The sequence below is a fragment of the Cryptomeria japonica genome, chromosome 7, assembly GCF_030272615.1.
Source record: "Cryptomeria japonica chromosome 7, Sugi_1.0, whole genome shotgun sequence".
NCBI classification, from domain to species: domain Eukaryota; kingdom Viridiplantae; phylum Streptophyta; class Pinopsida; order Cupressales; family Cupressaceae; genus Cryptomeria; species Cryptomeria japonica.
The window spans coordinates 293,598,144-293,670,232 of record NC_081411.1 but is presented as its reverse complement, the minus strand read 5'-3'; the positions used below and the strand labels follow the sequence as shown (position 1 = coordinate 293,670,232).

Below are 72,089 nucleotides of genomic sequence, written 5' to 3'. Positions count from 1 at the left end.
GTTGTCTCATGTTTTTGAGACATGGATGTTGTTGAAAATTTATGAATGGCTATAATTGGAAAATAGGAAAAATGAGTATATCATCTATATAATGATCTTTTAGTAGTTTCTAACATATAATATTTAGATACATATGTACAAAACTTTGTAAACATGCCTGTATATTTCACTGATGTGGATCTTCTCTAGGATTCCATGCATGAACAATTGAATGAAAAAAGGGTTCAACACTTTTTCATTCCTCTTCATTTGACATGTTGATGTTGTCCATATTGGGCGCTCCATTTATCCATATGAATTCGTGCACATGTGGGGACCCCTGTTTTGCCACTCATATCTAGACCAATAGTCTTTGGCATTTAGTCCTTTTTCTAAAATCTCTTTTTTGAATATAGAATGCCTTAAATGCATGTAATGTGCCACTATATGAGGGTAGTTAATAACATTTTATTTTCACCAATTCTGTGCTTCTCATGAAGTAGTTGGCATCGCTCCCAACATCAATGCATGCAAATTAGGCCAAAACATATATGCTACACTCAATGTGAAAAATATTATAGGAGAACCAATCTGATGAAGCATATCTGCCAATTTTGCATGATATTTAGCTCAATAGGACCTTGTACCCCTTAATGATGTTCCAAACTGCATTAATTTATCAGCTAGATTTGAGCAAGGCATGTTTTCCGTATGTTGATGCAACTTGTTGATCATTATTGGCATGTCTTTGAAGCTTCCCTTTACAAATACTGAAGATGAATGTTGTGCATGGTGTCTCATTATCATTTTCATCATATATCTGAATCTTGGATGCTGACCAAAATGATGATCTCTATAGTGTAACAAATGCTTCACAAACTCATGGAGGTGGACATGCCTTATTCTTGGTTCTAACCAATCACGTCGGCTATCTAAAGACAATGAGGGAAACACCATATCAAGTAATCCTGATGTGACTTATTCATTTATTGGAGATGCACCAATACTCGGCCAATAAATTAGTGCATTATTTTGATAGTTGTACATAATAGTCATCTAAATGATTTTTCAAAATTTTGAAAAAAATTATAATTATAAACCAAAATTAAATAATTTTAGGAGTGCATAAAATGTTCAACTTCGTCTTGTTTAAGTTTTCTACAAAAATAGAGTATTCTATACAAAATTTAATTTGGTATTTCTTGCTATCCTCTACCATATATTATATCTGTATTCCTTCCCCAAAATTTTCTTCTCACTCTATTTTAGTTTGGTTAATTCTTGTTCCTTTCTAATGCAAAATTATAATCTCAGGTCGCATACATGATACATCTCTTTTTCATTTAGTTACAGTTCATGGTGATAATACCATAATTTTTGCTAGATGTTGATCCTAAATTCATTATAGCTAACCTTGAAGGAAAGCTAAATATAGGATTTTCAGAACAAATTATTTGAATCTTTCTCGAAAATCTCTCAAGTGTACCATTGCTAAAACTTAATAGGGTAAAGGTTCTAACAGGCCTTAAAGAAAATCCCTTAACTGGGTGGCACCTAATAGTGTCTTTGTAATCTCCTAACATGGATGTCTCCTCACAGGGCGTACTCCAGAAGAGTGCAGATTTTGTGAGTTTCTACTCACATCATGGATTTCTCCCATTTGGGTTTCCACATAATAAATCTTGGTAGTCATGTGTGTTTGATTTTATGTCTGCATGTTTCTTATTAATATTTCTTACACTAATAAGTGTTAAGTTTGAATACAAGTTTTGATTAAGATTAAATCTGGAACAAACCGATATAGTTTTGATTCATCCCTCCCCTCTCAGCATTGGTTGGGACTAACAATTGGTATCAGAGCCTTGGTCTTTAGATTTAGAAGAGATTAATATCTTAATGAAATATCCAAGATGATACGAAAGGAAGGCCCCAAGTTCTCTAAGGAGAACTACACATTATGGTGTAGTAGAATGAAGCTCTACCTAAGAACCCTAGGAGATCAATACTGGAATCATGTAAGCATAGAGTACAATAAACCTATAGGGGTTCTCACTGCACATCAGATCAAAGAGAAACAAGATAACATCACAACTATGGAGGTGATTGCTAGTACTCTATCTGATAATGAGTATGTTGAGATTCAAGATCTGAAAAACAACCTATGAGATGTGGAATAAGCTAAAGACTATTTATGGAGGAGATCCTCATGTACAAAGGGATAAGGTGGATAGTTTAAGAGGCAAATTTGATGAGATGAGGATGCAAGAAGGAGAAAATATAGAATAGTACAACAAAAGAATAAAGCATGTGGTAAATTCCATCAGAAGTGCTGGAGGAAAACCTGAAGAAGATGATATGGTCATCAAAATCTTGAGAACCTTGCTACCACAATATGCCATAAGGGTTTCTGCAATTTAGGAACTTGGATCTTTGGGAATAGTTAATGTTACACTTGACTCCCTGATTGGTAACTTCACTACCTTTGAACTAAGCAACTATGATAATAGTATGCCAAGATTGATGTTGCCTTCAAATATTCCATAACACTTGCACCAACAATGAGAAGAAAGGAAACCGTAAGTAGTTATATTACAAGAATTGGTCATTCTCATGAACACGATAACTTGTTATCTAAAGGATAGGAACAAGATGATCTTGAAGCTGTAATAGCAAGAAGACTGCCAAGAGCAAAAGGGAAGTACAAAGATAAACTATCCCTGAAGTGTTTCTCATGCAATAAAATAGGTTATACTGCATCCAGATGTCTTGACAATGATAGGAAGGATAACTTTAGAAGATCCAAAGAGAAGAGAAAGAAGGAGTGCTATCATGCAGGAGAAGGACTTATTGATGAAGAATAAGAAGGATCTGATGGAGAAGAGATTGCATTTGTAGTGGTAAAGGAATATAGCACAGAGGAAAGTGATATGGCACTGATTTCCAGTTCAAACCTATGTGGAGATTGGTTAATTGAAAGTGGTTACACTCACCACATGACTGGTGACAGGAACAAATTCCTCAGCATGGAGGACAGTGATGGAGGACTGGTGAGATTCAACAATGATGCTTCCTGTGCGGTAAAAGGTAAGAGATCTATTTCCCTAAATGATAAAACCAATTGTGAAGATGTTTACTGGGTAGAAGGCCTAAAGTATAGTCTGTTAAGTGTTGCACAACTTAACAATAAGGATTACCAGTTGGAGTTTATTGAAGGAATATGCAAAATAAGTAATAAATTAGGAGGTCTAATTGCTACCAGTAAACAAACTAAAGGTAATTTATTCTACCTAGACACCACTGTACGAAGTTGCCTAATGGCAAAGGTAGAAGACAGTTGGTTGAGGAACAAAAGATTATGTCATGTTAATTTTGATAGCATAGAAAATGTTAGTAAAATGAAGTCTGTCAGAGGTATGCCTAACATTATGAAACCTGAGAATGTTATGTGTAAATATTGTTAGCTAGGAAACTTGACCAGATCTAGTTTCAGCAGCAAATCTTATTCATTTGGGAATATGTCGGACTTAGTGGATATAGATTTGTGTGGTCCTATGATGACTAAGAGTTTCTATGGGTACCGATACATCATGCTGTTTGTAGATAATTTCTCAAGAATGATGTGGGTTGTATTCTTGAAAGAAAAATCTAAAGCCTTTCACATGTTTAAGGTCTTCAAGGCTCAAGTGGAGAGAGGAACTAGTAAGAGTCTGAAATGTTTGAGATAGGATAGCGGAGGAGAGTTCACCTCTCAAGAGTTCATAAATTATTGTGAAGAACAGGGGATTATGAGGCAGACATCTGCACCCATAACACCTTAGTAGAATGGAGTTGCTAAAAGAAGAACCAAAACTCTAATTGATTGTACAAGGACTCGGATGACACATAAAGATATTCCACATGTCTTCTAGAGAGAAGTAGTGAGTATTGTTGTGTATACCTTGAACTGGATATAGGTGAAGAAGGGGACAAATAAGACTCCCTGTGAATTATGGTGTGGATACTCACCCAATGTGAGTTACTTCAAGGTATATGGAAGCAGGTGCTATATCAAGAGGGATGAGTACTCTAGAAAGATTGATCCTAAGAGTGATGAAGGAACCTTCTTAGGTTACTCCACGAAGAGTAAAGCATACTGGTGTTTGAACAAAAGGACTGGTAAGATTGTGGAGAGTGCAAATGTCAGAGTAGATGAGTTATTTGAGAAAAATGAAGAGGATAGCAAGAGTGAACTAGAGGACTATATAGGATTCAATTACACTATATCAGTCGAACCTACTATAGAGAATCCTAATGTACCTACAAATGAGGAAACATGTGAAGTAGAACCCACACAACGAGTAGAAGAAGCTCCAAGAAATGAAATGGTACAACCAAGGTATGTCAGAAACAATCATCCCGCTGACAATATTGCTGGTGACAAAAATTCAGGAGTATTGTCTAGAAGAAAAGCAAGGGAGAGTACCTATCTTCTCTCTAAAATTGAGCCCAAAACAACAAAGGAGGCTCTAAAATATGAAGACTGGATCAAAGCTATGGAGGAAGAACTAGAGCAGATTGAGAAAAATGAAACTTGGACCCTTGTGTCCAAACCAGAGAACAAAAATGTAATAGGCATCAAGTGCGTGTTCAGAAACAAAATGGATAAAACTAGTCAAGTAGTAAGAAACAAATAAAGGTTATTCTACAAAGGGTATGCACATGAAGAAGGTTTGGATTACAAAGAGACCTTTGCACCGGGTGGCCAGACTAGAAGGGGTCAGAATCTTGATTTCTTATGCTGCTTCCAAGAAGTTTATGGTCTACCAAATCGATGTCAAATTGACATTCTTGAATGGTGTTCTAGATGAAGAAGTTTACATTGAGCAACTAGAAGGGTTTGCTTCAAAAGCTGGAAGGGATATGGTATGTAAGCTGAAAAAGGCTTTGTATGGGCTAAAACAAGCACCAAGAGCTTGGTATGAGAGTTTGCACTCATACTCGATAAGTATAGGGTTCATGAGAACCAGTGACAATAGTAACCTGCATTTGAAGAATGGAAAAGAAGGAAAACATCTAATTGCAGAGATTTTTGTAGATGACATCATCTTTGGAGGAGATGATGAAATGAGCAAAGGTTTTGCAGAAGAAATGAAGAAAGAATTTGAAATGTCCATGATAGGTGAAATAAAATTCTTCATTGTTCTACAAGTTTCTCAGCTAAAGAATGGTATATTCATTAGCCAGACCAAATATATAAGGGAAATATTGAAGACGTTTAGAATGGAATATTCTAAACCTGTTGGAACTCCGATGGTTATAGGTTGCAATATTTCAAAAGATGATGAGGCTAATGAAGTGAATGAGACACTATACCGATCCATGATCGATAAGTTGTAGTATGCAGTGCACTGTAGACTGGATATAGCACAAATAGTTGGCTTGGTTGCTAGATTTGCTGCAAATCCAAAAGAGACTCATATGGTGGCCATTAAGAGGATATTCAGATACCTTAAGGGGAATGATGAGTATGGTATCTGGTATCCACATAAGGGAAATTTCAACTTAAGTGTCTTCACCGATGAAGATTGGGCAGGTAACATTGATGACAGAAAGAGCACTAGTGGAGGTGCATTCTTTCTTGGAGATAGGATTGTGTCATGGAAAAGCAAGAAACAAAATTGTATCTCTCAATCCACAGCTGAGGTGGAGTATGTGGCTGCTACAATCAACTATACATAGGTAGTATGGATTAAGCAGATCTCGGAAGGTATCTAAGAAAAGGCGACTGAACCAGTGGTGATACACTGTGACAATACAAGTGCCATCAACATATCAAAAAACTGAGTAATGCACTCTAAAACCATGCATATTGCAATAAAATAACACTATCTTAGGGAACATGTACATGACAAAGAAGTTAGACTGGAATATGTGCCAACCAAGGAACAGGTTGCAGACATATTCACCAAGCCACTACCTAAGGATACTTTTGAGTATCTCAGAGGTAAGCTAGGGGTAATTCTCCTACATGCTCTAAGGTGAGTGAAGACTGGAACAACATCAATACGATATGATTTTCCTAAATATTTTATGTATTTGGATTGATGATTATGGACTACTCCTGCTAGGGGGAGCAATCATTGCAGTATGTGAAATAGGATGTCTAGACTACACCTTTGGCATTGCTATAAAAGGGGGAGTGAAGTCAGATGGAACATGAAGGGATATGTAGTCAAATGTGACATGAATGGAAGCTAGTGAGAGGGGGACAATCAAATGGAGCAGCCAATCAGGACATCAGAAGCAGAAGTGGCCAGTTTGTAAAAGGGAAGTTTGAAGTTGTGCCATCAATGCCAAAGGGGGAGATTGTTAGCCTAACTAATGGTGTTGGCACAACTGGTTCATCAGTTAGTATTGTCATTGATGACTAACACTTATCGGTGAATAAGACCAAGCTCATAGGCAAGGAGGTGTGGTAAACCCTAATGGTTTACTCATGGCTACAAACAGTATGAAGGATTCAATGCTTCACAAATATGCATTATTGAAACACTTAAGAAGTATGTTGGTAAGAAGACTAATTAGTTGAAGGATAAACAGAGTAGTTGAGCGGTCAATCAAGTACCGGATAGGTGTTGAGATCAGTTTATTAAAACTAGCAGATGAAATGATGATGCGGTCACAAGAGGTCACTTAGATTGCAGTTTAGTAGTCATATGCATGATCAGAACACTCTAGACAGACAGGTGATCAATTTGATTGATGATCTATGACCGATGGAAAAAGATAGAGTTACACCAGTGAACCAGTGATATAGGTTGAAGAATTATATCCACCGAGAATATCATAGAAGTGATGGGTAATATGGATGCGATGACCAAAGTGTTAGACAGTTCAAATGATCGGAAGACAATTAAGAGGGGGGGTGAATCAGTTGTCACAGATTACCAGAACCCTTAGCAATTAAAACTTTAATACCAGAATCTGAAACATTAATTCCAGTATATCAGTTAAACCAATTAAGCATAAACAATAATCATAGAATAAATACCATCGATATGAAACCAAGATTTATACGTGGAAACTCGGTAAAGGGAAAAACCACAGTGGGAAGCCTACCAACAGTCAAAAAATACTTCTGCAGTAAGTATGTGAAATACAATTAAGGGGCCTACACTTGTAGGAAGGCCAATAGTCTAGAGCACACTGCTCATCACAAAAGGAGTCTCACTAACCACATAGAAATCGAGACTACAATCCAAAGAAGTGTTGAACTACAAAAGATAGCATTTCCTATGCCAGAGTACAATTCTGGTTAAGCTCAATACTGGAGGACTACATCCTCTTACATAAACCCAATTCAATCTCCAATGATCGACTAAATCCACTGCCTGAGTGATATTACATTATTCGCACATTACATCCCATTTCCTATAACCATGATGATCTACAATGAGATCTTACATCTATATATACAAACCTTGACCATAAACAATTAGGTTAGCCACGAGACAATAAACCAATTACATAATTACAAACTATATCAACAAGTGCAGGCCCCAGCAGAGTGCAGAGCAAGTGTAACCGGTGGTCAAACAGAAGAGCTTCATTTGGATCTGATTAAGCTAAGAGTAGCTATTACAGCAGATCATTCTCTTTGTTGTTTTCTAATAAGTACAATAGTAAAATCACTTAACCAGGTGGACATTAACAGGTCCCTTTGTAAAATCTCTTAACCGAGTTACATCTTAAATGATGATCCTAAGTCCTTTAACAAGGCTACCTAACAATGTCTTTGTAATCTCCCTTAACCGGGTGGCACCTAACAATGTCTTTGTAATCTCCTAATAGGGATGGCTCCTCACCGGGCATACTCCAGAAGAGTGCAGATTTTGTGAGTTTTTACTCACACCGTGGTTTTCTCCCATTTGGGTTTCCGCGTGAAAAAATCTTGGTAGTCATGTGTGTTTGATTTTATGTGTGCATGTTTCTTATTGATGTTGCTTATATTGATAAGTGTTAAGTTTGAATAGAAGTTTTGATTAAGATTAAATCTAGAACAAATCGGTATAGTGCTAGTTCACCTCTCCCCTCTTAGCACCGGTTGGGACTAACATATGACTTATCGGTTCAAACAATAGCTTTTACTTCAATAAGTTACCTTTTTTTTAAGTGGGACCTAATTATTGGTCAAGTTTTTAGATAGCAATAGTAAATACAAAGATATTATATGTATCTTAGAAATGGTCCCCCTTTTTCATCCAACTATGATTTCATTTGGATTTAAAATTTGCACTAAACCAAATACATATTATAGCAGTTCATGAAAATAGGAAAAAAAGATGTTGATTGAGTTATTGACAGTTGTTGACAAATCAAACATTATTGTATTGAGTGTTATTTTTGTGTTGTATATATTTTAACTCCAATGGCTGATCCTAATTATTTATTAACCTTTTCAATCACCGAAAATCATTTACTAAAATATTGTGAATGTTTTTACAGAAAATCATAGGGGATATCGGCAATGAAAACAAAATGAAGTTTCAATGATTGTATCTGCAATGAAGAACCAATCCAGGTAGCATTCCAAAAGTTGAAGATTAATATGCTGATGATTCTGCAATTATTCTGCAATTGAATAGACTCATTATTTCATATTCAACAAACATTTAAATAGACTCATTAAATCATATTAAAAAAACATACAATTGATCCCTTCTCTATCTGCAATTTTTAATTATCGAATGGAGTGAAACCGTCTTGTAACCATTTTGAAAACCAAATCTATTAATCAATTATTTTACATTCTATATTAATTATTATTTTAAGCCTTATATAATTGAAAACCCAACCAAATGATCATCAAACTAATTGAAAACCCCCAAATGTTGACACATAAATTTGTTGTGATTGTAAAAGCCTCTTAGTGTGTAAAATATGATACCGCGTAGCTTTCTAGGACAAAATTGACAACTGAGAGTGTGACATTATCAATATGGGACATTTGATCCTTTGACAGCACCTATAAAACTCAAAATAAATATACAGTAAAGAGAGTTAGTATATCTTATAAATATTTTTTTTGGAATTCAAGGTACTATTCTATTTTAACATGTTACAAAATTTATACCTCAGGCGTTGAAGCTGCAACTACAACAAGTGTGGGAGGAATATCAGATGGTGTATTAACACTCGCAGCTGCATCCTGAAATGCATATTGTTTGTATCAATTTAAATCAATATATAAATAAAAATTAATTTAACTTTACAAGTTTTAAGAGATTGATAAATAAAATGTTATCAATTCAAATCAACACACCTGTGTCTACGTGTGACCATCATACACCATATCCATCAAATCATCAATCAACGCCACATCCTTTGTAGTTATAGTTTAACATCTACTCCCGCAAATTATACATAGATGGGACGTGGAACCATCTACATTGGCCTCGACATCCATCCTAGAGAATATACCTAAACAATTGGGACACACATGTTGAATGGGCTCACCAAGGCTAGATGGCTCAACTACTGGATCATCATCTGGGCCAACAGGGTGTGATAACTGTGTGCCATTCTAAATGATCACATCGGTCAATGCAGTGGCCGCTTGAAGAGTCTATAGCTCCATCAACTCTTTTAGGGCTACTGGGATCGTGACATGGACCATAGGTTTTGGTGCCAGGGGGATGCGACTTTGGGGGTTTAGTACCCTCCAAGCCCTAGGTCTATCTTGGGTAGAGCCTCCACCTCTACCCTAGAAAACTCTCATATCAAAATAGTTCGGTCACTTAGTGAGGATAAACTCAAAATATAGTTTCCTCAAAAAATATAATGGAACCTCAAAGTTATTACAAGCTGGTTGGTCAAAGACCATCCACAACTATCCCAATAAGCATTTATTTGCAAATGGCTACACCAGTGTACATGAAACTTCTTTGAATTAAGAGGTAAGGTCTAACCCATTTTGGGATCAATAAAAAGAGCACATATTTGTGCTTTGCTTATGTTTTTTTTTTACTTCATTATATGACAACCCACTAGCATAAAAAGCACGACATCAATCCCTATAGCTTCCCCATTTTGTAATTTGATTGGAAACTTCCTTGGCACTACTAGCCAATGATTCTCGGGTTGTGGCAAGGGATGTGTGATGCTGATGTTTGGATGTCTATCAGTCAATGTCGTACCAAAATATATATCTATCAGTGTTGGAAATTTGGTCTTGAAATATACCGAAATGGAGATTTGATTGGAGATATATTGAGAGTTGATCCTTTCTTTTAAGTAAGAAAATTATAATTAACATGTTGGTATAGGTCACACAAAGATTTGGAAGTTCAAAGTTGAAATGTTGATTAATTTGCGTACAAAATGGAATTTTAAGAATATAATTAAGATGATATGTTTTAATTTATGAAGCAACGTTATATAAATATTGATGTAAATATATATTCCAATTACAATGATAAAATTATTAAGGAGGATATTTGAACATTAAGATGTGTAATATTTTCCATGAAGGTAAAAGTTAAAAGTTTAATGATGGATTAAAATATTGAATATATATACACCTATATAAGGAGAGTTAGGAAATGAGGTGAATATATTTCTACTAATTCATTATTAATAGCCTCTAAGTAAAGGTGATCTACTTTCAAGCTAGAGTTTATTGTTTTAGTTGAGATTGTATAATTACATATGACAATTTTGATTTGAGAATTATCCTTATCACTGTGGTGACTCTTAGTGTATTTATGAGATCTAACAAATGAAAAGGTCTTAATTTCTTCTTAGTTTCTTTAATTATTTAATAATCTCATTATACTAAAAAGTGTGGTCAAATAGGATTAGAGTAAAAAGCATAGTAAACCCTAGATTTTTTTGAATGTACAATGGATATATCAAGGGGTTGAGGCAATTTGTAGAAGTGACAAAAATGACCTAAATCATTTCTAAGAAGGAAGGTGTGATCTAAATGGATTTGAAAAAATATATGCAAATAAACTTTTGAATAGAAGTTTGAATTTAAATGTAGGGATAAGTGTTGGATAATGTTGTAGAGCTAGAAAACATAGCAAATTCAATGCATTTGTGTAAGCATCTTATATTTTACCACATTTAATACATATACCAAAACATAGAATTCAAACTAAGTATGCATCTATATAGCTTTTGGTGATGATAAAATTCCTTCTTGCACTTGGGAAAACTATATTATCATTGGAAGAAACTATGATTAGCCATGTAGGTATTTATTCATGAGATTGGTCACTTGTAATCCTCTCTTTCTAAGTTAATAAAGGAAGGTAGTAAGGCTAATTATTTCTATTACATGAATATATTTTCTTCCACACCAAGGTAATTTATGATAGATATCAATGTGCTATGATTTTATTTTACTTTTTTTGGGGGGGTCGATAATAATTCCTTCTCTAAAGTGGATAAAACTTTCAATAGCAAAGTAAAGATAAAAAACATTTTAATTGTGGTTTCTTTTTAAATTATAGAATAAAAGTTTATAGATCACTTTTGCATACTAGTCATTGTTGTAGAGGTTAGAAAAATTGGAATTCATAAAAAAATGAAGGGAAACATGCAAGGCATGTATTTGACATCATTATAGTATTGTGTACTGCTTATCTCAAAAAAATAAGTGCTAACACAAAAATTATAAGATAGATGAAAAAAATTATAATCTAGTCCAACCAAACACTAGTGATATCTTATGGCAAACAAAAAAGACAATATAATTGAACATGCTCAATTTTGTGCTAACTGCTTAATTTATATCAATAAAATCTACTTATAATATATAGACACCAAAGTTGAACTTGACATTGATATAGAAAACTTATTATTAAAATCATAAATTACAAAAGATAATAATTTAATACATATAAAATTATAGATAAGTTCTTAACCACAAATCTATCAAAATGAAAATAAATAGCTCTTCACCTATACAATTTTTGAGTTTGCATTTCATTTCCACTGGAATATTTTTTATTATCTTGTTTGTCCATAAAAGAAACCATCAAACAAAATGACCACATTTTTTCATTCTCTAATAGAGTTCAACGCGCTCTAAATAATTAATAGAACTTCTAATAGAAACTCTAATTATGTGAGACATTAGAGTGCTTTTGAATAAGATCCAATTCCTTATAATCTCTATAATTTCCTTGGCAAACAAAAGTAAATGAAAGAGACTAACAACTTATAATTTTTATGGAAAACAAAAGTAAATGAAGGAGACCAACAATGTCTATATAGGGATATGAATGTAGTATTGATTTTCATTGATTGAGTATAAAAAACACTTGTATTTTGATTTCAAATTAGAAAATAAATAAGATCAAAAGTACATTCTGATGCAAGAAAGAAACATGTCGATTGTGTGCATTTTATGTTCATTTTTTTCTTCATGGTTACAAAAATTTAAGCTCATTGTAGATTGAGTTTGTACGTTTGAAATGATTTCAGTCAATTTGTATAGCACATTGGATATTGTTTTTTTCCAGGAATACAACATAAAGGGAGCATGCTTTACCGTTTACATGATCATCAGACATATATCTATGAATTAATCCAAGAATATCTCAAGCAATATATGTTTGAAGCATTTCTTGATTTATCTGAAAGAAATAATGAGCAATCTAGAATTTGATCCTAAGAAATGGCCATATTTTACTCTACTCTAACTCCTCAGAATAGAAAATAAAGACAAAAATGTCATTTTATAAATCAATTAATGTAATTACATCACCTTTTTGATGTAATTGAAGGCCTCCATATAGAGTGTGTACTAGAGTGCACATTTAGTATTTATGCATGTAGTATTTTCAGTACAGTTGAGTGCATCTAGAGCTTGCATATGGGCCTCTGAAGGCTCTCCGGGACATTAAAACTTCATATAACCACTTTTTTATGTTTTATTGATGTTCCTTCCATTTTTGTATTCTCTAAATGATTTGATATATAAATTTTCCATGTCAATTAGAAACTTTACAGTGTGCAACTTTTGGTGCACATTTCGGCTCATGCTGGCACTATACCTCTCATTCATAGGGGGTTTTCTATGTTGCTAACTACACCTATAGGTTGCTTATTGGTCTCTCAAGATTATGCAAAACAATAACTCTTTAGTTGTTGACTTCAAAATGCTTGTTTTGAAGAGCACTCAGTTATACTGAGAGGGGCTGAATCAACATAACATCAAATTTTTACTTTTCAAACACTTAATTAATCATAATAATAATATTTTAAAATTTAATCAATCATAAAAGTAACACATATGTAATATTTAAAAATTAGGAACATAAGATGAATACATGATTTACATGGAAACTCTTACAGGAGAAAACCAATACAAATTATTGCTTGTATTAGAAACTTCTTACAATCTTCGTAGGCACCAACCCACAAAAAATGCCAATCCCCTTTTAGGTGATTCGTAGACATTAGCTCACCGAAGATACCAATCCTCACACCTAAGTACTAACTCAGCAAGAGACTAATCTTTTTGAATACAAAGCACCAACCTCCAAAAGAGTAATGTAATGACTATTTGATCTCTTCTTGAATCAAATCTAATTCTCCTTTACAAATCGACTAAATACTTCACCAAAAGTTGTCTTAACATATGTTTGGTATACCTCATAAATTTACTCAAAAAGTGTTCACAAAACCTACATATAATTTTCAATATTTTCCGCTCATAAATCTACAATAATATTTCTCAATATTATGCAATAATGTCTTCAATAAATCTCCAACAATTTCTTTCCCCAATCTGCTACACAAAGACTTTTATATCTGATCTTCCATATAAAAGATATTTATGAATGGTTGCCTTTCAAATATTTTGGAGCTACACTTTATATCTTCACCAAATGGTACAACTTCGGCAAACATCTTGTTTTAGAATAGATGTAACTTTTCTTTTTACAAGCACCTCTTCACCTAACCCTTGGTGGCCCCTATTTATAAGATATTCAATGAATGTCTTAAAACATTTTGGAACTAACTTTATATCTTCACCAAATAGTGCAACTTCAGCAAACATCTTGTTTGAGAAGGGATGTAACTTTTGTACTCAACCCTTGGTCGCTCCAATAGGGGACGGCCCCTATAAATTATATTTAATTTACAAATTAAAATTTTCAATCTAAATATGCATCTATATAGCTTTTGGTGATGATAAAATTCCTCTTTTCACTTGGGAAAACTCTATTATCATTGGAAGAAATTATAAATAGCCATGTAGGCAATTATTCGTGAGATTGTCCACTTGGAATCCTCTCTTTCTAGGTTAATAAAGGAAGGTAGTAAGACTAATTATTTCTATTACAAGAATACATTTTCTTTCACACCAAGGTATTTTACAATAGATATCAATGTGCTATGATTTTTTTTTTTTTTTTGGGCGGGGCATAATAATTCCTTTTCTAAAGTGGATAAAACTTTCATTAACAAAGTAAATATTAAAAAACATGTTAATTGTGGTTTCTTTTTAAATCATAGAATAAAAGTTTATAGAATCACTTTTGCATACTAATCATTTTTGTAGAGGTTAGATAAATTGGAGTTCAAAAAAATGAAGGGAAACATGTAGGGCATGTATTTGACATCATTATAGTATTGCTACTACTTATCTCAAAACAATAAGTGCTAACACAAAATTTATAAGATATATGACAAAAAGTACAATCTAGTCCAACCAAACAATAGTGATATCTTGTGGCAAACACAAAATACAATATATTTGAACGTGCTCAATTATGCACTTACTACTTAATTTATATCGATAAGATTTACTTAGAATATATAAACACCAAAGTTGAATTTGACATAAGTCAAATATAGCAAACTTATCATTAAAATAATAAATTACAAAAGAAAACAATTTAATACATATAAAATTACTGATGATAAGTTCTTTACCATAAATCTATCAAAATGAAAATAAATAGCTCTTTCACCTATACAATTTTGATTTTGCTTTTCATTTCCACTCTAATATTTTTATTATCTTGTTTGTACATAAAAGAAACCATCATACAAAATGGCTCCATTTTTTCATTTTCTAACAAAGTTCGACGTGCTCTAAATAAATAATAGAATTTCTAATAGAAGCTCTAATTGTGTGAGACATTAGAGTGCATTTGAATAAGATTCAATTCCTTATAATCTCTATAATTTCCTTGGTAAACAAAAGTAAATGAAGGAGACCAGCAACTTATAATTTCCTTGGTGAACAAAAGTAAATGAAGGAGACCAGCAATGTTTGTTTAGGGATCTAAATGTACCATTGATTGTAATTTTTAATTGAATGTACACTTGTATTCTGATTTCAAATTAGAAAATAAATAAGATCAAAAGTACATTCTGATCCAAGGAAAAAACATGTTGATTTTGTGTGTTTGATGTTCATTATTTCTTTGTGGTTACAAAAAATTAAGCTCATTGTAGATTGGGTTTCTACGTTTGAAATGATTTCAGTCGATTTGAATAGCACATTGAGCATTTTTTTTCAAGAATATAGCATCAAGGTTGCATGCTTTACCATTTAAGAATACCTCAAGCAATAGATGGCCTTTCAAGCATTTCTTGATTTATCTAAAAGAAATAAGTAGCAATATAGAATTTGATCCTAAGAAATGGCCATATTTTACTTTAGCTCTGACTCCTCAAAATAGAAAATAAAGACAAAGATGTCATTGTATAAACCAATCAATGTATTGACATGAGCTTTTTAATGTAATTGAATTCCTCCATACAAAGTGCTTAAATGCCTCAAGCAATAGATGGCCTTTCAAGCATTTCTTGATTTATCTAAAAGAAATAAGTAGCAATATAGAATTTGATCCTAAGAAATGGCCATATTTTACTTTAGCTCTGACTCCTCAAAATAGAAAATAAAGACAAAGATGTCATTGTATAAACCAATCAATTTATTGACATGAGCTTTTTAATGTAATTGAATTCCTCCATACAAAGTGTGCACTCTAGTGCACACTTTATACTCATGATGGCATGCTAGTATTTATGCATGTAGCATTTGCAATACAGTTGACTACATCTAGAGCTTGCTTATGGGCCTCTGAAGGCTCTCCAGGACATTAAAAATTCATATAACCACTTTGTTATGTTTGTTTAATTTTCCTTCCATTTCTATTCGCTAAATGATTTGTGATGTATAAATCTGCAATGTCAATTAGAAACTTTGCAGTGTGCAACTTCTGTGACTCATTTTCGCTCATGTTGGCACTATACCTCTCATTCGTAGGGAGTTTGTTATGTTGCTAATTGCACCTACAAGTTGCTTATTGGTCTCTCAAGATTATGCAAAACAATAATGCTTGAGTTGATGACTTCAAAATACTTGAGGGGGTGAATCAGCATAGTAGCAAATTTCTACTTTTCAAACACTTAATTAATCATAATAATAATATTTTAAAATTTAATTAATCATAAAATAACATTTATGTAAGATTTAACAATTAGCAACACAAGATAAATACATGATTTATGTGAAAATCCTTGCAGGAGAAAACCACGACAAATTATTGATTGTATTAGAAACTTCTTACAATCTTTGTAGGCACCAACCCACAGAAAACACAAATCCCCTTTAGGTGATTCATAGGCACCAACTCACTAAAACACAATAGAATTAAGACTAAATATGCTAGAAACTAACAAAAAAATACCAAGAACCTACAAAATGGCACTAAACCAAATAATTATAGAAAAAATAGAAAAATATTCAAAAACACTAGATGTGATATAAATTAACATGTATGCATTGAAACCTTGTAAAAACGCGTTAAGAACTTGCAAAAATGCATTAGAAAATTGAAGACTAACAAAAGAAAATATGCAACAAAAACTGTCGTATATGTAGAATCGCCTGAAAATCATCGCAAATTGTGAACTTAAAAATTTGAAAACACTGAAACAACAATAAAATGTTATAAAATAGGGACTAGGGTCCCACCAACTGTGTCAAAATTTTTATGCTGGATTTGAATATCAAAATTATTGTAAGACCTAAATGAAACAACAACTAATACCTTTGTCCTATAATAGCATCCAACATAAAACCGATAAAGAACCTAAGATCATGCAAACACATTAAATAAAGGAATATTATACCATTAGCATGCTCCAAGGGCTTGTCTTCAGTGTCCTTCTATCTCCATTGATCTTGCTTGATATTGTTGTTTTCAAATTTTATGTATGCACAAGAGCTCAATGCTAAATGGATGTGGTTAAGTATGCAATTCGACAGACTATAGGTACTTGCACTTGATTGATTGAATGATTGAAAGAAAGGGAAAGCGACCTCTTTTCTAGAGAGTACCTTAGAAATGGAGGGATAGCATTAAGAGGTGGAGGGATAAATGGTCATCTCAGATTAAAGGGTAGGTATAGGAAATAGGAAAATATTAAAGAGGTGGTTAAAGGTAAGTTAAGAGATAAATGGAAAGTGTCATCGAAGGAAAAATCTAATGAATTAATTAAATAAATAAATATTTATTTAATTAATAGAAGAGATGGGGCCAATTAAATAAATAAAATATTTATTTTATTTAGGGAAAGGATAATTAAAATAAATAAAGATATTTATTTAAATGGAAAAAGGCTAGAAGATAATAATCAATATGTCTCCAAATGACCTAAAAACTATATTTATAACCATCCAATATCAAAATTCCATTGGGATGCATGACTATTGAGTTGTCTGAAATCCCTAAAATTCTCTTATTTTTGGACATTTGTTTACATGACTCCAAAGGGCACAAATTCCAATACCTGTATTTAGCCTCGTAAATATTAAATTTAAGACTTGATTACCCACTTGACATTGATAATAATTGGAAAAATATAAATATTAAATCAATTATTCTTCTTATGCTTTCTTGATTAACCCATGGTAGAATTAAATGGGTTATAATTTGCTAAAATCTGATTTTAAACAAAAGGAGACATGGCAATGGTTGGGTGTTTAGGTGGAGTGTGTAGATTTAAAAAGTCACCTTGCTAATATTAAAATATATAGAGAACTAATAATTTTATAAGTTAATTTAAGTGGCTCACTAGTGATGATGTAGATTTCCTTTGACTAATGGAAAGGAAATAATTAACCATCCTTGTAAAACTTTTAAGAGATGTGTGAGCCCTAGATTAAATTCTAACTAAACTAATAGCATAATCTCATGAAAAGCTAAATGTGATCCATAATTGAATCACTATCTCACATATGTGTATATTTCACATTAGCCTCTAAAGAGTTCATAGACCTAGAACCTTCCCTTTATGATTTATCTACTTGCACTGATCTTAATTCCTCTAGCAAGTAAATCTTATGTTTTTCTACTCATCTTAATTGTAGTCTCTCATATTGTGCATGAAGAGTTTTACTCATCTTAGTTATAGCCCTCCATGTTGCATGGGAGGAGTTTCTACACTCAATATGTGATTATTGAAGGATGATTTTTTTATGCTTTAGACCATGTTAAATCAAAGTAATCACATCTAATGCACTGGTGATGACAAAAGATATTGTTCCAAGATTTTTGTCTATCATGTCAATAAGTATTTGACATTTAAAAAAAAAAATATATTTCTTAACTCAATCATTTCACACTCTATTACTCTAAATTATCTAATAATTACCTATTAGATGAGTTGAATGAGTATGTTTTGATGAATTCTTTGTTATTGGAATCCATGATGCTAACTTTTTTTGGTCTTATAATGAATTATAAAAGAAAATTGTTGTTAGATCAATAGATGATATCTCAATTTTATAGTAAAATGAGAGATGGTACGTTGTAAAAAAATGAGTTTATTTTCAATTTACTTAGATGTGGTGTCAACATAATCACTCAATCTATGGTTTCCATTTATTATGGTTGGGAGATGGAGTTGAATATTCCCACTAGCATACCAACACGATAAAAAAAAAATATACCAATATGATAAAAACAAAGTGTTGAGTTTTGAGATTAAAATTAGAAATATTGTAAGAGATATAAGATCTCTTTGATCCACTTGTTTACCATTTACTCTAGCTCTATAACTAGGCCATGTGATCCAAGTTAATGCATGAATTTAGTATTAGGAATGTAAGGGATCAAACACTCTAAAGAAATTGTTATAGTAAACTCTTTTATTAAACTATTTTTGTTGAATTTATTACAATTAAATCAATTGTGGCCATTATGGTTTTCTACCATATTAAAATCTTGTCCAAAACTTTAATTTGTGTTATGAAATATTTCTGACATTAAAGTTTAAATTACAACCCATTCTTTGACATATGAGAAATATATGTGAAGCAAAATCCACTAATATGTCTATTAGAGAATGTTAGAACCCAAACATAACTATGTGAATGGCCCTTACTTTTGTCGTTAACATGTTTTGGAAATCCTTGACGACATCCCTATTAAAACTACTCAACTTCCATCAAGATGAAAAGTATAAAAAATAAAATAAAATCCACCAATATATCTATTGGAAAATATAAGAAGTCTATTAGAAAATATAAGAAGCAAAGCATAATTATGTGAAAGACCCTTACTTTTTTTAGTAACTTGTTTGAAAATCCACAATGACGTCCTATTAAAACTACAAACAAAATATCTTTCCATATATTTTGAAGAGTACCATCAGGCAAACCAAAAAATGATAACAAATTTCCAATTATTAATGGCATGTTCGATTCTATACTTAAACAAAAATAGAAATCCATGCAAGATAGTTCATGATGAAGATGAAAGAATAGCCTCGTCATTTGAAGACACCCCAAAAAAATTGGAAAGCAATACAGTTTAATCATGGTTGTTTTGATCACTAACAATTCTAAAAGAGAACTGGTTCTTTAATATAGGCAAAGTCGTTTAGATAAGACAATAAAAGGAAGATAGGGATGGACGAGAGCTCCCAGAATAAGGAAGATTTGATTCCCTCCTCATCTGTATATACTATTAATAATTGGAAACCTGATATCATTTATTTTCAGCAAGTTAAATCAAGTTCTATTCATCTTGACGTTGGACGACCAGTTATTGTGGGGTTGCGAATTCCATTAAATACAAAGGTGTAACACAAGATAAAATCTCGTAGCCAGATAAGGTGACATTGCAATACATGGAATAAATGTCAAAGATCCACCATTGATGAAAAGTCATTAAGATGCCGTCTGGTATCACCTATTCAATATTGTTTTCCAATCAATTTCGTGACATTAGAAATGGCCCCTACATCCTTTTCAAAACTTATTTTGAAAATTTTCATTTGCAGTCTCTTTCTTAATGATGAAATTGAGTGGCATTCTGTCTGTTCAAAAGGACATTTATATTTGAGTCGATAGGCTCTTTCTATTTAAATGAAGTGATTAACATGTTTACTCAGGTCACCTCGCATAAATTATTCATGTTTTGAATAGGATGGCATTGACTTCGCAAGTTGCATTATAATATCTATTTTTTTGTTCTTCTCTATAGTGGAGGCTCAAAAAATAATAGATGCCTTCTAGTTGATAGATTCACTTTTCTCATCCCTCCTTTTTAAACTCATTTTTTCAAACCTTTTTATATTTTGATCTTTTTTATCTGTTTGATTAATTTAATAGCGGTTCATATTTAGATTAAACAATCATCTAAACCTTTTGAATTTTTTTTAGGACTTAATTTGTTTATTAACTCAAATAACTATTCAAACCTAACATTCAACAAAAATATTGTTGTTTGTGTTGACGATATTTATCTTTATGAATAACTAACTTTAATACGAGGAAAAAACTAAACGATGTATTAATTGCCTAAAAAGATTAATCAATCACCGTAGATCCTTTTATTGAAATGGTATTTCATGAGCCATTAAATTATCTTGCATGCCAACACCTAATAATATAGATACTAAGGATACTTCTATTTTTATTTTTTTTAAATGGACCATATTGCTACCTACGTAATTTGCAAAACATCTATAAATGAAATTATTTGACCCTAAATAACATAGATATAAATAGAAAAGTTTAACCAATGAGAACTCATTTCCAATATTACATCCTGTCTCTTTGAGACATTCTTTATCACAAAGGGTGGCCATAAGATAAATATGAAAGACAAAAATGTCGTCATTTAAAGCTCTATTTTGGTACATGTGAAAGGTAGAATTTCCACATGATCTAAGTGACAATGTGACATGTACCATGCCACGAAATTACCTGGAAAATGCAATTTGAATAATTGATTGATACGTGCAATACCAGAGTAGCGCCGCCTATTCCTGTGGTCCTCCGTTTATCCCCTATAAAATCACCTTGCTCTCTTGTGTCCACGGCAAGACCAACGTTTTCCTCAACAGAAGCTTCCTGTGGCCTGAAACAAGAAGCTTTTTCCTTTAAATTACAAATTTTGTTTCACTCGATCAACGTGAACTTGGCTTTGCATACATTATATGGCTATGGGTGTCTCTGTGTGTATGGCACTTAGAGGATCGCTCCTTCGTCTCATATGTGTTACATATCTGCTGTTGGCAATGGGCGTTTTGACTCGGCAGCAGAATGGTCCTTGTGCAGATACTGGAAATGGGTTTGGGTTATGTGGGCTGAATGGAATCTGCCTAGTCTCTGGCACTTCCTTTAATTGCAGTTGTCCTCCTGGATTCGATTTTGTGGAGAAAGTTAATCCAACAAATGGATGCCTTCAGATCACATCCCATCAAGAGATCTGCAGTACAAATGGTGCAAAAATGGAGACAATTGAGAAGGTAGATTGGCCTCAAAACGATTATTGGCACATGGAATTCGTGAATCAAACTGCCTGCCAGCAGGCATGTATTGATGACTGCTACTGCACAGTTACCATCTATGCCAATGTTACAAGCTGATGTAGCCAGTTAAAACATAACCAATATACCAAGGAATAAATAGAAATAACACAAATCTAGATCAAATTATCTTCGTCATTCTTATGCAACTTCAACCATTCTGCCATTACAATGAAAAATCCCTATTTTAAACAATCACCAAAAATTTCTTTTTTGGGCAGATTTTTACAAAATCCGAAAATTGCCATTTAAGGAAATTTTCAAATCTATCCCAAAAATCATGAAATCTTCTAGAGATCTAAAAAAAAATCCTACGACACAAAAAAACAACTTTCTAATCTCAAAATTAACTAAAAAGCCAACTTTCTAAAAAATTGAAAAAAAAGAGTAAAAGCCAATTTTGAGGCCTTAGATGAAGGAATCCGGCCCTGAAAAATTGAAGTTTTGGGGGCCATACCAAACTTGGTTCGGTTGGCAATCCAATCAACTCCTCAAGATATATGTCCATGTAAAATTTCAGCCCAATCTGACAACTGAGTCAAAAGTTATGACCCTGCGAAATCCCTGCATCATTCTCCTCTGGTTGAAAAGAACGCAGCTCTTGCAAGTGAGTGTCCTCAAATTGCTGCCACTGACCTTGATCCAACTGCTTCAATTCCCACTATGTAATCCATGTGCTCTCTGCTGATGCTAATCCATCCCACTATACCAAGTATCTATGGTAGTCTCCTTGCCGAGTGCGAACAGTCTTCTTGTCGAGAATTTGTGCAATCTTCTCTCGTTTCTTACTAGGGAGTGTCTGCTGCCAATCTACCTCCTTCTCACCGCCATCATCATGAATGTCACCATGAAATGTGTATAGATCAGAAATATTAAATACAGGAGAGATATCAAGATTAGGTGGTAAATCGACTCGATAAGCATTGTCATTGATCTTCTTGAGAACCCTGCAAGGACCAACTTTCTTATATTTTAACTTGTGGTATGTACCTGTAAGAAATCTCTCTTTCTGCAGATAAACTATCACTAAATCACCTTCCTTAAATACTTGATGTTGTTGACCAACATCGACTATAGATTTGTACTTCGCATTACTTTCCTGCAACTTCTATCTCACCTCTTCCTGCAATTGGTGAAGGTGTTCTGCAAATGCTACTGCATCATTACTAATTCTTTCACCAAGGGGCAACTGCACCAAATGTAGGACACCCTTAGGATTCCTACCATAAACAATTTGAAATGGGGATTTACCTATAGATCTGTTCACTGAGCTATTGTAAGAAAACTTTGCCTGGGGCAATGCCAAATCCCACTGCTTGGGCTTCTCTCCAACAATGCACCTTAACAGGTTTCCCAAACTGCGATTGACTACCTCTATTTGCCCATCGGTTTGAGGGTGATAGGCACTACTAAACTATAGCTTAGTCCCCATCTTCTTCCATAAAGTTCGCCAAAAATGACTTAAGAACTTTGTATCTCTATCAGAGACAATGGTTTTTGGCACACCATGCAACCTAACAACTTTTGAAAAAAATAATTCGGTCACTCGTGTTGCATCACTAGTTTTCTTACAAGCAATAAAATGAACCATTTTACTGAATTTGTCAACAACCACAAAAATAGAATTATTACCTCGTTGTGTATTGGCAATCCCAAAACAAAGTCCATGCTCAAATCTGCCCATGGTTCTAGAAGGACGGGAAGTGGCATGTACAACCCTGTATTTTGTGAATGCCCTTTAGCAACCTGACAGATCCTACACCTTGCCACATATTTGGTTACATCTCATTTCATCTTTGGCCAGTACTATTTATCTTCGATTAAGGCTATTGTCCTATCCTTGCCAAGATGTCCAGCCAAACCACTGCTATGAAATTCCCTGATGATATTCTCCCTCATGGAACCAACTAGAATGCATAACTGTTTCTCTTTGAAGAGATAGCCATCTTGCATAAAGTATTCACCTTGAATATCAGACATATGCCCAACTATTGGGTTCTTCAGCTGTTCCACAATCTCCCAGAAGTCATTGTCAGACTCATACAAATCTTTGATTGCATCAAAACCAACTACCTCATTCTCCATTGTTGTTAGAAGTACAACACATCTGCTCAATGCATCTGCAACTTGGTCTTGCTTTCCTGATTTGTGCTTCAAAACAAATGTATAGCCTTGTAAGAATGAAACCCATTTCGCATGTCTACTACTCAACTTCTTTTGTGTGTTTAGATATTTTAATGCAATGTGATCTGTGAACAAGACAAACTCCTTTGGCACTAAATAATGTCTCCAATGTCACAAGGCTTGGACAAGTGCATAAAACTCTAGATCATATGTAGAATAGTTCTTCCTTGCCTCATTCAACTTTTCACTAAAAAAGGCGATTGGTTTACCTGCTTGGCTAAGAACAGCTCCAATACCTACATGTGAGACATCACAATCAACTTCAAACACTTTTTCAAAGTTTGGTAATGCTAATATGGGAGCTTCAGTTACCTCCTTCTTCAAAAACTTGAAACTTTCTTCAGCCTCATTGGTCCACATGAATTCCTTTCCTTTGGTACAATTTGTTATGGGTGCAACAATACTGCTAAAATTCTGAACAAACTTTCGATAAAATGTGGCCAGACCATGAAAACTTCTTACCTCTATTATACTCCTAGGACTAGGCCATTCTAGAATTGCTCTAACCTTCTCTAATCCATCTTGATACCTTGTGCAAAAACAATAAATCCCAGAAATACCAGACTCTCTTGCATAAAACTACACTTTTTCAGGTTTGCATAAAGTTTCTCTTTCCTCAACACATCCAATATGATCCCCAAATGTTGCAAGTGCTCCTCTTTGCTCTTACTAAAAATTAAAATGTCATCAAAATAAACTACAACCAACTTACCAATGTAAGGTCGAAGCACTGTATTCATCAGTCACATGCAGGTACTAGGTGCATTAGACAATCCAAATGGCATCACCATCCACTCATATAGTCCATCTCTAGTCTTGAAAGTAGTCTTCCATTCATCCCCTAAGGGGATCCGAATTTGGTGATACCCACTTCTCAAATCAATTTTACTGAAATATTGGGCCCTGCAAGAACATCCATCATGTCATCCAAGCGAGGTATAGGGAACTGGTATTTGATTTGTGATTCTATTGATTGCACGGCTATCTGTGCACATTCTCCATGTACCATCTTTCTTTGGTGTTAATAATGCTGGTCCGTCCAAGGTAATAAAGGAGGAGAAAGGAAAGGGGCTTGCACTTCTTGGAATAAGCATTATGGGTTGCTCCTTGGTCGTTGCAGTAATTTTGCTAGTGCTATGGTTGCTTACATGCCGATCCAAGTTGAAAGTCTTCCACGAGCAACATAAGTTTAATCCGATCGGGCTCAAGCCATTTAGTTATCATGAGCTTGACGCTGCAACTGAAGGTTTCAAGGTAGAAATAGGAAGGGGCGCCTTTGGGACGGTATACAAGGGCACCTTAGCTGACAGAAGAGCAATTGCTGTGAAGAAGCTTCACGATCTGTTCAAGAAACAAAACCCTGAAGAGGGGGAAAAGGAGTTCAGAACAGAGATGCGTATCATCGCAGCAAACCATCACAAAAATCTTGTTCAGCTCTATGGTTTCTGTGACGAGGGCTCCCACAAGATTCTGGTGTACGAGTACATGTCCAACGGGTCTCTGGACGACAGCCTGTTTAAAGGTACAAAGGGTCTTGCTTGGGAGCTGCGTGTTCAGATCCTTTTAGGGACTGCAAGAGGGCTCCTCTACTTACATGAAGTGTGCAGAACCCATATAATCCATTGTGACATAAAGCCTCAGAATGTTTTGCTGGATGAAAAATACTGTGCTAAGATATCTGACTTTGGGATATCCAAATTGCTTGGTGTACAACAAACGAGGACGTTTACTTTGGCCCGTGGCACCCTGGGTTACATGGCACCTGAGTGGCAAAAGACTATGGCAGTTTCTGTCATGGTAGACGTGTATAGCTTCGGAGTGCTACTCTTGGAAGTCATCTGCTCCAGGAAAATGTTGCAATTGGATGTTCCAGAGAATGAAATAATGTTGTCTGACTGGGTGTACGACTGCTTCAAACATGGGAGACTTGCAAAGTTAGTTGAGCAACAAGAGTGCAGAGGTATGGAGGTAAGACAGTTGGAAAGAATGGTATTGGTGGGGTTTTGGTGCATTCAGGAAGATCCTTTTCTCAGGCCGTCAATTAAGAAGGTGCTTCAGATGCTGGAAGGAACAGTGGAAATTACAGTGCCCCCTAATCCAGGATCATCTTCTTTACACAGTGGAAGCAATTCAGTCTAATATTTTGTTTGTAGTGTCTTAGAATCCTATGTGTCTAGACATACTTGTTTTACATTAGTACTTTGCACTGTTGTAAGTAAAGCATAGCTGGCATGGCAGGCTAGTTCTCAACGAGTTCGACCAAATGATACCTTAAGGAATAGCTAGCTCACATAGAGTTCAGTTGTTTTTAAAATCGTACCATTGTTAATCTTTGTATTTCAAGGAGTTGTGATGACAGTGTTAATACTAAATTACATTGTGTATACCTGTTTCAGCCTTGTTAAAGGATAGTTCTATGGGTTTTTTTTGTTGTTTACCTATGACAGTCGTCCTCTGTGTATTCTAGATTTTGTATTATTTTAATAATAAAAATTGTTCATATAGTTTTTGTATTATTTTAATAAGAAAATTTAAAGAATATAAATTGAGGAAAGTAAGAAATATTAGTTTATTTATCAATTTTATTTGTAGGTGTATTAGAATTACAAAATTAATTTTATACATTTAGTATGAATGGTTTTCATGGTTTTTAATTGAATGATAATATACAAGTGAGTTGAATTTCGAATGAGAAAAGAAGTCAAATATAATTAAAAAGAAGGCAAAAGATTTGTATTCCTATTTTCATAGTGCTATTAGAATGAGAAGAATCAAAATCATTTCATTATAAATATACCCATTGAATAACAAGTGTTGTGAAAACTTCTCCTAATTTTGTTTTATAGATTTTTTTCATAAAATAAAATTTCAAATTAATTCATATCAATGCTTACAAAAAGACAATTTCTATTAAATAAACAAAAGATGCATTGCGTCAAATTCTTGTTGATAGTGTGATGATACAACAAAATTATACAAATATTTTTTTTTAAAAAAGAGTACAAATATAGCCAAAACAATTTTAATATTAATAGAATTAATGCAAAAAATCATAGGTAGATGGTGGATGAAATGAAATCAACAAAATTGTTGCAAATTGTCAAATTGTAGGTAGAAATAACTTTCAAATTAAAATATTTGGCCACCATGTCATATCTTTATTGCTATTCATTGTCATTCAAAAAATAATAGGGTTGACAATTTAGGCATAATATTTAATGCATTACAACATTTTTATAAAAATTGAATTAATTTTGTAATTTACCATTTCTAAAATAGACTAATAAAAAATATACAATAATGTCAAGATATGGCATATGCAATAGTGATAAGTCATTCAAACCATTCATGCCATTGACATTGGATTGAATGAATTAAATGTTGTAAGACACCATTTTTAAAAAGGAGAAATTTTTTATTTTGTGCTAATGTTTCCAATATAAATTAATAGAAAAACAAATAAATGACATGTTTACAACCATTTAAAATAGAGAATTAAATATAATTATATGAATTGTGTTCAAATTTTTTAATTTTATGCAATGATTGGTTAAATTATTGAAAGAAATTTAATGCAATGAATACTTAAGTATTTCTACCTTGATAGGAACTAATAAAGAATAATAAGTTGTTATAAATTACATGAAAAAAAAAAGGAAAATAAACAAGAAAAACCCTTAAAAAGTAATTTGATAAATTAAGCTAAATTGAGATATTATGTAAAACTTGTATATGAATAAGAATCTTATTCCTGTAGACATGAGATATGATGTTAAACCTCATATCTAAATAAAAAAATTATTAATATTAAATAATCATATTCCTAACAAGGGAAAGATAATATTTTATTACTTCCTCAAGAGTACTTATGTAGGAGGATGTTTCTATTAGTGTAAAATTAGAATCATTTCACATACAAGCATATTATATTACCTCAAAATTTGATGCTCATATATTGGATCTTAAAAAAACTCATCACACAACTAGCTCTTATCATATTTGTATCAATTAAATTAAGAATTAGATTTTTTCCTCCATAGGTTTTCCAATAAATTGTAAGCCTCAATTTTTATGGGGGAGTGAGAAAATTATGAAAATATAAATCCAAAATATTGTATGTGTTTGTTGTTTTTGAATTAGATAAGAAGATTATTTTTTTATGTTTCTAGTCTCCAATCTAACTGACTAAGAAACATGGAAAACATAACTTCTTCTATGCAATTAATCTAGTGGGGAGTCTCTCTATCTTTTACTAAAAATTTGCTAGTTAGGGAGTGCAACTATCACAACTAATAGAATGTCTTTTTCTAAGAAATAATACTTTGAGATTATATAAACATCTACGAAGGACTTTGTTAGTAGTAATCTATGCATGCTTTCAATTGTAATATATTCTTAACATCTTTCTTTCATTTCAATAATTGATCATTTATCTTTTAAATATCTATAAACTAATCATTCTTTCAAATTATTATTGGAAGAATTTTTATCTGAGCACTTTTTTAAAAAATTTGTAGAGAAGGATTGAAATCGATAGGTACCTTTATAGGTGATAGAATTTCTTTTCTCACCTCTCCTCTTTGAATCACTTATGTTTTTCCTCTATATATTTATCTTTTGTTAAATTTCCCTAGTTAATTTAAGAGTAGTTTAAATTTAGATCTGTGGTACCCCTCCTCGATTAGCCTCTTTTGTATATTTTGATTTACTTATGTGATTGTTCAGTGGAACATTATTGTATATTGATTCAGATTTTATGCGATGTTATTTCATTCTTTATTTGGATTTATGGTGAACGATTTTATGCAGTATCTCAATTTTTATGATTAAGGTTATTTTATGGATCATTATCATGGACTGACACTTTTACCTTACATTGCGATGCGTTATTTATATGTTGCATGTTTGCAAGTGTATTGGGATGCGAGGGGATGATTTTCCTTCACTCACTCTAGTGAGACAGGGAATGCCACAATTCTCCTTCATCGGAGTACATGTTGTCTCTGTATATATATATATATATTGGTCTATGTGCACATGTGGTTCTTTGGTGTAGGACATTGCAGGTACTAGTACCAGGTAGGTACGGGGTATAAACTCCACTTGGTTTCATAGGTCTGAGCATGCCTTATATATCTAATGGGAGAGGAGGAGATAGTTGTTGTACCCTAGTTTGACCCACAGTTACACTCATGTGAGTGTTGTCAGTCAGTTGTCTTTCCCGTCTAGCTGTTATGTGAGTCATGGTGCCTTGGTTTGGTCATTTGAGAGTCATCGTTTGATCATTCTTGGTTTTGCGTGTTTCTGTTTATTTAAATTGTTATTTAATTTAAATGGATGATGCTATCTTATGTTGGTGTAATTAGTTAATTATTATGCTATATGATTATTGATTTAATTAATTAATGAATTGCTAGATTAAATGGTTAAATGGCTTATTTATTGTGTATAGTGCATTGCTATATTCTATGGAAATAAAATTGCCTAGCCATTTAAATGTTAAATGCCTATGTTGAAAGAAAGTATTTTTGAAAATATAAATTAAATAAAACCTATTTTTTTACTTTTCCATTTGACCTTTTCATTTTAGTTGCTGGAAAATAATTATTTTTGGAAAAGAAGTAAATCTGATTACCTTTTTTAATTTTAAAATATTTAAATATGATTGGATGGAATAACTTTTAACCTAGAAAGTTTAGGTTAAAAATTATTTTCCTTATATTCTTGGAAATTCATGGGAAGAGGAGGCAGAATTTTGGAGAGAAAATTGGTAAATCATTCTAGAAGGAGGAGCTGGAATTCGAATTGGTTTACAGGGATTGGGATTCTTCCTTCATTTTGGTTGCTAGTTTGCTTCAAGGTTGGATAATCTCTTCTTGTTTTCAATTTAAATTTGAAATTTTTAGTTTGCTTCATGTGTGTTGAAATTTTGTAAATCTTCCTATAGATGGTTGTGGAATGATTGGAATGGAAGAAAGAGTGTTTATTATTGTTGGTTTTGTGAAATTTATATCATATGGTTTCTTTTAGGAAAGTAATGGTTCATTTCTCTATTTGCTATATGTTGTGTTCTTGAAAATCAATTTCTTGTTTTACCTCTTCTACTTGGAAAGAATGAACTAGATTTAGCTTGCTGTGTCCTTTCTAGTATCTTGCTACCCAAGATTTGGGGTTTCCATGGGATTTTATTTCACCATTTGCCTTATTGGCAAATATCCGTTTGAAAATTGGATTTGGCACTATGTATATGTATGCCCATGAAATGATCCAGAAATGAATCATTTTCACATTTAAATGATTTGGTGGAGTGTTGATTGTAATGCCTTGGAAGCATATTTTTATTTGTTTTCGTTGACCTTACCTCACCCCGTGGCAGGCTAGTCCCACCACGCGGGTTGGTAGTTTCTGCTGCCCGCAGGTAGCAGTACTATCGATTGGTAGTACTGCTACGTACTACCAATCGGTAGTACTGCTACATGGTAGCAGTACTATCGGTCAATTGGTAGCAGCTCTACCGGTTAGTAGGATTGCTATCGGTGTGTAGCAGTGCTACAGGATGGTAGCACCTACTATCGGTCGGTAGCAGCGCTACCGGTTGATAGTCTTGCTACCAATCGACAGCAATACTACTGACAGGTAGTGCCTGTGGCCTCGGCAACGACACTGCTACGGGCATAACCATGTACCCTTACCGGTACAAACCAGTTAGTGCAATGAAGTTAAATTTTTATAAAATGAAATATATTTTAAAGTGGATTTAGTGTTGAATGAAAATAGTGATTTTTCATGTGATTTTTATTATGTAGTTTAATAATTTTATCTATGGAAATCAAGGCATGAATTAGGAATTCAAATTGGTTATTTGTATATATTCTGGAAATGAATTAAATGCCTGTTCAGAATTCATGTTATAACTGGTTGAGTGTTTAATCTAGATTTCATTCCTGATGGAATATTGATTTGGAAATTGATTAGGTGTGACTATTATAAAGAGTGTTTTATTTAATTTTCAGTCAATGATGTTGCAAGTGCTTATGATGCTGATATTCTCAAAGATTGTCTGAGTGTGAACTTAGTGAATTAGTTGTCCTTGCAAGTGTATATTGTGCTATTTTTTGTCTATGGTTCAGTCATCCTATGGTGACGTATTTGGTACCTTTGACCAAGAGATATATGCTGGCTTGATGTCTTAACCATGTAGTATCTTTGCCTTATGGATAACCAAGAGTCAGTATGTCCTATTTGACCACTTGTTTTCTGATAGTGGTGGTTATGGCTATCAGCTTCACCATAGGATCCTTGAGGAGTGACCATGTTTGGTTAGTGTCCTTTGAGAGAGTGGCTTTCACTTGGGGGTTGTGCCCAAAGTGGTAGGCATTACAACCCAGTGAAAGTCAGATGATAACTGGTAATCTAATGAATTGATTAAGTGGGTAGTTTGATAACATTAATAAAGATATTTGTACCTCACGCCTAGGTGAGTGCTTGTACTAAGGCTCATCATATTGTGAGAAGGCCTGGAATGGAAAACCAACCACCTTGTCATCAAGAAAGGCTAGTAGGGTCTGCATGATACTTAGTTGAAATCAGAGGTTCAGGAGAGGTTACCAGGATGGTGAGCCGGGACCTATGGAGGTTGTACCATGGTATCCATCTTAAGCTATGCGATGATACTATCTCATTAGGTTCACTAGTATGTTTGTGATGTTGAGTCACCTGGATTTTGTGGAGTCATATTGTGCTGTCATGGAGTCATATTATTTTGTTGACCATGTCATGCTTATGCTTGTTTGAGGTTCCTTAGCTATCTCCTAGCATAGTGTGGTGATTCCATTTTGGGAATTACATGGTCGAGTGGTACTGCCACTTCCCATTGGATGTTCGGATTTGTACCTTCATGTTACAATTGGCTTCGCAGGTGTTCCTGTGGTTCGTGGCTCATGCTTCATCTCATGTTTGGAGATTATTGTTATTTGGAGACCTATGTTGTCATTGTATCATTGAACTTTTTTAACCTTGTATTTAGTTAAGATGTAACTTTATATGTATATTGAGAAGCCATGTATTGGAAGAGCAATGTAATCCTATGTTTGGGATGTTTTTGTCAGTTTCTTTAATGATATGTGTAAATGCTTATTGAAGTGGAATTATATTGTATCCTTTCAATCTTTCAATGATGTATTTGTATTTACGTATGGCTTCATGTGATCATTGAGTTAATGACGAGGTATTGGATTTACCTTAATTGTGGAATTTATCCTATGGTTTTAGTTCTTCATTGGTAAGCCTTAAGAAATTTGGGTGTAAGTCTTCTGCTTGTGTTATCGTGCATGTTGTGTGTTATGGACTTATTATGTTTATACTTAAAAAAAACAATTTTGTTTCATCCTTGTTGTGGGTTTTCCTTCGGGGTTCCTGGTGGGGCATTACAAGATCAATCAATGATATAAGTTTATTAATAATTGTTGTGCAAGAATCAATTTGGATCTCAACATAAACAACTATTTAAACTAAACTTTTAACATAAAAGTTTCTTATTTCAAGGATTTTTCATCTTTATATTTGACTAGCTTTTTTAATGAGGGAAAAGTGACTAAGGTTGTTGAATAAGCTAGAAACATTAATCAATCATCTATGCCGCTTATTTGAAACAACATTTCATCATCCACTAGGTTATGCATGCCAACACCTAGTGTTAAAGATCTTGGGAAAAATTTTATCTTCTTTTTAGAGAGGTGGAGTTTGTTTCTTTTTCAAATTGAGTTGGTCCATGTCAAAATACTCATTAACAAAAAAACTTGAACCCAAAGATCATATTAAGTAACAATCTAGATACTTTCCAATGTCTTATTCAACACTTCTCACATAATCTACAACATCTACAATAATGTCTCTTATATCTCTCTTTAACTATCGATACATAATACCAACATATTTGTACCAACATGTTTGTTCCTACTTGAATCTCTAAGAATCTCTCAATATATCAAAAATTGGCTAGTGGGGACCTATTTTAAATATTTGTCACTTTTATTCATAAGATTGATTTAAATAAAATTTAATCAGTTATAACTTCTTTTCTTGCGAAATATTTTATACTTCTTATTACATAATTTGATAATGATAACCTTCACTTTAAAAAAACTGCCCATGTTTTTATAATGATACATAATTTGATAATGATAACCTTAACTTTAAAAAAAATGCCCATGTTTTTATAATGATTCATAGTAATCTACAATGAATACTTTCAATTTATTTATCTCTTAGTGATGTCTTTCTTTCATAATACTCATTGACTATTTAAGCTACATGATACAGTAGTTATTAATTATTTTACAATGTTTTTAATACATGTTTATTTTTAAAAATATTTTTCACTTTCGTCTATAAAATTGATTTAAATAAAATTTAATCTATTATAACCTCTTTTCTTGTGAAATTTTTATACTTCTTATTACATACTTTGATAATGATAACCTTGACTTTAAAAAAAATGCCCATGTTTTTATAATGACTAATAGTGATCTACAAGGAATACTTATAATTTATTTATCTCTTAGTGATGTCTTACTCTCTTAATACTCATTGACTATTAAAAATATGTTTTTATAATGACTCATAGTGATCTGCAAGGAATACTTACAATTTATTTATCTCTTAGTGATGTCTTACTCTCTTAATACTCATTGACTATTAAAACTACATGATAGAATAGTTATTAACTATTTTACAACAATTTAAATACAAGTTTGTTTATTCTTTAGTAGGCATTAAAAGATTGGAACATTATGTATAGGTTATTAAGTGTAGTTTTCAACATCCTTCATTGGTTATATCTTATTAATTTTATAAGGATTAATTTAACCAAATATCTTTTTTTTTTTATAATTAATATTAAGAAACACTATACATTACGACCAAGGTATGAAGTTCATGTTGTGACAATGTAAATAAATGCCCTTGACTTAAATGTGATAGTGATTTGAATAAGCAATATGTAATAAATATAATAAATATTATAGATATCTTAAATGCATATACTTTAAAAAGTACGAAGAATAGTAATAAGTAAAAAGTAATGATTATGACAAAATTTTAATGTAGTGTCCCTCCTTAACACACTTTTATTTGGATGCATTGTTATACATTCATGGATTTGTTGAGATACATTTATGATATTCTTAATAGATGTTTATGATTCTAGTTTACATTATTGATGATTCTAGTGGATGACAGTTATTACATGTTAACAGATGATACATTATGTTATATGAGAATGATGATATACTTTGTACTATGTTGGAAATTGTGATGGGTTAATTATGCATATTTAGTGGTTTATGTTTACTTATTATGTTATCATATGTGGTAATCATGCTTCATGATTATATTGGACATGATGATGATATAAGGTTGATTGTCTTATCAAGGAAAAATACTAAATTCATTTAAATTTTTTAATAAAAATATGATGCAGTAGAGAAAAGAATCTATGTCAAGATGATATAATTCTTTTCTGATTTGGATTATTTGAAGAGAAAGATTGTCTTCTTCGTGTTTGGAAAATTGGTTTCTAGGTTTGGTAAGAAATTGGGAAACTTTTAGATTATTGTTGGGAATAATTTTGTGTTTACTTTTGTGTATTGGAAAGATTTGTCCTTTGTAATTAATTCCAATACTTATTTATAGATTATTGATATAATTTTTTTTGAGAGTTTATCTATGTGTCTACTATGGGAATCATTCCTTTTGGGATGAAATTTGATTATCTTGTGATTGGTGGTTGCTGGTATTTGTTTTCGTATAGGTGTTTCTTCTCATTCTATGAATTTACTTGTTATGAAATCATTCCCCTTTCTTTGATATCTTTATTTTGGGAAATCTATAATTATGATATTTGTTTCAGATAGTTTTATTTGAGTCAGACTTGATTATGTGTTTTCTAGAGTCCATTGAAGAATTTTATTTTCGTGATGAGTCTATTTTCTCTCTTTTATTGAATGCACTAAAACACATCGTGTATGCGCTAGAATTTTTCAAGTGTTTGCTACAATACGTAGTGGATGTGCCAAACTGTGTATTGCACACTTTAGTAAATTTCATGAATGCACTAACCTGAGTGATAAAACTTTGTTTCTTATTTCATAAGGTTCTGTGAACCAAGATGGTGTGCAAAAAGGTGGACACACCCCCTTAAAAACTTGGAGAAACACAAAACATGCATGGGTTATTTGAAATTTTAAAAACCCCATATGCGTTTTGGCTCGTTTTGTCAAGCCTATCCAAAGAAAAACCGCATACAGTGTTTTTATTATACTAAATGCGTATTTAGTTTAGTTTTCAAAACCTCATACGCATTTCTCTGTCAATAAGTTTTTTTTTACTGCGGCCGCTGGGTCACTTTCACCCGCGACTGCAAGAAAAAAACACTTTAAGGGTTTCAAGCTAAATGATACGCGAAAAAGATTTTTAAAAATCAAACACACACACAATGGAAAGAGGTATGAGATCGATTTTTTTCATCTATTCTATGCATTTGATAAATTATATTCACAATTAGAGTGTAAATTCATCAGATTTAGAAAGTAATGCCCCCCAACAAGACACACCTCTTAAAAACTTAGGGAAAAATCCACAAGAGAGCCCACAGGAGAACCCACAACCAAACCCTGAAGATACAAACCCTCCAGCTCCTCTAGTAGACCATTCACAAGCTACACAAGAGGATTTAATAAACCAATTAACATAAAACACTGCCAAAATAACTAGCCTAATGAATAAACTAAAGATATCTGAGCATGAGCATCATGCATCCCTTGCCACAACTATAGAATCATTGGTTAGTAGTGACAAATTAAGTTTCCAATTAAATTACAAAATGGGGAAGCTATATGGATTGATGTCATGCTTTTTATGCTAGTGGGTTGTCATATAATAAAGTGAAAGAAAAAACATAAGTAAAGCACAAATATGTGGTCTTTTTATTGATCCCAAAATGGGTGAGACCTTACCTCTTAATTCGAAGAAGTTTCATGTACACTGGTGTAGCCATTTGCAAATAAATGCTTTTTGGGATAGGTTGTGGATGGTCTTTGACCAACCACCTTGTAATAATTTTGAGGTTCCATTATATTTTTTGAGGAAACTATATTGTGAGTTTATCCTCACTAAGCGAATGAACTATTTTGATATGAGAGAGCTCCAGGGTAGAGGTGGAGGTTGTGCCCAAGATAGACCTAGAGCGTGGAGGATACTAAACCCCCAAAGTCGCATCACCCTAGCACCAAAACCTGTGGTCCATGTCATGATCCCAGTAGCCCTGGAGGACTTGATGCAGGTACATACTCTTTAGGCGGCCACTGCATTGTTTGATGTCATCATTCTACATGGCACATAATTATCACATCTTGTTGGCTCAGATGAGGATCGAGTAGTTGAGCCATCTAGCCTTGGTGAGCCCATTCAACATGTGTGTCCCAGTTGTTTCGGTATATGCTTTGGGAAGGATGTTGAGGCCAGTGCAGATGGTTCCACATCCCATCTGTGAATAATTTGCTAGAGTAGATGTTAAACTACCACTACTAAGGATGTGGTGCTGATTGATGATTTGATGGATATGGTGTATGGTGGTCACATGTAGACACAGGTGTGTTGATTTGAATTGATAACATTTTATTTATCAATCTCTTAAAACTTGTACATGTAAATAAATTTTCATTTATAGATCGATTTAAATTGATACAAACAATATGCATTTCAGGATGCAGTAGCGGGTATTAATACACCATCTTATATTTCTCCCACACTTGTTGTAGCTACAACTTCAATGTCTAAGATATAAATTTTGCAACATGTTAAAATAGAATAGTACCTTGAATTCAATTTTTTTTTAATAAAATATACTAACTCTCTTTAATGTATATTTATTTTGAGTTTTATAGGTGTTTTCAGGGGATCAAATGTCCCAAATTGATAATGTCACACTGTCAGCCATCAATATTAGCCTAGAATGCTACGCGGTATCATATTTTGCTCTAATAAGCCCAGAGGTATCCTTCTAGAGGTCATTTTTTTTTTATTAATTTATCAACATTAAAGTGCAATAGGCACCTCGAGAAGGATACCTCTAAGCTTATTTTATATATATTATTAAATATATATAAGCTAGTAGCAATCACAGTGTGAATTGGAAGACATGACATAAATTAAATTCAAAATATATATTGTTGTTGTTGAACACAATGTACCACTAAGAGGGGAGTGAATCAGTGATTTCCAAAACTTTTTAACCTTTTCATCCTAAGAGTGAGTACCAGTTAGCAAAGCAAACACAAGTAAACCTACCGGTGAGATAATGCAAGACTTCATAATGCAATCACACAAAGGCACATCACATGACACTGATATATACAACGAAAACCCAAGAGGGGAAAAACCTCAGTGAGAAGAGCTGCTGGAGACTACTGCTCTAATCAAGTCTCACAATAAGAATAATGATTACAAAATTAAGAGCACCAACCCAAGGAGCGTCAGTCATGATTAAGCACAACAACCCCTAATTTAGGGCACCAACCCATACTCCGAGCTCCAACTCAATGATTACAATATATAACAAATTAATAAAATAGTAGAAATGTTGAATACAAGTGAATCTTGTAACCACTACATACACTCCACCCTATCGGTTTTACTCCTCCTCAGCCTTACCGGTTAACTCCTACTCTTCCTTCTATCTATCTCTTACTCTCTACTCACCTTCACCTGCTACTGCTAACACACTGGTTGTACCTCAGCCTATTTGATGAGCAGTCAGATCATATACCTGTTGTCGATTACTCTGATCATCAGTTTATCCTTTCTCTACTCTCTACCTACCAAATCTTTTCCCCCATACACACATATAGCTACTTGACTCTCCACTACCTTCTAGCTAGCTTGAACACCAATGGTTCCCTTCTACACTTATCCTATCTTGATGCTTTACTGATTACTTTGAACTTTATGGGTTTGAATCACAGTTAAACCCTCTTAGCAATTTAACCTTCCTTGATGGCTCTCTGCTTCAGATGCTAAGTTCCCTGACTCTTCTTAGTCTCATCTGCTCTCTACTTCACTCATGATAACTCTTCTTTGCCAACCAAAATCACACCTTCAATCTTTGATCATCATAAATATATTAGAGCATTCTCGCCAACACGTGAGTTTGAACTTTGTCATGCTAGGGTTTTCTCACTGACCAATTTTGCATACTAGATCCAATCAAATCTCTTCTCTGATATTGTGGACCTGCAACAAATTATCCATCATTGCCAATCTTGCAACTTCCAATACATATTTGCTATGTTTAGCAAATACGACAGACTGATCACCGAACCACTTCTATCCATCCAATTAAATGATCTCACGGTTATCTTTTCCAGGTTGATAAGTTGATCAGATCTCCTACTTTGATCAACTCACCAAGGGGCGTCCTTTGATTTGCCTTGAGCTGAACACTTCTGCAATTCACCCATGATTATCATAGTCAACATTTAATGTTGACCAACACCAACAACCTCATCGACACGACACTTCACCAACCTCTGCATGCTCACCACTTCAACTCCATGTGGAATCCCTGTCGATAGTCGTCAGCTTAGAACTCTATGTTAGTTCAGACAAGATCATCGACCAAACACTTAACCAGTGCACACCTACTAGTCATCTAACCCTACCGGTACACCTCACCTTACCGGTATAAGCTAACTTCACCAGTGGACCTTCAGACCATTACCTTCTCTGTCTTGCCTGTGTATCACATTTACCCAATCATAAACCATGTCGGTCCTCAACAACTATCTAGGATGGCTCACCATGTGTGTCTTCATCAGATTGAGAGCACTTCACTTTTTTCCCTCTGTTCACTTAGCTATATGTCGGTATCCACCTTGTTTACCGGTTGACATGTTTCTGCCTTCATACCAGTAATCTACAGTTTTTTATAAAGTAAACACTAAAATTTAGTTGTTGATACAATGCTGAAATTGAAGTTACACAAACCACCACACTTTATTTAGTAAATTTTATCTTTTTTTGATCAATTTTTTTGTGATAACTTGAAAGTTTAGTGCATGGATATATTTTTTACTATTTTTTATAAACATATATTTTTCAATAAATTTGAAAAATTGTGTGTGCTAAAATATAACTCTTTCCAATTCCCACCACCTTTTTTCTTAATTATTTATCCAAATAAGAAAAGAATTATATCATCTTGACATAGATTCTTTTCTCTACTGCATCATATTTTTATCAAAAATTTTAAATGAATTTTAGTATTTTTCCTTGATAAGACAATCAACCTTATATCATCATCATGTCCAATATAATCATGAAGCATGGTTAGCACATATGATAACATCATACGTAAACATAAACCATGTAATATGCATAATTAACCCATCACAATTTCCAACATAGTACAAAGTATATCATCATTCTCATATAACATAATGTATCATATATTAATATGTAATAACTGTAATCCAGTAGAATCATCAAAATGTAAACTAGAATCATAAGCATATATTAAGAGTATCATAAACGTATCTCAACAAATCCATGAATGTATAACAATGCATCCAAATAAAAGTGTGTTAAGGAGGGACACTACATTAAAATTTTGTCATAATCATAACTTTTAACTTATTACTATTCTTCGTACTTTTTAAAGTATATGCATTTAAGATATCTATAATATTATTATTATGTTTATTACATATTGCTTATTCAAATCACTATCACATTTAAGTCAAGGGTATTTATTTACATTGTCACAACATGAACTTCATACCTTGGTCCTAATGTATAGTGTTTCTCAATATTAATTATAAAAAACATACAATATTTGGTTAAATTAATCCTTATAAAATTAATAAGATATAACCAGTGAAGCATATTGAAAACTACACTTAATAACCTATATATAATGTTCCAATCTATTAATGCCTACTAAAGAATAAACAAACTTGTATTAAAATTGTTGTAAAATAATTAATAACTATTGTATCATGTAGTTTTAATAGTCAATGAGTATTATGAACGTAAGACATCACTAAGAGATAAATAAATTGTAAATATTCCTTGTAGATCACTATGAATCATTATAAAAACATGGCCATTTTTTTTAAAGTCAAGGTTATCATTATCAAAGTATGTAATAAGAAGTATAAAAAGTTCACAAGATTAGAGGTTATAATAGATTAAATTTTATTTAAATCAATTTTATAGACAAAAGTGAAATATTTTAAAAAATAAACATGTTTTATAACTATTATAAAATAATTAATAACTATTGTATCATGTAGTTTAAATAGTCAATGAGTATTGTGAAAGCAAGACATTACTAAGAGATAAATAAATTGTAAGTATTCCTTGTAGATTACTATGAATCATTATAAAAACATGGGCAATTTTTTTAAAGTCAAGGTTATCATTATCAAATTATGTAATAATAAGTATAAAAAGGTTCACAATAAAAGAAGTTATAATTGATTAAATCTTATTTAAATCAATTTTATTGATGAAAGTGACAAATATTAACAAAAATGATAGTGTGATATAATTATGAATTATAATTAGTTAGTTTTTTTTTTTAAATATCTATCTTTATGGGGACCCTATATGATAAAGAATCACTCTCTTATATGGAAAATAGGTCCTCACTAGCCAATTTTTGATAAATTGAGAGATTATTAGAGATTCAAGTAAGAACAAACATGTTGGTATTATGTATAGATAGTTAAAGAGAGATATAAGAGACATAATTGTAGATGTTGAAGATTATGTAAGAAGTGTTGAATAAGACATTGGAGAGTATCTAGATTATGACTTAATATGATCATTGGGTTCAAAATTTTTTGTTAATGAGTGTCTTGACATGGACCAACTCAATTTGAAAAGAAACAAACTCTGCCTCTCTAAAAAGAAGATAAAATTGTTCCCAAGATCTTTAACACTATATGTTGGCATGCATAACCTAGTGGATAATGAACTTTTGTTTCAAATAAGGGGCATAGATGACTGATTAATGTTTCTAGCTTATTCAACAACCTTAGTCACTTTTCCCTCATTAAAAAAGCTAGTCAAATATAAAGATGAAAAAGACTTGAAATAAGAAACTTTTATGTCAAAAGTTTAGTTTAAATAGTTGTTTATGTTGAGATCCAAATTGATTCTTGTACAAAAATTATTAATAAACTTGTATCATTGCTTGATCTAAATTTAAACTACTCTTAAATTAACTAAGGAAATTTAACAAAAGATAAATATATAGAGGAAAAACATAAGTGATTCAAAGAGGAGAGGTGAGAAAAGAAATTCTATCACCTATAAAGGTACCTATCAATTTCAATCCTTCTCTACAAATTAAAAAAAAGTGATCAAATAAAAATTCTTCCAATAATAAGTTGAAAGAATGATTAGTTTATATATATTTAAAAGATAAATGATCAATTATTGAAATGAAAGAAATATGTTAAGCATATATTACCATTGAAAGCATGAATATATTTCTACTGACAAAGTCCTTCGCAGATGTTTATATAATCTCAAAGTATTATTTTATAGAAAAAGACCTTGTATAAGTTGTGATAGTTGCACTCCCTAACTAGCATTTTTTTTGTAAAAGATAGAGAGGCTCTCCACTAGATTAATTGTATAGAAGAAGTTATGTTTCCCAAGTTTCTTAGTCAATTAGATTGGAGAGACTAGAAACATAAATAAATAATCTTCTTTTCTAATTCAAAAACAACAAACACATACAATATTTTGGAAAACCTATGGAGTAAAAAATCCAATTCTTAATTTAATTGATACAATTATGGTAAGAGCTAGTTGCGTGATGAGTTTTTTTAAGCTCCCATGTATGAGCATCAAATTTTGAGGTAATATAATATGCTTATATGTGAAATGATTCTAATTTTACACTAATAGCAACATCCTACTAGATAAGTAGTCTTGAGGAAGTAATAAAATTTTAACTTTCCTTTGTTAGGAATATTTAACATTAAGAATTTTTTTTATTTATATATGAGGTTTAACATCATATCTCATGTCTACAGTTATAAGATTCTTATTCATATACAAGTTTACATAATATCTCAATTTAGCTTAATTTATCAAATTACTTTTTAAGGGGTTTTCTTGTTTATTTTCTTTTTGTTTCATGTAATTTATAATAACTTATTATTCTTTATTAGTTCCTAGCAAGGTAGGAATATTTATGCATTCATTGCATTAAATTTCTTTCAACAATTTAACAAATCATTGCATAAAATTAAAAATTTTGAACAAAATTCATATAATTATATTTAATTCTCTATTTAAATGGTTGTAAATATGTCATTTATTTGTTTTTCTATTGATTTATATTGGAAACATTAGTACAAAATCAAAATTTGCTCCTTTCTAAATATGGTGTCTTACAACATTTAATTAATTCAATCCAATGTCAATGGTATGAATGGTTTGAATGACATATCACTATTGTATATGGCATATCTTGACATTAATATGTATTTTTTATTAGTCAATTTTAGAAATGGTCATTACAAAATTAATGTGTTCAATTTTTATAAAAATGTTTTAATGCATTAAATATTATGCTTAAATTGTAAACCCTATTATTTTTTGAATGACAATGAATAGCGATAAAGATATGACATGGTGGCAAAATATTTTAATTTGAAAGTTATTTCTACCTACAATTTGACAATTTGCAACAATTTTGATGATTTCAATTCATCCACCATCTGCCTATGAATTTTTGCATTAATTCTATTAATATAAAAATTGTTTTGGTTATATTTGTACTCTTATTTCTTTTTAAATATTTGTATAATTTTGTTGTTGTATCATCTTTTGGGATTTTTATCTTTGTAAGCCTTCTTTGCGGTCTTAACCCAATTCTTTTGAATCTCTGATATCTTTGCAAAACAATGTAAATTATGTATGTTCTTTAGTAGTACTAATTAAATCTTCAAACTAACACAAATAATCACACTATCAACAAGAATTTGACGTAATGCATCTTTTGTTTATTTAATAGAAATTGTCTTTTTGTAAACATTAATATGAATTAATTTGAAATTTTATTTTATGAAAAAATTCTATAAAACAAAATTAGGAGAAGTTCTCACAACACTTGTTATTCAAAGGATATATTTATAATGAAATGATTTTGATTCTTCTCATTCTAATAGCACTATGAAAATAGGAATACAAATCTTTTGTTTTCTTTTTAATTATATTTAACTTCTTTTCTCATTCAAAATTCAACTCACTTGTGTATTATCATTCAATTATAAACCATGAAAATCATTAATATTTGTATAAAATTAATTTTTAATTCTAATACAGCTACAAATAAAATTGATAAATAAACTAATATATCTTACTTTCCTCAATTTATATTCTTTAAATTTTCTTATTAAAATAATACAAAAACTAGATGAACATTTTTTATTATTAAAATAATGCAAAATCTAGAATACAAAAAGGACGACTGTCATAGGTAAACAACCAAAAAAAAACCAATAGAACTAACCTTTAACAAGGCTGAAACAGGTATACACAATATAATTTAGTATTAACACTGTCATCACAACTCCTTGAAATACAAAGATTAACAATGGTACGATTTTAAAAGCAGCTGAAAAACGTATTAGTACATAGCTATTGAACTCTATGTGAGCTAGCTATTCCTTAAGGTATCATTTGGTCGAACTCGTTGAGAACTATCCTGCCATGCCAGGTATACTTCACTTACAACAGTGCAAAGTACTATACTTTACTTACAACAGTGCAAAGTACTAATGTAAAACAAGTAGTCTAGACACATAAGATTCTAAGACACTACAAACAAAATATTAGACTGAATTGCTTCCACTGTGTAAAGGAGATGATCCTGGATTAGGGGGCACTGTAATTTCCACTGTTCCTTCCAGCATCTGAAGCACCTTCTTAATTGATGGCCTGATAAAAGGATCTTCCTGAATGCACCAAAACCCCACCAATACCATTCTTTCCAACTGTCTTACCTCCATACCTCTGCACTCTTGTTGCTCAACTAACTTTGCAAGTCTCCCATGTTTGAAGCAGTCGTACACCCAGTCAGACAACATTATTTCATTCTCTGGAACATCCAATTGCAACATTTTCCTGGAGCAGATGACTTCCAAGAGTAGCACTCCGAAGCTATACACGTCTACCTTGACAGAAACTGCCATAGTCTTTTGCCACTCAGGTGCCATGTAACCCAGGGTGCCACGGGCCAAAGTAAACGTCCTCGTTTGTTGTACACCAAGCAATTTGGATATCCCAAAGTCAGATATCTTAGCACAGTAATTTTCATCCAGCAAAATATTCTGAGGCTTTATGTCACAATGGATTATATGGGTTCTGCACTCTTCATGTAAGTAGAGGAGCCCTCTCGCAGTCCCTAAAAGGATCTGAACACGCAGCTCCCAATCAAGACCCTTTGTACCTTTAAACAGGCGGTCGTCCAGAGACCCGTTGGACATGTACTCGTACACCAGAATCTTGTGGGAGCCCTCGTCACAGAAACCATAGAGCTGAACAAGATTTTTGTGATGGCTTGCTGCGATGATACCCATCTCTGTTCTGAACTCCTTTTCCCCCTCTTCAGGATTTTGTTTCTTGAACAGGTCGTGAAGCTTCTTCACAGCAATTGCTCTTCCGTCAGCTAAGGTGCCCTTGTATACCGTCCCAAAGGCGCCCCTTCCTATTTCTACCTTGAAACCTTCAGTTGCAGCGTCAAGCTCATGATAACTAAATGGCTTGAGCCCGATCGGATTAAACTTATGTTGCTCGTGGAAGACTTTCAACTTGGATCGGCATGTAAGCAACCATAGCAATAGCAAAATTACTGCAACGACCAATGAGCAACCCATAAGGCTTATTCCAAGAACTGCAAGCCCCTTTCCTTTCTCCTCCTTTATTACAGCTTCAGAAATTCCACTGTAGACTTTTATATAGGCGATTCGTGTAGGGCTTGCAACGCCATTTCTCAGAGGCATTGCCTTCTTCCAACAATTGTCTGTGCCGTCAACATTGGCGTAGATGGTAACTGTGCAATAGCAGTCATCAATACATGCCTGCTGGCAGGCAGTTTGATTGACGAATTGCATGTACCAATAATCGTTTCCAGCCCAATCTATCTTCTCAATTGTCTCCATTTTTGCACCATTTGTACTGCAGATCTCTTGATGGGATGTGTTCTGAAGGCATCCATTTGATTGATTAACTTTGTCCACAAAGTCGAATCCAGGAGGACAGCTGCAATTAAAGGAAGTGCCAGAGACTCGGCAGATTCCATTCAGCCCACATTTTCCAAACAAATTTCCAGTATCTGTACAAGGATCATTCTGCTGCCGAGTCAAAACGCCCATGGCCAACAGCAGATATGTAACACATATGAGACGAAGGAGCGATCCTCTAAGTGCCATACACACAGAGACACCCATAGCTATATAATGAATGCAAAGCCAATTTCACGTTGATCAAGTGAAACAAAAATTGTAATTTAAAGGAAAAAGCTTCTTGTTTCAGGCCACAGGAAGCTTCTGTTGAGGAAAACGTTGGTCTTGCCGTGGACGCAAGAGAGGAAGGTGATTTTATAGGGGATAAACGGAGGACCACAGGAATAGGCTGTGCTACTCTGGTAGTGCACGTATCAATCAACTATTCAAATTGCATTTTCCAGGTAATTTCGTGGCATGGTACATGTCACATTGTCACTTACATCATGTAGAAATTCTACCTTTCACATGTACCAAAATAGAGCTTTAAATGGCGACATTTTTGTTGTCTCAAAGAGACAGGATGTAATATTGGAATGAGTTTTCATTTCGTTAAACTTTTCTATTTATATCTATGTTATTTAGGGTCAAATAATTTCATTTCTAGATGTTTTTGTCAACGATCAAATTAGTTAGGTAGAAATATGGTCTATTTTTAATAAACTAAAAAATAGGAGTATCTTATCATTATGTGTTGGCATGCAAGATAATCTAATGACTTATGAAATACCATTTCAATAAAAGGACCTATGGTGATTGATTAATCTTTTTAGGCAATTAATACATCCCATAAAGATAAATATCCTCAACACAAACAACAATATTCTTGTTGAATGTTAGGTTTCAATAGTTATTCGAGTTAATAAACAAATTAAGTCCTAAAAAAATTCAAAAGTTTTAGATGATTGCTTAATCTAAATATGAACCACTATTAAATTAATCAATCAAAGATATAAAAAAGATCAAAATATAAAGGAGTTAGAGAAAATGAGTTTAAAAAGGAGGGATGAGAAAAAGTGAATCTATCAACTAGAAGGGCATCTATTATTTTTCTAGCCTCCTCTATAGAGAAAAATAAAATAACAAATAACAGATATTATGATTCATTCAATCTGTGCAGAAGGATGCGACTTGCGAAGTCAATGCCATCCTATTCAAAACATGAATAATTTATGCGAGGTGACCTGAGTAAATGTCGACTCAAATATAAATGTCCTTTTGAACAGACAGAATGCCACTCAATTTCATCATTAAGAAAGAGACTGCAAATGAAAATTTTCAAAATAATTTTTGAAAAGGATGTAGGGGCCATTTCTAGTGTCACGAAATTGATTGGAAAACAATATTGAATAGGTAATTTTTCATCAATGGTGGATCTTTGACATTTATTCCATGTATTGCAATGTCACCTTATCTGGCTACGAGATTTTATTTTGTGTTGAGACCTTCACTGGTCTTGACAAGGTAAAAGTTACACCTTTGTATTTATGGAATTCGCAACCCCACAATAACTGGTCGTCCAACGTCAAGATGAATAGAACTTGATTTAACTTGCTGAAAATAAATGATATCAGGTTTATCTCTATACAGATGAGGAGGGAATCAAATCTTCCTCATTGTGGGAGCTCTCGTCCATCCCTATCTTCCTTTTATTGTCTTATCTAAACGACTTTGCCTATATTAAAGAACCAGTTGTCTTTTAGAATTGTTAGTGATCAAAACAACCATGATTAAACTGTATTGCTTTCCAATTTTTTTTTGGGTGTCTTCAAATGACAAGGCTATTCTTTCATCTTCATCATGAACTATCTTGCATGGATTTCTATTTTTGTTTAAGTATAGAATCAAACATGCCATTAATAACTGGAAATTTGTTATCATTTTTTGGTTTGCCTGATGTTACTCTTTAAAATATATGGAAAGATATTTTGTTTTTAGTTTTAACAGGATGTCATTGTGGATTTTCAAACAAGTTACTAAAAAAAGTAAGGGTCTTTCACATAATTATGCTTTTCTTCTTATATTTTCTAATAGACTTCTTATACTTTCCAATAGATATATTGGTGGATTTTATTTTATTTTTTATACTTTTCATCTTGATGGAAGTTGAGTAGATTTAATAGGGATGTCATCAAGGATTTCCAAAACATGTTAACGACAAAAGTAAGGGCCATTCACATAGTTATGTTTGGGTTCTAACGTTCTCTAATAGACATATTAGTGGATTTTGCTTCACATATATTTCTCATATGTCAAAGAATGGGTTGTAATTTAAACTTTGATGTTAGAAATATTTCATAACATAAATTAAAGTTTCGGACAAGATTTTAATATGGTAGAACACCATAATGGCCACAATTTAATTGTAATAAATTCAACAAAAATAGTTTAATAAAAGAGTTTACTATAACAATTTCTTTAGTGTGTTTGATCCCTTACATTGCTAATACTAAATTCATGCATTAACTTGGATCACATGGCCTAGTTATAGAGCTAGAATGAGTGGTAAACAAGTGGATCAAAGAGATCTTATATCTCTTACAATATTTCTAATTTTAATCTCAAAACTCAACACTTTGTTTTTATCATGTTGGTATATATTTTTTTTATCATGTTGGTATGCTAGTGGGAATATTCAACTCCATCTCCCAACCATAATAAATGGAAACCATAGATTGAGTAATTATGTTGACACCACATCTAAGTAAATTGAAAATAAACTCATTTTTTTACAACTTACCATCTCTCATTTTACTATAAAACTGAGATATCGTCTATTGATCTAACAACAATTTTCTTTTATAATTCATTATAAGACCAAAAAAAGTTAGCATCATGGGTTCCAATAACAAAGCATTCATCAAACATACTTATTCAACTCATGTTTTAGGTAATTATTAGATAATTTAGAGTAATAGAGTGTGAAATGATTGAGTTAAGAAATATATATATTTTTTAAATATCAAATACTTATTGACATGATAGACAAAACTCTTGGAACAATATCTTTTGTCATCACCAGTGCATTAGATTTGATTATTTTGATTTAACATGGTCTAAAGCATAAAAAAAACATCCTCCAATAATCACATATTGAGTGTAGAAACTCCTCACATGCAACATGGAGGGCTATAACTAAGATGAGTAAAAATCCTCATGAGAGACTACAATTAAGATGAGTAGAAAAACATCAAATTTACTTGCAAGAGGAATTGAGCTCAATGCAAGTAGATAAATCATAAAGGGAAGGTTCTAGGTCTATGAATTCTTTAGAGGCTAATGTGAAATAACCACATATGTGAGATAGTGATTCAATTATGGATCACAATTAGCTTTTCATGAGACTATGCTAGTAGTTTAGTCAGATTCAATCTAGGGCTCACACATCTCTTAAAAGTTTTACAAGGATGGTTAATTAAATCTACACAATCATTTCATTTCATTTCACCTGTTAATTAAATGAGTGCTATATATTCACCTCATTTCCCAACTCTCCTTATATAGGTGTATATGTATTCAATATTTTAATCCATCATTAAACTTTTAACTTTCACCTTCATGGAAAATATTACACTTCTTAATGTTCAAATATCCTCCTTAATAATTTTATCATTGTAATTGGAATATATATTTACATCAATATTTATATAACCTTGCTTCATAAATTAAACCATATCATCTTAATTATAGTCTTAAAATTCCATTTTGTACACAAATTAATCAACATTTCAACTTTGAACTTCCAAATCTTTGCGTGACCTATACCAACTTGTTAATTCTAATTTTATTACTTAAAAGAAAGAATCAAATCTCAATATATCTCCAATCAAATCTCCATTTCGGTATATTTCAAGACCAAATTTCCAACACTGATAGATATATATTTTGGTACAACATTGACTGATAGACATCCAAGCATGAGAATCACACATCCCTTTCCACAACCCTAGAATCATTGGCTAGTAGTGGCAATGAAGTTTCCAATCAAATTACAAAATGGGGAAGCTATAGGGATTGATGTCGTGCTTTTTATGCTAGTGGGTTGTCATATAATGAAGTGAAAAAAAAAAACATAAGTAAAGCACAAATATGTGCTCTTTTTATTGATCTCAAAATAGGTGAGACCTTACCTCTTAATTCAAAGAAGTTTCATGTACACTAGTGTAGCCATTTGCAAATAAATGCTTTTTGGGATAGTTGTGGATGGTCTTTGACCAACCACCTTGTAATAATTTTGATGTTGCATTATATTTTTTGAGGAAACTATATTTTGAGTTTATCCTCACTAAGTGATCAAACTATTTTGATATGAAAGAGTTCTAGGGTAGAGGTGGAGGCTCTACCCAAGATAGACCTAGAGCTTGGAGGGTACTAAACCCTTAAAGTCGCATCCCCCTAGCACCAAAACCTATGGTTCATGTCATGATCCTAGTAGCCCTGAAAGAGTTGATGGAGCCATAGAATCTTCAAGCAGCCACTATATTGACCAATGTCATCATTTAGAATGGCACACAGTTATCACACCCTGTTGGCCTAGATGATGATCCAGTAGTTGAGCCATCTAGCCTTGGTGAGCCCATTCAACATGTGTGTCCCAATTGTTTAGGTATATTCTCTGGGATGGATGTCGAGGCCAATGTAGATGGTTCCACGTCCCATCTGTGTATAATTTGTGGGAGTAGATGTTAAACTACCACTACAGAGGATGTGGCATTGATTGATGATATGATGGATATGGTGTATGATGGTCACACGTAGACATGGGTGTGTTGATTTGAATTGATAACATTTTATTTATCAATCTCTTAAAACTTATAATCGTAAATTAATTTTTATTTATTTATTGATTTAAATTGATACAAACAATATGCATTTCAAGATGCAACAACGAGTGTTAATACACCATCTGATATTCCCCCCATACTTGTTGCAGCTGCAGCTTTGATGCCTAAAGTATAAATTTTGTAACATGTTAAAATAGAATAGTACCTTGAATTCCAAAAAAAATATTTATAAGATATACTAACTCTCTTTACTATATATTTATTTTGTGTTTTATAGGTGTTGTCAAAGGATCAAATGTCCCAAATTGATAATGTCACACTCTTGGCTGTCAATTTTGTCCTAGAAAGCTACGCGGTATCATATTTTGCACACTGAGAGGTTTTTACAATCGCAACAAATTTATGTGTCAACATTTGGGGGTTTTCAATTAGTTTGATGATCATTTGGTTTTCAATTATATAAGGCTTAAAATAATAATTAATATAGAATGTAAAATAATTGATTAATAGATTTGGTTTTCAACACGGTTACAAGACGGTTTCACTCCATTCGATAATTAAAAATTGCAGATAGAGAAGGGATCAATTGTGCAGTTTCAACCTGAGATAGAGGTATGTGATATTGTTTTACAGATTTCATATTGTTTTTATATTGTATTTTTTTTGAATATGAATTAATGAGTGTATTTAAATGTTTTTTGAATATGAAATAATGAGTCTATTTAATTGCAGAATAATTGCAGAATCATTAGCATATTAATCTTCAACTTTTGGAATGCTACCTGGATTGGTTCTTCATTGCAGATATAATCATTGAAACTTCATTTTGTTTTCATTGCTGATATCCCCTGTGATTTTCTGTAAAAACACTCACAATATTTTAGTAAATGATTTTCGGTGATTGAAAAGGTTAATAAATAATTAGGATCAGCCATTGGAGTTAACATGTATATGACACAAAAATAAAACTCAAGACAATAATGTTTGATTTGTCAACAACTGTCAATAACTCAATCAACATCTTTTTTTCCTGTTTTCATGAATTGCTATAATATGCATTTGGTTTAGTGCAAATTTTAAATCCAAATGAAATCATAGTTGGATGAAAAAGGGGGACCATTTCTAAGATACATATAATATCTTTGTATTTACTATTGCTATCTAGAAACTTGACCAGTAATTAGGTCACACTTAAACAAAAGGTAACTTATTGAAGGAAAAGATATTGTTTGAACTAATAAGTCATATGTTAGTCCCAACCGGTGCTGAGAGGGGAGGGGTGAACTAGCACTATACCGATTTGTTCCAGATTTAGTCTTAGTAAAAAATTCTATTCAAACTTAACACTTATCAGTATAAGCAACATGAATAAGAAACATGCACACATAAAATCAAACACACATGACTACCAAGATTCTTTTACGTGGAAACCCAAATGGAAGAAAACCACAGTGTGAGTAAAAACTCACAAAATCTGCACTCTTCTAGAGTATGCCCGGTGAGGAGCCATCCCTATTAGGAGATTACAAAGACACTTTTAGGTGCCACCTGGTTAAGGGATTTTCTTTAAGGCCTGTTAGAACCTTTACCATGTTAGAGGTAGCCTTGTTAAAGGACTTAGGATCATCATTTAAGATGTCACTTGGTTAAGAGATTTTACAAAGGGACCTGTTAAAGTCCACCTGGTTAAGGGATTTTACTGTTGCAGTTATTAGAAAACAACAGAGAGAATGATATGCTATAATAGCTACTCTTAGCTTAATCAGATCCAAATGAAGCTCTTCTATTTGACCACCGGTTACACTTGCTCTGCACTCTGCTGGTGCTCTGCATTCTTTCTCCACTCTTCACACTATCCGAGCTCTACACACTCGCTTAACCACTCTACTATTCACTTAGCAGTTATGCCCTCTTCTCACCTGGTTGGATCACCTCTCTTCAAAATTGCACTTTACAATTTTTACGATCAATCATTTTTCTTTTCACCAAAAGCCTTTATACCATATTTTGCCAATACATACCCATTGATTACTCAATGAGTTTATACCTAACACTTGGTAGATTTGAAATTTAAATCTTCCCAAATCTTCCCACACTCTCTATGCACGCTTTCCATCAATATTGCTAGCAACTCATCCTTATCTGCCTCCGCAACTCATAATTTCACCAACATCTTCATCGTGTTCTATCTCTTTAATGTGAATCGAAAAATATGCATAAATCTCACCTTAACTAGTTGTTATCTGCTCTAGACTTTACTAGCCATATGTTTGATGATATCTTGGCATGACTGACTCACCTTTGTATTGGCCATTTGGAGGAATTGATTATGTGTTTCATTGATGTTTTTTCATTGATGCCAACACTAGTTGTTTGGATGCTTTACCAACACCCTTTTGGTCCCGGTAGGTTAAGTGGTTTCTGGTTGATTTGGATCCGACATGATCTGGTAGGCTCTAGTATGATTTGGTTATGGAATTGGATTCTTCATGATACTTATGTTCATATTCAGTAAGTTGGTTTTGGTCTGGTGATTGGATGCTATCCTATTTACTTGGAAGCCTGGCTTCTACTTCCAAAAAGGGTTTCATCGGTAGAGCTTTTGATGGAGATCTTTGAAGAAATGCATTAGCAGTGTTGGTGCAGCTTTTGGCGGAGTTTCAGGATGTTTTTGGTGATCATGTTCGAGACTTGGCAAATGGAGATCATTATTGTAGTGTGTGGACCTATACTGGGTCTCGATTGATCTAGGTTATGGACCGACTTTAATGTAACGTGTGGATTGGACCTCTCGATGTGTTTTCGGGATGTCTTATGTGCTGGATATTATTTATTTGGTCTAAGGTTGACATGGTTTGTAATTATGTAATTAGTTTATTGTTTGGTGGTTGATCTAATTGTTTATGATCGAGGGTTTGTATATATAGATGTAAGATCTCATTGTAGATCATCATGGTTATAGGAAATGGGATGTAATATGCGAATAATGTAATATCACTCAAGCAGAGGATTTGGTCGATCATTGGAGATCAAATTGGGTTTATGTAAGAGGATTTAGTCCTTCGATATTGAGCTTGAGCGGAACTATACTTAGGCATAGGAGATGCTATCTTTTGTAGTTCAACACTTCTCTAGATTGTAGTCTGAATTTCTATGTAGTCAGTGAAACTCCTTTTGTGATGAGCAGTGTGATCTAGGCTATTGGCCTTTCTACAAGTGCAGGCCCCTAAATTGTAATTCACATACTTACTGTAGAAGTATTATCTAACTATGGGTAGGCTTCCCACCGTGGTTTTTCCCTTTACTAGGTTTCCACATATAAATATTGGTGTCATATGGATGGTATTTATTCTATGATTATTTTTTATACTTAATTTGTTTAACTTCTATTCTAGTATTAATTTTTGGGTTCTGGTGTTAAATTTTTAATGTCTAATGATTTCGGTAATCTGTGACAACTGATTCACCCCCCCCTCTTAGTTGTCTTCTAGTTATTTGAATTGTCTAACAATTGGTATCAGAGCATTGGTCCTCTTTGTAGAAAGCTTAACCACTTGAGGAAGATCCTATGGCATCTAACAGTTGAAGTTCATCCAGTTCATCTGGAGCTATCTTTTGGAGGGATATTCTGAGGCTTCATGGAACATATTACATAGTATGAAAGATTCAGATAGAGACTCATCTGAGATGTCCTGGTAAGGAGATTTGGGAGATCGCATAGAATGGTGTCACACCTTATAAGCTGGCATCTTGAAATACTCCTTTGGCAAACCTGGATAAGGAGCTTGAGAATTATATTAGAGAAAGAGAAGCCCTCTTGTGTGCACTTTCTGATCAGAAAATAATGGGATTAACCAACAAATCATCTGAAAAGGCTATATGGGACAAGTTGGAGACTCTTAATGAAAAGTGACCCTACAGTGAAGATTTATAAACTTGATGGTTACCAGTTGAGATATGAAAACCTGAAGATGGAAGAAGATGAAAGGATTACTGCATTCATGGAAAGGGTAAAGGAGATTGTTATGGGAATTCAATGTTGTGGTGGAACTCTGAGTGAAGATGAAATAGTTTCTAAAGTTCTGAGAGCCCTACCACCAGCTTAGAAGATGAAGGATACTTATATTAATGAGTTGAGAACAATGGCTAATACACCTATCAACAGAGATACTTTGGTTGGCAAATTATCTGCTTTTGAGCTTGAAGAATTGGACCTTCTAGCACTGTGAAGATTGAACCTTCTTTTCATGCATCTACATCTACAACTGGTAAGCAAGATTGTAAATTTCTATATGAAAATGAATTGGAAGATGTGAAGAGAGAAGATGATGAGTTTGAGCATCTTGAAGCACTATTTGCTAGAAGAGTACCTAAAGGACCGATAGGAAGTATGAAGGAAAAACACCTTTTAAATGTTTTTCATGTAATAAGATTGGTCATTTTGCATCTAGGTGACCTAAAAGGAATTCAAGATTTGAAGAAAGAGTATAAGTACAAGAAAAATAGAGACAAATCATGCTACATAGTGGATGAGGAAGGCATTACTGATTCTGATGATGAACTGGCAGAAGACTCTGCTAGTAGTTCCGACAATGGGAAGGAATGGGTGTTGCTGGCTATCAAGGAAGATAATCCGACATAGGAAGAGAATGTACCTGAAAAGAAGGCACTTGCTGCTAAAATTGAAGACAAGGATAAAAGGGTAATTGACAGTGGTTGTTCGGATCATATTACTGGAGATAAAGGGAAGTTTATATCTTTGGAAGAATTTGATGGCGGTCTAGTTAGATTTGGAGATGACAAAGTATGTATGATCAAAGGAAAAGGAACTATATCATTGGATGGTAAGAAAAATAATGAAAATGTTTATTATATTGAATATTTAAGGCATAATATTTTGAGTGTAGGACAATTGGTGGATAAGGGATTTCAATTATAGTTCAAGGATGGAAAATACAAAATTATTAATAGATCTGGATTGGAGATTGCACCCGATACATAGACAAAAGGTAATATATTTTATTTGAACTCCGGTGAGAAGACATGTTTGATTACAGAGATAGATGAGAGTTGGCTGTGTCATGTGAATTTTGATTGTATTGAAAAGATCAGTTCAACTAAGTTAGTTAGGTATATACCTAAGATTATGAATCCTTATAATCTGGTATGTAAAGAATGTTAAATAGGTAAATAGGTCAGAACCTCTTTTAGGAGCATACAAGATAAATCAAATGATGTTCTTGATCCTACAGTTAAATGTTTTCAATGTGATATTGATAACTCAATGATGAATGAATAGTACCAAACCGGTACTGAGAGGGGGGGTGAATCCACGCAAAATACTATCCTAAAACCAGCTTGTCAGCAGACACGGTGTATTGACAGACACTGATCCTTAAACAGAGTACAACCGACAAAATTTAGAATGACTAAAACAATCATAAACCGGTTGATACTTATCCTTTCATATAGTTTGACACTTCATCTCCATTTCACCCTAATGCATGAACAAGTAATCCTCAATCAAAAATGCACTTATTACTGCTAGATCAACATGAATCACTGCCTAACAAAAAACAAATCATAGCATCACATGAAGAAGACATCACACATGACACACATAATTTTCACGTAGAAACTCAGCTAGGAAAAACCACGGTGGGGATGAATACCCACAAGCTTTTTGAACTCTTTAGAAGTCCGCTCAGTTAGGAGCCTAGTCCGGTTAAAGACTATCATAATAGGTTCTATTAGGAACTGATCCTGTTAGGGATCACTTGGTTAAGGGATGACTACAATACCCAGTTAAGGGTTAAACCTTGTTAAGGGTTACCTTGTTAAAGGATTTCAAGAACTCAATAGCTGAAGGACTTCATAACTCAATAGCTTCAAGTTACCCTGTTAAAGGATTTACAACAAGTCAGTTAAGGCTACCCTGTTAAGGGGTTTCATAGCAAGCTGGTTAAGGCTACCCTGTTAAGGGATTTCACAACTGTTGAAGTGGTTAAAGATCAACAGGTATACAAATGACCTGATAATAGCACTCAATGCCAATGTAGATCCACTTAAGCTCCTCTTCACCTTCTGCACTTACAATCTATAGATGTCACTTCTCTCTTTCAGTCTGGCAAGAATCACGTATCTCTTCTCTTAGATACACACTCACAACTTTTGCCAACAACCTCAGACAGAAACATAACATCGACCTTATAAAAAAACAGATAGGTCGGTAGCATAAACCCTAAACCTTGAGCCTGTTAGGTTAAGGAACTCAAATGGTTCAATCTTGACCGTTGAGATCACTGCATTAAATGCAACAGTCTTGATCCAATCTCAAGACATTCTCCATCGTCCATTTCCACTGATTTTATGGCAGCTGATAACCCATCACACGTTATCACCATTTTATAGACTTCACACATTCCCGAGGTGGATAGGAACAATCTCCCTCATGCAAGATCCTTCACACACACAAGCTTACATGGCAACATGATCTGTTCTTCTTTTCAATGCTAACTCATCACACAATGTCACTGGTTAAGCCACTCAGACTTGAAGCACTCCAACCAGAAACCCTAAATTTGAGACTACCAACTGGTAGTCATACACTGCTTCCATGTGCTGGTTCCCATAACCATATGTTAGTCCATCTTAAATAACCACACTAGTTCACTTTGGCACAAATGTTGATTCTTAGTGTTATACCGGTTCTCACACATGCCGGTTCTCACCTCTTCAGCATATTGACATCAATGACAACATACAATGTCATTATATCCTCATACCGGTTCTTATACTAGTTCACATTATGCCAACAATCTCCCCCTTTGGCATTGATGGCAATATACAAAGACATATCTTTTCCACTTTAGACATCTTCTCCCCCTTTGACAACAATGCCAAAGTGGAGGCACAAGCTTCCCTGTTCCATTATGCTGCCCCCCCTAAGGAGTAGCATCCTTCAACACATCAATCCTGAAAAGATTTGATCATGCAATATCTGACTAATGTGGAGCACATACCTTTAGTTCACCTCCTAAAAGGGTAGCACCCCTAATTCACCTCTCAAGTGGGTAAATGTGGCCTTTGGGAGAGGCTTGGTGAATATTTCTGCTAACTGGTCCTTGCTGAAAACATGTTCTAGTGCAATCTCTTTGTTCTGAACCTTTTCCCTCAAGAAATGATACTTAAGCTCAAAGTGCTTGGTCCTAGAATGTAAAACTGGATTCTTTGAAATATTGATAGCACTTGTTTTATCACAGAATATGCTTACCAGTTCAGATACAGGAACTTTAAAGCCATGTAATACATGCTTCATCTAGATTTTCTGAGTGCAGTTCATGAAAGCTGCAACATACTCTGCTTCCGCTGTAGACTGAGAGATACAACTCTTCTTCTTACTCATCCATGAGACCAGTCTACCACCGAGAAAGAATGCACCACCGGTTGTGCTCTTCCGGTCATCCACATTACTTGCCTAATCAGCATTTGTGAATACTTTCAGGTTGAAACCATTGCTATATGGGTACCACAATCCAAAGTCAACTATTCCCTTTAGATACCTAAGAATCCACTTGACTGCAACCAAGTGGGATTCTCTTGGACTTTTCTGGAACCTTGCAGTAATGCTAACTACATGAGCAATATCCGGTCTGCTATGCACTACATAATGCAACTTACCAATCATTGATCAGCATTCCTTCTCATCAACCAATGCTGAGTCATCCTCTTTGGATAGTTTACAACTAGTCACCATTGGTGTACCCACCGGTTTGCTATCTTCCATGCCAAAGGTCTTCAACACCTCTTTGACATACTTGGACTGAGTGATAAAGATTCCATCTTTCATCTGCTGAATCTACAGTCCAATAAAGAACTTAATCTCCCCTATGAGTGACATCTCAAACTCATTTTTCATCTCATCTGCAAACTCATGACTCATCTTGTCATCTCCACCAAAGATAATGTCATCAACAAATACCTCACAGATCAGAATCTGATCTCCTTCAGTTTTCAAGTAGATATTGCTATCTTCACTTGTTCTCTCAAATCCAATTTTCACAAGATGGGAGTGCAGATGTTCATACCATGCTATAGGTGCCTGCTTTAGACCATATAAGGCTTTATGTAGCCTACACACCATGTCATTGTCTTCAGATAGGGCAAACCCATCTGGTTGCTCTATGTATACCTCCTCTTCAAGTACTCCATTTAAGAATGCATATTTTACATCTATTTGGTATAATTTAAATCCTTTAAAAGCTGCATATGCAAGAAGTATACGAACTCCTTCCAATCTTGCTACTGGAGTAAAGATTTCTCCATAATCTTCTCCTTCTTCTTGAGCATACCCCTTACACACCAGTCTATCTTTGTTCCTTATCACTGTGCCATCCTCATTCAGCTTATTTATGAAAACCCATTTGGTTCCAATGACATTTTTATGCTCCGGTCTAGGTACCAAGGACCATGTACCATTCTTCTCTATCTGGTCAAGTTCCTCTTCCATTGCCTTGATCCAATCTTCATCTTTATGTGCCTCTTTGAATGACTTAGGCTCAAATTCAGAGATCAAACATGAGCTTTCTCTGACCTTTCTTCTTGTAAGGATTCCAACATCCTTCTCTCCTATGATCTGCTTAGGATCATGATTTAACTTGACATACCAAGGAATGGCCTTAACAGATTCCTCTTTCTTTTCTTCTTCATCCTCATCTCCATCAGTATCAGCATCTTGGTACTTGGTTGACTAACAACTAGTTCCTAGAAGGTTACAACCAGTTCATTTACCGCTTGCTTATTGTCGGTTTCCTCATTTTTCTCAGAGGTTTCATCAACTCTTACATTGATACTTTCCATAATTCTCCGAGTCCTATTATTGAAACACTTGAGAGCTTTGCTCTTGGTGGAATATCCAAGAAATATTCCCTCATCACATTTTGCATCAAATTTGCTCTAGTGTTCACTCCTCTTGATGTAACATTTGCTACCAAACACTCTAAAGTAGATGACCACAGGTGTCTTACCGATCTAGTACTCATAAGGAGTCTTATCCTTTCCTTTCTTGATGAGTACCCGGTTCATTGTGTCGACTGCAGTGCTCACCACTTCCCTCCAAAAGGTGTTAGCTACCTTTCCTTGAATCAACATGGTTCTAGCTGCTTCGACCATAGTCCAGTTATTCCTCTTTGCTAGGCCATTCTACTATGGAGTCCAGGGGGCAGATAGTTTCCTCTTGATGTTATGTTCTTCATAGTACTTGTTGAATTCACCGAAAGTGAATTTTCCTCCTTGATCAGTTCTCAGGCACTTGATCCTTTTGCCGCTTTCCTTCTCCACTAATGCTCTGAAAGCTTTGAACTTCACAAAAGCTTTAGACTTATCTTTCAAGAATGTGACCCACATCATTCTTGAGTAGTCATCAGTGAGAATCATGAAGTACCTATCACCCTGCACACTTCTAGTTTTTATAGGACCACACAAGTCAGTATCCACAAGATCAAGCAAATTGTCAGCAGTGAAAGGTTTACCTTTAAAAGTTGAGGAAGACATTTTCCCCAATTGACACTCTTTGCATAAGGTATTATCCGGTTTTCTTAGCACTGAAAACCCTCTAACTGCCTTGATCTTACTATCCTTCACAATGTTATCAAAGTTTACATGGTAGAGTCTCCTATGCCATATCCAGCTATCATCAAATTTGTCCATAAGACATGTACTTATATTTGCATTCAACTGAAATAGGTTACCTTTGGTCTGCATGCCGGTGGCCACAATTTCACTGTTCTTTCCTTTGATTTTGCACACTCCATTCTTGAATTCCAGAGTGAGACCACTATCATTTAGCTGGGCAACACTCAAAAGGTTATGTCTGAGACCATCAACCCAATACACATTGTCAGCACTGATCTTTCCATTCAAGGAGATGGACCCTCTGCCTTTGACCATGCATGGTGCATCATTACCAAAGCGAACCACACCACCATCATACTCTTCCAAGGATAGAAACTTGCTTCGGTCAGGAGTCATATGGTGAGAACAGCCACTATCAATGATCCACTTGTTGGAATTATCAAATTGGGAGACAAGAGCTTTCTTGTCTGATGCATCTTCCTTGATAGCAACAAACACAATATCTTCATTCTCTTCATCCTCTGATTCCTCATTTGTGACACCTTCATCAACTACCACAAGACAGTTTCTCCAATTTCCTCCTTTGAATTTCTTGAACCTTTCTGGTTTGTCCTTGTTATCACCATTAGGACAATTTATAGTGATATGTCCTATCCGTTGCAAGAAAACATTTCAAAGGAAGCTTACCTCTGTATTTACTGGTTCCTTTAGGAAGTTTCCTGGCAAGAAGAGCTTCAAATTCCATTAGAAATTCCTCATCATCCATTACTCTGCCTTGTCTTGTTCCATCACTGGTGCTTACTTCCTTTCCTTTTCTGGATGGTACAACAGAAGCTTTAAAAGCTGATTCAATCTTTTGAAAACTGCCATCAAAACTATTTAGCTCATAAGTAGTCAGTTTTGCAATGATGGAGTCTACGGATACCTTAGTCTTGTCTATTGACCTCAACTGCTGAATAGGTGCAACCCTTATTGCATAGACTAGTAATAAGGTTCTCAGAACTTTGCTTACCACAGTAGCATCTTCCATGGTACCACCTGCACTCTTGATATCTCCGACAACAATTTTGGTTCTTATTCCATACTGTTGAATGGTCTCACCTTCAACCATCCGCATGTCTTCAAACTTCCCTCTAATGCTTTCTTCCTTGGCTCGTTTTACATGCTCATCATCGCCATAGATATTTTCAAGAGAATCCCATACTTCTTTGGGAGTTACTTTATCTTGGACATCAATAAACTCAATGTCAGATAAACTACTAATTAGGGCTTCCATGACTTGCCCATTCTCCTGCATTTCTCTCTTTTGGTCATCGGTAAGAGTACTGGTAGGGGCTACATAGGCATTCTCAACGTAGGTCCAGTGTTGAGCACCCATGCTTCTAATGTATATTTTCATTATGTCTTTCCATATACTAAAATTATCTCTGTTGAACTTTGGACCTTCCCTCTTCATCATTTCAATAGGATCTTTTCCTCAAGCGGTTAAGCTTACAACACAGAGGACCTAGAGGTTTTCTCTGATACCAATTGATAACTCAATGATGAATGAATAGTACCAAACCAGTATTGAGAGGGGGGGTGAATCAGTACAAGAAAAATACTATCCTAAAACTAGTTTGTTAGTAGACATAGTGTATTGACAGACACCAGTCCTTAAACAGAGTACAACCGGCAAAACTCAGAATGACTGAAACAATCATAAACTGGTTGATACTTATCCTTTCATACAGTTTGACACTTCATCTCCATTTCACCCTAATGCATGAACAAGTAATCCTCAATCAAAAATGCACTTATTACTGCTAGATCAAAATGAGTCACTGCTTAACAGAAAACAAATTATAGCATCACATGAAGAAGACATCACACATGACATACATAATTTTCACGTGGAAACCCAACTGGGAAAAACCATGGTGGGGATGAATACCCACAAGCTTTTTGAACTCTTTAGAAGTCCACTCTGTTAGGAGCCTAGTCCGGTTAAAGACTTTCACAATAGGTTCTGTTAGGAACCGATCCTGTCAGGGATCACTTGGTTAAGGGATGACTATAGATATATATTTCATGCTAATCATTGATGATTATTCTAGAATGATGTGGGTTACTTTTCTAAAGAAAAAATTTGAGGCATTTGAAAAGTTTAAAATCTTTAAGGATAAAGTGGAAATAGAGACAAGATTGAAGATTAAATGTTTGAGGTCAGATCATGGTAGAGAATTCACATCCGATGAGTTTAATAACTTTTGTGAGAAGCATGTTATAAGAAGACAATTTTTTGCTCCCCAAACACCTTAGCAGAATGGAGTTGTGGAAAGGAAGAACATAACTATCTTGGATGCTGCTAGAACAATGATGATGGAAGCTAGTCTACCTCATATCTACTAGAGAGAAGCAATGAGCACAACGGTTTATACATTCAACATAGTACATATCAAAGGAGAAATTGGTAAAAGACACCTTATGAATTATGGTTTGGCAATACACCTACAGTGAAAGTATTTCAAAAATTTTGGTAGTAAATGTTATATCAGGAGAGATGATATCATTGGCAAATTTGAATGTGATGAAGGCATATTTCTTGGTTATTCTAATGAAAGCAAAGCATATAGATGTTATAACAAGAGATTGGAGAGAATTGTGGAGAGTGCTAATGTCAAAGTAGATGAGCTGAACATAAGTCAAATCAGAGGTTATGAGAAGGAACTGACAGTGGAAATGATTATATCTGAACTGGTAGCACCTTTATTAGAACAAAGTATTGAACCAATTACTCCAGCAGTATTAGAGAACTCTATAGTAACTAAAGAACCAAGAAGAGGAACAAAGAGTCAGAGGACTCCTAGGTATGTGAGATTGAATCATTTAGAAGATTAGATCATTGGGGATAAGAACAATGGAGTAATGACAAGAAGAAGATTGACAACTAATGAGGTATGTTTAATATAAAAAGTTGAACCAGTATCAGTAATTGGGGCATGCAAAGATGAATATTGGTTGAAAGCTATGGAAGAAGAATTAGATCAGATTGAGAAAAACAATATATGGACTTTGGTTCCCCGACCTAAAAATGAGAATGTTATTGGAACTAAATGGGTTTTTAGAAATAAATTGAATGAGGATGGTAAAGTAATAAGGAATAAGGCTAGATTGGTTTGTAAAGGATATTCTCAGAAGGAAGGAATTGATTATGAAGAGACTTTTGCACCTAAAGCTAGGATTGAACCTGTAAGATTATTTCTTGCCTATGCTGCTTATAAAAACTACAAGGTTTATCAGATGGATGTTAAATGTACATTTTTGAATGGGGATCTTGATGAGGAAGTTTATATTGAGAAACTTGATGGTTTTTCACTATCAGATGATCCAAACATGGTTTGCAGTAAGGAAAGATTTATGTGGATTGAAACAAGCACCTAGAGCTTGGTATGCAAGGTTGGATAAATATCTTTTGAAGCTTGGTTTTACTAAGGGTAATGCTGATAGTAATTTGTATTATAAAATCACTGATGATGATATACTGATTATTGAAGTATTTGTTGATGACATTATTTTTAGAGGTGAAGATAAGTTATGCATAAAATTTTCTAAGAATATGGAGAAAGAGTTTGAGATGTCTATGATTGGTGAGATGAATTTTTTCTTAGGTTTGCAGATTACTCAGATTGACAAAGGTATTTTCATCTGTCAAACTAAGTATGCTAAAGAATTGTTCAAGAAATTTGGTATGGGAGTTTCTGCCCCTCTGGTAGAGACTTGATTGATGTGGTTTGGCATTAGTCTAATATGCATTATCAGAGATACAATTAATTCTGGCACTGATGTGGGGATGCTACTGCTTAGGGGGAGTATTCAACTTTGTGATTCAGTGGTTTATGTTTTTTCTTAGATATTTTTGTCAGATTTCTGGCATTGATGTCAAAGGGGGAGAGATATTGATACAAAAAAGAAAAGCTTAAGGAGTTGTATAGATAAGGGGGAGAGATATTGTGAGAAAAGAAAAAGGAGAGATATTGATAGGGAGAGATATGTATAATTCAAAGCTTTACAGATATATTATTCACACGGGGAGTTTGGTCTTTGATTCAAAACTTCATTGCCTCATTTGTATGTGGGAGATTGTTGGTTGTCTTCCATTGGGGGAGACTTGTTTGGCATTTATTGGTACTTAGATATTTTTCACATCTAGTGTTGCCATTAATGTCAAAGGGGGAGATTGTTGCCCATTTGGAGGAATTGATTATGTGTTTCATTGATGTTTTATCATTGATGCCAACACTAGTTGTCTGGATGCTTTACTGACACCCTTCTGGTCCCGGTATGTTAAGTGGTTTCTGGTTGATTTGGATTTGGCATGATCTGGTAGGCTCCGATATGATTTGGTTATGGAATTGGATTGTTCATGATACTCATGTTCATATTCAGTAAGTTGGTTTTGGTCTGGTGATCGGATGCTATCCTGTTTGCTTGGAATCCTAGCTTCTGGTTCCGGCGAGGGTTTCACCGGTAGAGATTTTGATGGAGATCTTTGATGAAATGCATGTGGTGTTGGTGGAGCTTCTGATGGAGGTTCAAGATGCTGTTGGTGATCATGTTTGAGAATTGGTAGATGGAGATTATTGTTGTAGCGTGCGGACCTATACAGGGTCCTGGTTGATCTAGGTTATGGACCGTCTTTAATGTAACATGTGGATTGGACCTCTCGATGTGTTTCTGGGATGTCTTATGTGTTGGATATTATTTGTTTGGTCTATGGTTGACATAGTTTGTAATTATGTAATTGGTTTATTGTCTCGTGGATGACCTAATTGTTTATGGTCGAGGTTTGTATATATAGATGTAAGATCTCATTGTAGATCATCATGGTTATAGGAAATGGGATGTAATGTGTGGATAATGTACTATAACTCAAGTAGAGGATTTGGTCTATCATTGGAGATTGAATTGGGTTTATGTAAGAGGATTTAGTCCTCCAGTATTGAGCTTAACTGGAATTGTACTCCGACATAGGAGATGCTATCTTTTGTAGTTCAACACTTCTCCGGATTGTAGTCTGGATTTCTATGTAGTCAGTGAGACTCCTTTTGTGATGAGCAATGCGCTCTAGACTATTGGCCTACCTACAATTATAGGCCCCTTAATTGTAATTCACACACTTATTGCAGAAGTATTTTCTGACTGTGGGTAGGCTTCCCACTATGGTTTTTCCCTTTACCGAGTTTCCATGTATAAATCTTGGTGTCATATCAATGGTATTTATTCTATGATTATTGTTTATGCTTAATTGGTTTAACTGATATACTGGTATTAATGTTTTAGGTTTTGGTATTAAAGTTTTAATTGCTAATGGTTCCGATAATCTGTGACAACTAATTCACCCCCCTCTCAATTGTCTTTCGGTCATTTCAACTATCTAACACTTTGGTCATCGCATCTAGCTTACCGGTCACTTCTACGAGATTCTCGGTGGATATAATTCTTCAACCTATATCACTGATTCACTAGTGTAACTCTATCTTTTTCCATCGGTCACAGATCATCACTTAGACTGATCACCTGTCTGTCTAGATTGTTCTGGTCGTACATATGACTACTAAACTGCAATCTAAGTGACCTCTTGTGACCACATCATCATTTCATCTTCTAGTTTTAATAAGCTAATCTCAACACCTATCGGGTACTTGATTGACCACTCAACTACTTTGTTTATCCTTCAACTAATTAGTCTTCTTACCAACATACTTCTTAAGTGTGTCAATAATGCATATTTGGGAGCACTAAATCCTTCATACTGTCTGTAGCCATGAGTAAACCATTAGGGCTTACCACACCTCCTTGCCTATGAGCTTGGCCTTATTCACCGATAAGTGTTAGTCATCAATGACAATACTAAATGATGAACGAGTTGTGCCAACACTATTAGTTAAGCTAACAATCTCCCCCTTTCGCATTGATGGCTCAACTTCAAACTTCTCTTTTAGCAACCGGTGACTTCTACTTTTGATGTCCTGATTAGCTACTTCATTTGACTGTCCCCCTCTCATTGGCTTCCATTCATGTCACATCTGACTTCATATCCCTTCATGTTCCATCTGACTTCACTCCCCCTTTGATAGCAATGCAAAAGGTGTAGTCTAGACATCCTATTTCACATACTGCAATGACTGCTCCCCCTAGCAGGAGTACTCCATAATCATCAATCCAAATACATAAAATATTTAGGAAAATCATACTAGATTGATGTTGTTCCAATCTTCACTCACCTTAGAGCATGTAGGGGAATTACCCCTAGCTTACCTCTGAGATACTCAAAAGTATCCTTAGGTAGCGGCTTGGTGAATATGTCTGCAACTTGTTCCTTGGTTGGCACATATTCCAGTCTAACTTCTTTGTCATGTACATGTTCACTAAGATATTATTATTTTATCGCAATATGTATGGTTTTAGAGTGTATTACTTAGTTTTTTGATATGTTGATGGCACTTGTATTGTCACAGTGTATCACCACTGGTTCAGTCACCTTTTCTTAGATACCTTCCAAGATCTGCTTAATCCATACTACCTGTGTATAGCTGATTGTAGCAGCCACATACTCTGCCTCAGCTGTGGATTGAGAGATACAATTTTGTTTCTTGCTTGTCCATCACACAATCCTATCTCCAAGAAAGATTGCACCTACACTAGTGCTCTTTCTATCATCAATGTTACCTGCCCAATCTGCATCGGTGAAGACACTTAAGTTGAAATTTCCCTTATGTGGATACTAGATACCATACTCATCATTTCCCTTAAGGTATCTGAATATCCTCTTAATGACCACCATATGAGTCTCTTTTGGATTTGCAGTAAATCTAGCAACCAAGCCAACTGCTTGTGCTATATCTAGTCTATAGTGCACTACATACTACAACTTATCGAACATGGATTGGTATAGTGTCTCATTCACTTTATTAGCCTCATCATCTTTGGAAATCTTGCAACCTATAACCATCGAAGTTCCGATAGGTTTGGAATATTCCATTCCAAAGGTCTTCAATATTTCCCTTATATATTTGGTCTGGCTAATGAATATACCATTCTTTAGCTGAAAAACTTGCAGACCAATGAAGAATTTTATTTCACCTATCATGTACATTTCAAATTCTTTCTTCATTTCTTCTACAAAACCTTTTTTCATTTCATCATCTCCTCCAAAGATGATGTCATCTACAAAAATCTCTGCAATTAGATGTTTTCCTTCTTTTCCATTCTTCAAATACAGGTTACTATTGTCACTGGTTCTCATGAACCCTATACTTATCAAGTATGAGTGCAGTCTCTCATACCAAGCTCTTGGTGCTTGTTTTAGCCCATACAAAGCCTTTTTCAACTTACATACCATATCCCTTCCATCTTTTGAAGAAAACCCTTCCGGTTGCTCAATATACACTTCTTCATCTAGAACACCATTCAAGAATGTCTATTTGACATCCATTTGGTAGACCATAAACTTCTTGTAAGCAGCATAAGAAATCAAGATTGTGACCCCTTCTAGTCTGGCCACCTAGTACAAAGGTCTCTTTGTAATCCAAACCTTCTTCCTATGCATATCCTTTGCAGAATAACCTTTATTTGTTTCTTACTACTTGACCAGTTTCATCCATTTTGTTTCTGAACACCCACTTGGTACCTATTACATTTTTGTTCTCCAGTTTGGACACAAGGGTCCAAGTTTCATTTTTCTCAATCTGCTCCAGTTCTTCCTCCATAGCTTTGATCCATTCTTCATATTTTAGAGCCTCCTTTGTCATTTTGGGCTCAATTTTAGAGAGAAGATAGGTACTCTCCCTTGCTTTTCTTTTAGTCAATACTCCTGCATTTTTGTCACCAGTAATATTGTCAGCAAGATGATTGTTTCTAACATACCTTGGTTGTAACAGTTCATTTCTTGGAGCTTCTTCTACTCATTGTGCGGGTTCTACTTCACATGTTTCCTCATTTGTAGGTACATTGGGATTCTCTATAGTAGTTTTGACCGATACAGTGTAATTGAATCCTTGATAGTCCTCTAGTTCACTCTTGCTATCCTCTTCATTTTTCTCAAATAACTCATCTACTCTGACATTTGCACTCTCCACAATCTTACCGGTCATTTTGTTCAAACACCAGTATGCTTTACTCTTTGTGGAGTAACCTAAGATGGTTCCTTCATCACTCTTAGGATCGAACTTTCCACAGTACTCATCCCTCTTGATATAGTACCTGCTTCCAAATACCTTGAAGTAACTTGGGTGAGTATCCACACCATAATTCATAGTGAGTCTTATTTGTCCCCTTCTTCACCTTTATCCAGTTCAAGGTATACACATCAATACTCATTGCTTCTCTCCAGAAGATATGTGGAATATCTTTCTGTGTCATCTGAGTCCTTGCACAATCAATTAGAGTTTTGTTTCTTCTTTTAGCAACTCCATTCTACTGAGGTGTTATGAGTGCAGACGTCTGCCTCATAATCCCCTGTTCTTCACAATAATTTATGAACTCTTGAGAGGTGAACTCTCCTCCTCTATCCTATCTCAAACATTTCAAACTCTTACCGGTTCCTCTCTCCACTTGAGCCTTGAAGACCTTAAACATGTGAAAGGCTTTAGATTTTTCTTTCAAGAATACAACCCACATCATTCTTGAGAAATTATCTATAGACAGCATGACATACTGGTACCCATAGAAACTCTTAGTCCTCATAGGACCACACAAATCTATATCCACTAAGTCCAGCATATTCTCAGATGAATAAGATTTGCTACTGAAACTAGATCCGATCAAATTTCCTAGCTAACAATCTTTACACATAACATTCTCAGGTTTCATAATGTTAGGCATACCTCTAACAGACTTCATTTTACTAACCTTTTCTATGCTATCAAAATTAACATGACACAATCTTTTGTTCCTCAACCAACTATCTTCTACCTTTGCCATTAGGCAACTTCCTACAGTGGTGTCTAGGTAGAAAAAATTACCTTTAGTTTGTTTACTGATAGCAATCAGACCTCCTAATTTATCACTTATTTTGCATATTCCTTCATTAAACTCCAACTGGTAACCCGTATTGTTAAGTTGTGCAACACTTAATAGACTATACTTTAGCCCTTCTACCCAGTAAACATCTTCACAATTGGTTTTATCATTTAGGGAAATAGATCCCTTACCTTTTATTAGCACAGGGAGCATCATTGCCGAATCTCACCAATCCTCCATGCTGAGGAATTTGTTCCTATCACCAGTCATGTGGTGAGTGCAACCACTTTCAATTAACCAGTCTGCACATGGGTTTGAATTGGAAAGCAGTGCCATATCACTTTCCTCTGTGATATATTTCTTTACCACTACAAATGCAATCCCTTCTCCATTAGATCCTTTTGATTCTTCATCGGTAAGTCCTTCTGCATGATAGAACTCCTTCTTTCTCTTCTCTTTCGATCTTCTAAAGTTATCCTTCCTATCATTGTCAGGACATCTGGATACAATATAACCTATTTTATTGCATGAGAAACACTTCAGGGATAGTTTATCTCTGTACTTCCCTTTTGCTCTTGGCAGTCTTCTTGCTATTAGAGATTCAAGCTCATCTTGTTCCTGTTCTTCAGATAACAAGTTATCATGTTCATGAGAATGACCAATTGTTGTAATATAACTACTTACAATTTCTTTTCTTCTCATTGTTGGTGCAAGTGTCATGGAATATTTGAAGGCAACATCAATCTTCGCATACTATTATCATAGTTGCTCAGTTCAAAGGTAGTGAAGTTACCAATCAGGGAGTCAAGTGTAACATTAACTATTCCCAAATATCCGAGTTCTTGAATTGCAGAAACCCTTATTGTGGTAGCAAGGTTCTCAAGATTTTGATGACCACAAGATCTTCTTCAGGTTTTCCTCCAGCACTTCTGATGGAATTCACCACATCCTTTATTCTTTTGTTGTACTATTCTATATTTTCTCCTTCTAGCATCCTCATCCCATTAAATTTGCCTCTTAAACTATCCACCTTATCCTTTTGTGCATGAGGATCTCCTCCATAAATAGTCTTCAACTTATTCCACATCTCATAGGCTATTTTTAGATCTTGAATCTCAACATACTCGTTATCAGATAGAGTACGAGCAATCAACTCCATAGTTGTGATGTTATCTTGTTTCTCTTCGATTTGATATGTAGTGAGAACCCCTATAGGTTCATTGTACTCTATGCTTACATGATTCTAGTATTGATCTCCTAGGGTTCTTAGGTAGAGCTTCATTCTACTACACCATAATGTGTAGTTCTCCTTAGAGAACTTACGACCTTCCTTTTGTATCATCTTGGATATTTCCTTAAGCTGTTAAGCTCTTCTAAATCTAAGGACCAAGGCTCTAATACCAATTGTTAATCCCAACCAGTGCTGAGAGGGGAGGGATGAATCAAAAATATATCGGTTTGTTCCAGATTTAATCTTAATCAAAACTTCTATTCAAACTTAACACTTATTAGTGTAAGCAACATTAATAAGAAACATGCAGACATAAAATCAAACACACATGACTACCATGATTTATCACGTGGAAACCCAAATGGGAGAAATCCACGATGTGAGTAGAAATTCACAAAATCTGCACTCTTCTGGAGTACGCCCGTGAGGAAACATCCATGTTAGGAGATTACAAAGACACTATTAGGTGCCACTCAGTTAAGGTATTTTCTTTAAGGCCTGTTAGAACCTTTACCCTGTTAGAGGTAGCCTTGTTATAGGACTTAGGATCATCATTTAAGATGTCACCCAGTTAAGGTATTTTACAAAGGGACCTGTTAAAGTCCACCCAGTTAAGGGATTTTATTATTGTAGTTATTAGAACACAATAGAGAGAATGATCTGCTATAATAACTACTCTTAGCTTAATCAAATCCAAATGAAGCTCTTCAGTTTGACCACTGGTTACAGTTGCTCTGCATTCTACTGGTGACCTGCATTACACTTGCTCTGCACTCTACTAGTGATCTGCATTCTTTCTCTGCTCTTCACACTATCTGAGCTTAGCACACTCTCTTCACCACTTTGCTATTCACTTAGTAGTTCTGCCCTCTTCTCACCTTGTTGGATCGCCTCTCTTCAAAATTACACTTTGCAATTTTCACGATCAATCATTTTGGTTTGATGATATCTTGCCATGACTGACTCACCTTTGGTCATCGCATCCAGCTTACTAGTCACTGCTCTGAGATTCTCGGTGGATAGCATTCTTCAACTTGTATCACTGGTTCACCAGTGTAACTCTTCATCTTTTGCCACCGGTCACAAATCATCAATCAGATTGATCAACTATTTGTCTAGAGTGTTCCAGTTATGCATATGACTACTAAACTACAATCTGAGTTACCTCTTGTGACTGCATCATCATTTCATCTACCAGTTTTAAGAAATTGATCTCAACAGCTATCGGGTGGTTGATTAACCAATCAGCTACTCTATTTATCCTTCAACCGATTAGTCTTCTTACCAACATACTGCTTACGTGTGTCAATAATGCATATTTGGGAAGCACTGAATCCTTCATATTGTTTGCAGCCATGAGTAAACCATTGGGGATTACCACACCTCCTTGCCTATGAGCTTGGCCCTATTCACCGATAAGTATTAGTCATCAATGACAATACTAACTGATCAACCTGTTGTGGCAACACCATTAGTTAGGCTAACATCATAATCACTGTATAACATGATCTAATTGTAAGGAAGTTGAGCAATGGTACACTTGAGAGATTTTTGAGAAAGATTCAAATAATTTTTTCTGAAGATCCTATATTTAGCTTTCCTTCAAGGTTAGCTATAATGAATTTAGGATCAACATCTAGCAAAAAGTATAGTATTATCACCATGAACTGTAACTAAATGAAAAAGAGATGTATCATGTATGCGACCTGAGATTATCATTTTGCATTAGAAAGGAACAAGAAGTAACCAAACCAAAATATAGTGAGAAGCAAATTTTGGGGAAGGAATACAGATATAATATATGGTATAGGATAGCAAGAAATACCAAATAAAATGTTGTATAGAATACTCTATTTTTGTAGGAAACTTAAACAAGACGAAGTTGAATGTTTTATGCACACCTAAAATTATTTAGTTTTGGTTTATAATTATAATTTTTTTCAAAATTTTGAAAAATCATTTAGATGACTATTATGTACAACTATCAAAATAATGCAAATGGAAAAATATAAATTCTATATATCAAGTCACTAATTAACTGAAAGAGAGAATTAGAGTGAAGGTTAAAATAAGAACGAG

The 72,089-nt window shown here is 34.0% G+C and overlaps 2 protein-coding genes across 2 annotated transcripts; one reads left to right on the top strand and one right to left on the bottom strand.

Moving 5' to 3' along the window:
- Nucleotides 1–25,092: 25,092 nt before the first annotated feature.
- LOC131037073 (G-type lectin S-receptor-like serine/threonine-protein kinase LECRK4) lies at nt 25,093–26,136 on the top strand. Its single transcript, XM_057969111.2, has one exon. The coding sequence runs from the start codon at nt 25,093–25,095 to the stop codon at nt 26,134–26,136; it is 1,044 nt and encodes a 347-aa protein (XP_057825094.2).
- A 17,771-nt stretch (nt 26,137–43,907) lies between these two features.
- Nucleotides 43,908–45,449, bottom strand: LOC131037074 (G-type lectin S-receptor-like serine/threonine-protein kinase LECRK3). The gene has a single exon (XM_057969112.2). It carries the CDS (start codon nt 45,447–45,449, stop codon nt 43,908–43,910), a length of 1,542 nt encoding a protein of 513 aa, XP_057825095.2.
- Nucleotides 45,450–72,089: the final 26,640 nt, after the last annotated feature.

Excerpts from the sequence above, each read along its gene's own strand:
- LOC131037073 (XM_057969111.2), top strand. The coding sequence starts at position 25,093 with ATGGGTTGCTCCTTGGTCGTTGCAGTAATTTTGCTAGTGCTATGGTTG.
- LOC131037074 (XM_057969112.2), bottom strand. The coding sequence starts at position 45,449 with ATGGGCGTTTTGACTCGGCAGCAGAATGATCCTTGTACAGATACTGGA.